At 32.2% G+C, this 72,089-nt stretch overlaps 1 protein-coding gene and 3 non-coding genes across 4 annotated transcripts in view; 1 reads left to right on the top strand and 3 right to left on the bottom strand.

Moving 5' to 3' along the window:
- Positions 1-33,771: 33,771 nt before the first annotated feature.
- LOC124922837 lies at positions 33,772-33,895 on the bottom strand. The gene has a single exon (XR_007097889.1). It is a non-coding gene; the product is annotated as a small nucleolar RNA SNORD14 (small nucleolar RNA).
- A 73-nt stretch (positions 33,896-33,968) lies between these two features.
- On the bottom strand, positions 33,969-34,091 carry LOC124922851. The gene has a single exon (XR_007097904.1). It is a non-coding gene; the product is annotated as a small nucleolar RNA SNORD14 (small nucleolar RNA).
- Positions 34,092-34,171: 80 nt separating this feature from the next.
- LOC124922847 lies at positions 34,172-34,295 on the bottom strand. Its single transcript, XR_007097900.1, has one exon. It is a non-coding gene; the product is annotated as a small nucleolar RNA SNORD14 (small nucleolar RNA).
- A 36,000-nt stretch (positions 34,296-70,295) lies between these two features.
- LOC124923805 (subtilisin-like protease SBT4.6) overlaps positions 70,296-72,089 on the top strand; it is a 3,139-nt gene continuing 1,345 nt past the window's right edge. The window contains exons 1-4 of the mRNA XM_047463785.1: positions 70,296-70,540; positions 70,629-71,118; positions 71,561-71,655; positions 71,799-72,089. The exon at positions 71,799-72,089 is cut by the window's right edge and continues 49 nt beyond it. Coding sequence (XP_047319741.1) covers positions 70,296-70,540; positions 70,629-71,118; positions 71,561-71,655; positions 71,799-72,089 — 1,121 coding nt within the window. The remainder of the gene's footprint in view (positions 70,541-70,628; positions 71,119-71,560; positions 71,656-71,798) is intronic.

The raw sequence follows: 72,089 nt of genomic DNA on the forward strand, positions 1-72,089 counted from the left end.
AGGGATAAATAAGTCATTTTTAAATTAATTAAAGAGTGAAGTGGGGTGGGAATATGGGAGGGGGTGGGAAAAGCAATTTGCATATAGATATAGATATATATATATAGATATAGATATATATATAGATATATCTATATCAACGACATTATCATTTTTATTAGATTGAAGGTGTATTTTTTTTATCGTAAATAAACATTATTTGGCTCAACCAAGATTATGTTTCAAATTTCTTATTGTGATTTGATGGTATTCATAGAGTCAAAAGTCGAAGAAAAGCTCGCATGAGATGAAAACTTTTCTTTCTCAATAGATTTAAGATTGGGTTGTATTTTATTATATTTATGATATTTTTAATAATTGAGCTTTATTTTTTATATTATAATTGTGTTATTTCTCATTGTTTTTTTATAAATTGTTTAATATATTTAAAAATGTGAATAGTGTAATCCAAAACAATTAAAACCGAGAATATATGTAAAATTGTTGTGCATTTATAAATTCATAAAATCAAATTTACTTATGGCTTGTTTGATAAATGAGTTATTAGGATAAAATTCAGTTTTTATCCCAAAACACAACAATCACATCATCAACCTATTTATCTCTTAAAATACTAAAATTATCCCTTACTTTTTTATTATAAATTAATTATTAAATAAAATCTAGAGAGATAAAAAGATAATTTTGTCAAAAATAAATACAAACAAGATTTTTCCAACTTTTAATCAAACAATAAAAGTAAGGAACTTGTTTGATCTGAGTTATTTTAGGGGTTTAGAGATTTTATTCAAAAAAATCTTATTTGATATTAAAGTAAGTTATTTAAAATTGTAATAGTTTAAATATATAAATGTCAATTTCTATTTAAAATTTAAATTTAATCAAAATAAAGTAAGTATTTTATGATTTTTATATATATATATTTTTTGAAAAAGTATATATATATAATATATATATAATATATATATATATATATAATATATATTAATATATATATATATATATATTATATATTATAATAATAAAAAGATCGTTTAAGTAAAACAAAAATAATAACATTAAAAGAAAAAATTAAAATTAAGAAAAAAAAACGGTACTCAATAAGTTATCAAGCTCATAGATTTCGAGAAAATATTTAACTCCCCGACATACTTTACTAATTTTCCTAAACGAATCTCAAAAATCGTTATAATAATAGTATTATAAATGATATGCATCGGATAACTACAATCGAAAATTCGACGATTTCTCTCCAATCAAATAATTCACCAAAGAATAATTGGGATATTAACCTAAATATGTAAACTAATTTTTTTGTTGACATACTTTCCTTTTATCTTTATATTTTCTCCTTATTCTTACGTATATATGCAAACAAACAAAAAAATGTAATTAATGAGGAAATTAATTCTCTTAATCAGAAGTAAAGGTGCACTATTATTTAAACTTTTTTATGACCAAAACTAATTAGATATTCACATCTAAAATTGCAAATTAAGTGTGATTTAAACCCCCAACAAAATCACAAATAATAATTTAAAAGAGTCCATCCAATTTTCTGAAATAAATTAATAAGTATTAAAGAAAAATTAAATTATAATTCCAACTAATATCCAAGGTTGGTAAAGTTTATACAATAGTTCTTCAATTAATACATAAAAACCAAGGAGTCTCATCTATCAAACATATCAACACTAATTATTATTATTATTATTATTATTATATGAAATCCCCAAAATATAAAATATTGCCAATTAATTATCTTATTAATATAGATTGATGACAGCCTTACACATATATAAATTATCATACTATGAGGGAATTATATATAAACAACATTATCTTAGTTCCCCTTATAATTGTCTCTTTTAAAAAAAATTAACAGTAAATAAAGGTTTCAGATCATTCATTAAGGAAGGTTTCTAATGATTTCTTATATTGAATAGTTTCTTATTATCAATACATTCGATTTCTAGCTCATAATAAGTTCAAAGATCAGTAAATGTATAACATTAGGATGTCCAAAATTAAATGCAACCTAAAAATGGGAATCGAAACAGTGCGTTTGAAGACACATGATGGATTCGAGTGGGTATTGACGGACGTACGACAAACCTTCAGAGGAATTTAATCACTCTTAGCTCACTAGACCAACTTGGTTTTGCATGGAAGGGTGAGAAGAACATATTGAGGGTCACAAAAGAGTCGTTAGTGGTAATGAGAGGCGTACGAGAGAAGAGTCTTTACATCTTCCATGGCAACACATTGGTTCGTGATATAGTGGTAGTGGTGGAGCCTCGAGATGTATCGCCCACGAGTTTATGGCATAAGAGATTGGGACACGTGAGTGAGAGGCGTTTGAAGGAGTTGAGTAAGAGAGGCTATTTTTTCAAGGAGAAACTTGATGATTTGGAGTTCTAAGAGAACTTCATATACGGTAAAGTTATGAAGATAAAGTTTGGGCGGCCGGTTGAGGTGACTTGGGAGACACTCAGTTATGTTCACTCAGACTTGTGGGGGCGGCGAGGACTACAACTCTAAGTGTATGTCGATTCTTTATCACCTTCATTGATGATTGTTCACGCAAAGTTTGGGTATACATCTTTAAGCACAAAATTGAGGCATGTGTTAAGTTCAAGGAGTGGAAAAAGATGGTAGAGACTCAAATTGGGTAAAAGATTAAAATCTCTAAACAGATAACAGTTTAGAGTACCTAGGCTAGGAGATTAATCAATTTATCATGTAAGAAAGGATGGTTCGTCACAAAACCGTTCGACAGACACCGCAATAGAATGGTTTGGCAGAGCGAATGAACAGAACACTACTTGAGCGTGTTTAGTGTATGTTGTTTGAGGTTGGTCTACCGAAGCCATTTGGGGGTGATGTAGTTAACATTGTGAGTTATCTTATCAATCGTTGTCCATCGACGACATTGGAATGAAAGATACTAGAAGAAGTTTGGATTGGCGCTCCTCCAAAACTCGACAACCTAAAGGTATTTGGGTGTGTGGCTTACATGCACCAACGTGATGGAAAGCTTGATCATAGAGCGAAGAAGTGTATGTTTGTTGGATACCCTGAGGTATTAAAGGATTGGAAATTGTTTTACAAGGACGGAGAGACGACCAAGTGCATCATTAACCGTGACGTGGTCTTTAGAGAAACTAAGTCCTATTATGGAGCAACACAGTCAGTTGAAGTTAACGATGTGGCTAGAGAGACGATCGAATTTGAGGTGGTGTTCCTAGGAGGGATTACTAAAGAATCGGTAGACACGCGGGAGGCTAGTGAAGTGGATAAAACAGATGGTTAGGTAGATGAGGAAGGTATGGATCTAAAAGAGAACTTTAGCTCCTAACAATTAGCGCGAGATAGATAGAGACCATATGACAATCCGAGCTCTAGAGAGATTTAGCTACTCCAAGTTGGCGGTTTTTGCATTCCTTATGACAGATGAGGTACAAGATTTAGGGCCGAGATCGTTTAGAGAAGTGATGGAGAGTAATGAGAGAATCAAATGGAAGCGTGTTATGGTAGAGGAGATGGCATCGTTTGACCAAAATGAGACGTGGAGAGTGAGTTCGAGATGAAGGATATGGGACCAAAGAAGAAAATTTTAGAGATAGTGATTGAGCGGGATCGAGAGAAAGGCTTCTTGTTCATGTCTTAAAGCAATTACCTCTAAAAAGTTGTCGCCAAGTTCGGGATGTCTAGTGCTAAGGCGGTGAAAATGTCATTAACTACTCATTTCAAGCTCTCCTCATTGAATATCTAGGAGGAGAATGTGAGAATGGCTAACACCCTATATGTGAGTGTTGTCGGGAGCCTAATGTATGACATGGTATGTACGGGACCCGATCTTGCTCACACTGTTAGTCTTGTTAATCGCTTTATGGAAAACCCGAGGAAAGAACAATAGGAAGTGACGAAGTGGGTTCTCCATTACATGGGGATCCTTAGACGTTGGTATTTCTTTTAAACGGGCGAGTGTATGTGATGATAAGTTGAGAGGATATGTTAATGCTGATTTTGCATGTGACTTGGAAAAGAGAAGGTCCCTAACGGGATATGTGTTTACCCTATTTAGATGCTTGGTAATTTGGAAGGCACAATTAAAATCAGTAGTTGCCCTTTCAACAACAGAGGCAGAGTATATCGCTATGATAGAGGGTGTCAAGGAAACACTTTGGCTGAAGGGTCTCGTGGGTGAATTTGGGGTGAAGCACGATAAAGTAGAGCTCTTTTACGATAACCAAATCTCCATACACTTATCCAATAAATCGATGTTTCACGAGCCCATAAAGCACATCGACATTCGACTTTACTACATTCGAGATGACATAGCGAGTGGAGCGATAGTTGTGGAAAAGGTCCATACATACGAGAATCCCGCATATATAACCACAAAAGTGGTAACGAGAATCAAGTTTCGAAAATGTTGCAACTTGATTCACGTCACAAAAGTTGGAATGTAATTGGAGAAGGTAGGAGGATCAGTTCTAGGGTGTTCTTGGTGATGAGGCTCATTTGTTTGACAATAGACATAGAGGCAAGATGGAGAATTTGTGGAATTGGGCCTAGGGTTTTGAGGCCCAATTTGGTGTGCATCAATGTTAGGTACAAAAAGGAGAATGAAGATATGTGTGATTATTTGTTGAATTTAAAAAATGCATGAAATCACATAATGGTAAAGATGTCAATCAAACCGTGTTATTATAGAAATATCAACTAAATCACCACGAGATCATATCATGGTGAAGATGCAAAGATATCACATGATCTTTACCTAATTATGAATCTAAAAGCGCATAATAAATATTATCCTTGTAAACGAGAAAAGCTTGAGACTAAACACCTAGGACAAACAAAGAGAGTTATAATTGTAATCCATATTTAACTCTACTGAATCGATTCTCCTAAATCAGGACGTATGACATTGTTGGTTAGAAACTGGATAAAAGTCTTGGTGGCATTAGTTTATTTATTACTTTACGCTATTGTTTTACATTCCTCTACGTTGTTATTATTCCGTTTTCATTCTTAGGGTGGTATTTTTCACTACACAAATATTAACGTAATTTAATGTTATCGTAAAGATATCAAAACACTAAATCTTTATATATATAATATTTTTAATTCTCTACATTACTCTATATCGTAGAGTCAAAGGTTGTGGTTCATTGGATCTTAGTGTATATAAATGAGTAGGGGTCACTAATATAAATGACTATGAGTCTTCTTTACCTTAATATATCCCCTTCTTTTATATTAACCGCTCAATAACTATATTTTTATTTTTTTATATACAAATAATGAAAAAAAAGCAAAGTTAGAAATATAAATTTCTCACCGTATCCATATGTAGAAAATCAAGGCAGTTGAATTATTATAATGAAAACAAATCAAGAATGAAATCAAAGGCAAAATTCTTAGTATACCCACAACTAATTACAAATTAATGCACTTGAATTATTTGTTAAAGACTATTACATTTACTCCAAGGTAAACAACAACAACCAAAATAATGAGGAAGCGACAAACAATTGAATCGTTGAATCGAGAAAACGACAAATTAACAATGGAAACGTTGTGTCACAATAAAATAAATCATTCAATACTTTATTTTTATATCGTTTGTTTATTATTTGACAATTTTCCAATAAAACTAATAAATTTAATTAACAAGACCCAACGAGAGTTTATAAGTAACCACAAAATCGGTGTTGTATAACGAGGAAAACGACACATATCTACTACTTTATTTTTAAATCTTTATAGTTATTACAATCTATTGAATTATTTAATGAATGATGATTACTATTAGTTTCCGAAAAAAAAATTAATAGAAATATCAGGTTAAGAATATTCAAGAACAAGTTTATACAATAAAATGCTCATGCCAGTGATACTCTATTCAATTATACAAGTTATATTTATTTATTTAAATTGAAAGTTTATACTTATTAAGTTAAATTGAAAAAATTTCAAAATTTTGTTGTGAATATTTAAAATTCAAATTAATCCGCTTATGACCGTTGTAAAGGTGTTAGTTAAAATGAATACTTTTACCAAAAAGTTGATGTCTATAAGACTATAAATGTAGTAAATTAAATTGTATACATTAAATGCTTTTAATTTTTGATAAGTATTAAAAGCAAAGTAGATATTGGTGATCAGTATATATTATAAAATATTTTTTAATTAATGACATAATATTTTTTCCTTATTCAACTTTCCTAAACTTATTATTTATTGAAGCTATTCAGCCATAAACTAAACAATTTATCAACGCTTTTCTTTCTCTTTCTTCTCATATTATATATAATCTCTTGTAGAGAATCCCATTCTACAAAAATGGCAGAAACCAAAATGATCCAGATTCTTTTGTACGATGCAAGCGTGGCACCACCGGGGTGGAAAGTAAAACACAGACCAAGGTCGAACCCATTATATGCCGGCAAGGTTGATACGGTATGTTTAATTAATTGTTCTTAATATATATCTTTAATATCTTTAATCTCACATCTAGAGTTAGTTTAAGTTATATATATATATATATTTAACTTATAATTAATATGATGTATACAGACTTATTATGAACCTGAAACAAATCATCCATTCAGATCTTATAAGAAAGCTTGGGAGCGTTATTACGAATCCCAAGGCAAAAATCCAGATTCACCTTCTGCTAAGGCAAGTTATATTAATTTTTACTAAAACCCTTTTTATTGATTTTTTAAATTTAAATTTCTAATAGTTGTAACTTAATACATATAAATTTTTTATTATCATCATCAGAAAATCGAAGAAATCGAAGGCAGTGGAAGTGGAACCTGTGAATAGTCTGGATTATGGCAAACTCTATCCTGAAGATCTGAATGGGCAAGGAAGATGATAAAAGAGACTTGAAACCGAATTGATTAATAGATCTGATCAAAAGCAAAGAAGATCTAATCCTGATCATTCTCAAAAAAACAAGGGAAAAAGACTTAGAAGAAGAATCTAAGTAATTAGTCATGACTTGTTTTTATTCATGAGTTGTATTTCTAGGTTGATGCGATGTTAACTTTATAAATCCATGGTTTTAATATAGAATATCTTTTTTCAAAATTACAGAAAAATATACTAATTAAGTTTTGTATAATGAAAGGTTAATTAATTGTTGAATGTATTTTTTTCTAAGTTAATCTATTAAAGCATGGGGTAAAAGTAACTTGTATTATTTTAATTAATTTGTTCTCTTATTTAAAACTGTGATTATTCATACAATTTAATTGTTTCAATTTGTGATCAATTATAAAATTTAATAACTTATTTTATTTTGTTTTAACAAAGTTTGTTTCATTAAAATAATTATAAACAAAACTAATTATAAAGAATGAAAGCAAAGTAAAAAAAAGGCAAAATTCTCACCTAATTCATATCACATTTGTAAATTGACCATGATGAATTAGTGTTGAATTATTTTGGTATATAATTGTATTTCTACCATGCTTAATAGGATTTTCGCTTTATAAACCTTGTTTTAATTATAAGAATTTGCATTTCTTTTAATAAAAGAAATATATATTAATTAAATAATTATAATTAAAGGTCATTTATTTTTCTAAGTCAGCTATTAAAATTATATTGAATCAAAGTAACTAACATGACATTAATGAATTAGTTGTCTTGTTTAAAATTGTGATTAAACATAAATTTAATTGTTTCAAATTAGGATCAAACATAAAATTAAATTACTTAATTTATTTTTCTTAACAAAGTTAATTTCATTAAAATAATAATAGAAAATAAATAATTGAATGAAAGCAAGGTTAGAAAATATAAATTCTCACCATATTAATAATGCAAACAAATAAAGAATGAAATCAAAGGCCAAAATTCCCAGTATACTCACGACTAACAAATTCAGGCAATTGAATTATTTGTTAGGCTATTACACTTACTGTATGTAAACATCACCAAACTAATGATTAAACGACAAACAATTGAATCGTTGAGTCAAGAAAACAACAAATTAACAATTGTATCAATGTGTCACAGAAAAATTATAAAGCATTTATATCATTTTTTTATTATTTGAATACAATAGAAATTAATAAATTGAATTAGCAGGTGTACCGGAGATCGATACACCATAAGTTTATACAAAAACGACAAAACCGGTTAATCCTTGTATCACGAGGAAACGACAAATATCTATTACTTCGTTTTTAAATCTTTATAGTTATTACAAATCAAATGAATTATTTTTATGAATAATGATTACTATTTAGTAAGATTTTAGTTTCTGAAAAAAATGTAAATATTAATAGAAATATCATATAAAGAACTTTCAAGAACAAAACTTATATAATAAAATGTTCATGAGAGTCTACATAGCCATATATGTGTCTAGGACCGGCCCTCAGGAGCCCTCAGAATTTGGGCTCTATACAACTTTAAATTTTGGAGCCCTTAAAATAATAAAAAAAAAAAAGTTATTTTAATTAATAAAATAAAATATAATAATTAACGAGATAAAAAAAAATTATTTTCATAATATATATTTAATATTAAAGGAGAAAAAAAAAAAAAAATAATATTAATAATATAATATTATTAAATATAAAAAAATGGGGCCCTATAAAAGTGGGGGCCTATGCAACTGCATTGTTTGCCTTACCCAGGGCCGACTCTGTATATGTTCAACTCTATTCAATTAATTAATTATACAAGTTTATATTTATTTATATTGAAATTTTATATTTATTAAGTTAAATTGAGAAAATTCAAAATTTGTTGTGAATAATTTAAATTCAAATTAATCTGTTTATGACCGTTGTAAAGGTGTTAATTAAAATGAATATTCTTTTCCAAAAAAATGATGTCCATAAATGAATGCTTTTTTAATTTTGATAAGTATTAAAAGAAAAGTAGTTATTGGTGATCAATATATAGTATTAAAATATTTTTTTAACTAATGATGTAATCTTTTTTTTTTCTTATTCAATTATCCTAAACTTACTATTTATTTGAAGATAGTCAGCCATAAACTAAACAAATTTATCAACCATTTCTCTTTCTCTTTTCTTCTCATATTATATCATTATAATTTTTTTTTATATAGAGAATCCCCATTCTAAAAAATGGCAGAAACCAAAGATGATTCAATTTCTTTGTACGACGAAAGTGTGCCACCACCGGGGTGGAGAATAAAACATAGACCGAGGTTGAACCCAAAATATTCTGGCAAAGTTGATACGGTATGCTTGTTCTAAATATATATCATTAATATTATTTTTAATCTCATATAGTTTAAGTTATGTATATATATATTTAACTAAATAATATGTTATATGCAGTTTTATTATGAACCTGAAACAAATCGTCATATCAAATCTTATAAGATAGCTTGGGAGCGCTATTACAAATCCATTCAACAACAAGGTGAAAATTCTGTGATTTTGGCACTCCCAGCTCAACCCCCTTCAACTTCTGCTAAGGCAAGTTATTCACTATCATATCCTTATATTAATTTCTACTAAAACCCTTTTTTAAGTTTTTATTTTCTTGATCTTTATAAATTTAAATTTCTAATAGTTATAACTTAATAAATATATAATGGTTTTTATAATCTTCATCAGAAATCGAAGACAAAGAACCTGTGAATATTCATGATGATTAACAAGATCTGAATGGGTAAGGAAGGTGAAAAAAGAGTGGGCAACAAAATTGGTTAATAGATCTCAAAAGCATGAAACAAGATCTAATCCTAATATGTCTCAAAAAAAACAAAGGAAAAGACTTAGAGGAATAAGTAAGTCATGACTTGTTTTTATTCATGAGTTGTATTTCAAGTTAATGTGATGTTGGCTTTATTCATGGTTTTAATTATAAGAATTTTTATTTCTTTCAAATTAAAGAAAAATATATTAATTAAATTATTATAATGAAAGTTTAATTAATTGTTGAATGTAATTTTTCTAAGTTAATCTATTAAAGCATGGAGTCATAGTACGTAATTAAATTGTATGATTTTAATTAATTTGTTGTCTTATTTAAAATTGTGAATAAATATCAAATTTAATTTTTTCAAATTATAATTAAACATAAAATTTAATAATTTATTTTGTTTTGTTTTAAAAATGTTGGTTTCATTCAAATAATTATAAACAAAAAGAATAAAGAATGAAAGCAAAGTAAAAAAAAGGAAAAATTCTAGCAATATTCATATCATGTATGTAACAAATCAAGAAAACTGGAATTATTCATAAATGATTATTATATTTATTTTAACATAAATAACATATATAAATTTATGAATAAATAACACCAAGTTGAATTATTGTTCTAAGAAAACGACAAATTAACAACTGAATTAATTATTGTGTCACGATAAAATAAAACATTTTCACTTCATTTTTATATATGATTTATTCATTATTTATTATTATTACTAGGGTTTTATTATTGATTAAATGTAATGTAAATAAAAAACAATGAAAGATTTATTTATAAGCCAACAAAGAGGCTAAATAATAAAATATATAAAAGTAAAGGTTTAAAATGCTAATATCCCCGTCAAACTCATGATGCACCAGCAATGAGCATTGAGAGTTTGGTAACAAAAAAAACGAAAACGAGAAGAGGATAAAGCTTTGGTGAACAAGTCCGCGATCTGCACAGAGGAAGAAACAAATGGCAATGTGATGGTACCGATTGCAAAGTGATGTCGAACAACATGACAATCAATCTCAATGTGTTTCGTCCTCTCATGGAACATCGAATTACGAGCAATCTGGATGGCACTCTTATTATCACAGAACAACAGAGTAGGCTCATGAAGAAAGACTCTCATGTCGGCAAGTAACCATCGTAACCAAACAGTCTTACAGGTCGTAGAGGCCATAGCACGATACTTAACTTCCGTGGAAGATCTAGAGATCACATCTTGCTTCTTGCTCTTCCATGAAATCAAAGAATCACCAAGAAAGATACAAAACCCTGTGGTGGACTTGCGATCGGAGGGATCACCAGCCCAATCAGCATCAGAGAACGCTCGAAGATCCAAGGAAGAATAGGAAGAAAGGAGAAGGCTCTGAAACTGAGTTCCCCGAAGATACCAGAGAATACGAAGAACAACACTCCAATGAACTGTAGTAGGCGCAGTAACAAACTAACTAACAATGTGTATAGCATGAGCAATATCAGGACGAGTGATGGTGAGGTAAACCAAGCTGCCAACAATAGTACGATACAAGGCTGGATCTGGCAAAGGTGAGCCATCGGTTAGGGAATACCGAGCATTGGTTTCAATTGGAGTATCCACAATCTTATTATTAGTAAGACAAGCACGATCAAATATATTACCTATATATTTTGACTAAGATAAAATATACCCCTTTAGAGATGAAGCAACCTCAATCCCAAGGAAATAACGTAGCATTCCCAAATCTTTCATCGCAAAACTACGAGCAACCTCGGATTTCAAGAACCCAATCTCGTCAATATCATCACCTGTAATAATCATATCATCAACGTATAAAGATAGAAGAATATGGTCTCGATCTGTACACTTGATGAACAATGCCGAATCATGATGACTACGATGAAATCCTATTGAAGTGATCACAGTAGAGAATTTATCAAACCAAGTGTGTGGTGCTTGTTTAAGCCCATAAAGAGCTTTTCGGAGCTTACAAACTTCACCGAGTTTGTGAGGGACACCATGTGGAGGAACCATAAAACCTCTTCTTGAAGATCTCCATTGAGGAAAGCATTCTTAACATCCATCTAAGTTATATTCCACCTAAGAACGGAAGCGACAGCAATAAGAGTGCGAACTGTTGTCATTTTCGCAACTGGGGCAAAAGTTTCCTCATAATCCATCCATATTCCTGAGAAAAACCCCTCGCAACGATTCGGGCTTTATATCTCTCAATAGACCCATCAGACTTGGTTTTGATTTTGTATACCCATCGAGAACTAATAGATCGTTTTCCTGATGGTAAAGAAACCAAATCCCAAATATGTGTTTGATGTAGTGTTGCAAGTTCCTCAGCCATAGCAAACTGCCAAGGAGGATCAATAACAGCTTCTTGATAGGACGATGGTTCATACATACAATGAATAGATGCTAAAAAGAAACAAAAGATTTAGAGTAACATGAATAAGAAGAATCAAGAAGTTTGGTTGACTTACGTATACAGGTTGACTAATGAGGTGGAGGATCCACATAATCGGGAGGAGATTGAGAGACCGTGGAGGGAGGAAGATATGTGTCAGGAATTGTAGTACTAGAGTCTGTAGGAGGAGGTGTCACCTCTGTAGTACTAGAATCTGTAGTAAGAGGTGTCACCTCATCATCAACTGTAAAATGATCAATTCTAACAAAGTCTAGGTGAGTCATATCATGAGAATTTATAGGAATAGAAAAAAATGGAATATGCTCAAGAAACAAAACATGACGGGAGACATATAATTTTTGACTGACGGGATCAAAACAACGATACACTTTCTATCCTATCACGTACCCCATGAAAACACACATTACAAATCGTGAAGTCAATTTGCTACGCTCAACGTGTGGACGTAATACAAAACAAGCGGAACTAAAGACACGTAATGAGGAATAAGCAGGAGCATATCCTTGAAGCTTTTCAAACGGTGACAAACCTGAGTTGTGAGATGTTGGAATCATATTAATAAGATGTACAGTAGTGAGGATGGTTTCACCCCAAAAGACACTAGGAACATTGGCAGACAATAAGAGAGAGAGCTATTTCAACAATATGTCGATGTTTTCTTTCTGCAACGTCATTTTGTTGAGGGGTGTCTGAACAAGAACTCTGATGAAGAGTTCCGTCAGAAGCAAGTAACCTAGAGAAATCATTAGAGGTGTATTCCCCACCCAAATCACAACGAAAGCATTTAATGACAGACGAATACTGAGTTTTGACAAGAACTCTAAAAGTATGAAATATACCTAAAAATTCAGAACGACGTTTCATAAGAAAAACCCAAGTATAACGAGTACAATCATCAATAAACGAAACATAATAGTGGGAACCCCCTTTTGTAGGTAAAGGAGAAGGTCCCACACATCAGAATGAATTAGATCAAATGGAGCAAAATGTGAAGATAAACTTGTTTTAAAAGGCAAAGCCGAAAACTTAGCAAGTTTACAACCACTACAATCAGAAACATCATCAGTTTTCAAATCACATAAACCTCCAATAGAAGCCAAAACTTTTAAACGGGATCCCGAAATATGTCCTAAATGAGAATGTCATAAATATAAGGTAGAAGAAGAGCGACTCAAATGAAAAGATGTGAAATCCACAGTAGAAGCAACACTAGTAGCTATTTTTGGTACTTCAAGTTCATCCAATACATATAATCCTCCTCTCCTATGGCCTGTCTCAATCATCTTCTAAGAATGTGGATCCTGCACATAACAAGTAGAATTAAAAAAGAAGACAAAATATCCCAAGTCACACAATTGACTAACCGAGACAAGATTTAGGGTAAGACTTGGAATATAATAGACATATGAAAGAGTTAAATTGTGTATATTAATAGAACCGACTCCTACTAATGGAATATGAGTACCATCAGCTGTTGCAACCGAGATAGACGAGTTTGGTGACAAAGAATCAAAAGAAGACAATTCAGGAGACATATGATGAGAGGCCCCAGAGTCTAAAACCCAAACAGAAGAATATATACATTAGGGAGCAGAGGTATTGGAATAAGACAAACCGACATGAGAAGACGCTGACATGGCATGAGGTTGCGAAGCGAGAAACCTTTGGAACTGCTCAATCATCGATGGATCTATAGGAGGTGGAGTCAATACAGTACTACTAGCTTGGAATGCTTGACTTGTAGGTTTCCATGTGGGCAAATGAGATGATGATTGTGGAGGGCGTCTTTGTGATGTTGTTGTGGTTGCGATTATTGTTGTTGGTGCGGTTGTTTACCTTTATTGATTAACAAAGGACATTGGCCTTTCCAGTGACCCTTCTTCTTACAGAAAGCACATTCATCCATAGCCACTCGTGAGTTCAATCAATTCGGATGATTACTAGAGGGATTATGTGGAGTTGCAAGAACGAATGAAGTAGATGTTGGGTTATGCTCTTTCTCAGGTCGAGTCTTGATTCGTATCTCCTCAACTATCAAGTCATGGACAACCGAATCAACTGAAGGCAAAGGGTTCCGATGCAAGATTGATCCACGCAAAGTCTCAAAATCAGATCGAAGAGCAACCAAAAATTGAACTAAGCATTGTTTCTCTCGATGTGTGATGTAAGGTGCCAATACCCGTAACTCCTTAGACTCGGTAAGATCCAACTGATCCCACAAATCAGACATGGCAGAATAAAAATATTGGATACACAAATCATTCTGCTTGAGTGCACGAATGTCCATTTCCAACTGAAATTGTCGGGCAAAATTAGACTGTGTATAAAGACGAGCAAGATGGTCCCAAACGTGCTTGGATGTATCGTACTTTTCCAACTGAACCCCAATTAAATGTGTGATGGAATTGTTTATCCACGTGATGATCTTCGAGTTATCGGCCTCCCAAACATCGAGCATCGTTGCATAATTCTCTGCAGCCTTATCGGTAGGTGGCATTTTCGTACCCGTAACATAACCCCACATCGATTTTCCCTTCAAAAAAAATTTCATCACATAGCTCCAATACGAATAATTTTTCTCATCCAACTGTACACTAATAGACTGAAGAGAATCGTCTTTACGAACATCCATAACGAACAAGCAAACGAGATCCAAGCGACAAAGGAACCAAACAAACAAAATCCCCAATTCACAAGCCAACAAACAAACCCTAGGAGCTGCAATCAATTAGTGTGGAAGCAAAAAACAAGAGACATACCGTAACAGATTAATCCTTCGGTGTAAAAGCATAAGAATCGTTGCAAAACTCTCAATCCCAACAAATCAATCCCTATAAATGAATGGTGGCTCTGATACCGTGATAGAAAATAGAGAAACTAGGGTTTTATTATTGATTAAATGTAATATAAATAGAAAACAATGAAAGACTTATTTATAAGCCAACAAAGAGATTAAATAATAAAATATATGAATGTAAAGGTCTAAAATGCTAATAATTACAAATTAATAAATCGAAAAAAAATAATATGAAGAGTGAATTTGGAAAAGAGAATTACCATACCGTAAGTAACAAATCAAGAAAACTTAAATTATTTGTGAAAGATTATTATATTTCTTTTAATATAAATAACATATAAAATACGATAATTTAACAACTGAATTGTTGTGCCACGAGAAAATAAAAACATTTTTACTTCATTTTTATATAATTTATTCATTATTTACTGTTATTAGAAATTAATTAAATCAAAACAAATTAAAAGGAAAGTAAATTTGGATGAAATGATCACAGTAGGTAACAAATCAAGAAAACTTGAACTATTAGTCAAAAAAGATTATTATATTTCTTTTAAAATAAATAACATATATAAATTTATGAACAAACAACAATAAGTTGCATTATTGTTCCAAGAAAACGACAATTTAACAACTGAATTGTCGTGTCACGAGAAAATAAAATCATTTTCACTTCATTTTTATATATAATTTATACATTATTTATTATTATTATAAATTAATAAATCGAAAAAATAATATGAAGAGTGAATTTGAAAGAGAGAATCACCCTACCCTAAGTAACAAATCAAGAACTAAGAATATCTGTAAGAAATGAAATTTACCGTTTTTTAAACTCACTAGAATTGAAAACATTGTAATCAGATAATTCATTTACATTTTTAGCTTTTTAGCTTTTACTTAGAATGTTACGACTTCAAAATCATTCTAGGCATGTCTAGAATAATCTTTTAAACTCGTGCTTTTTTTTCCATTTTTGGGAATTTTTAATGAAATGACGCTAAGTCGTTTTTCCAAAAAAAAATAACAAATCAAGAAAACTTAAATTATTTGTCAAAGAATAAATAACATATAAAATACGACAATTTAACAACTGGATTGTTGTGTCACGAGAAAATAAAAATATTTTTACTTCATTTTTATATAATTTATTCATTATTTACTGTTATTAAAAATTAATAAATCAAAACAAATTATAAGGAGAGTGAATTTGGATTAAAGAATCACTATAGGTAACAAATCAAGAACACTTGAATTATTTGTCAAAGATTATTATATTTATTTTAAAATAAATAACATATATAAATTTATGAATAAACAACAATAAGTTGCATTATTGTTCCAAGAAAACGACAATTTAACAACTGAATTGTCGTGTCACGAGAAAATAAAAATATTTTCACTTTATTTTTATATATAATTTATTCATTATTTATTATTATTACAAATTAATAAATCGAAAAGAAATAATATGAAGAGTGAATTTGGAAGAGAAAATCACCATAACATAAGTAACAAATTAAGAAAACTTAAATTATTTGTCAAAGAATAAATAACATATAAAATATGACAATTTAACAACTGAATTATTGTGTCACGAGAAAATAAAAATATTTTCACTTCATTTTTATATAATTTATTCATTATTTACTGTTATTAGAATTAATAAATCAAAACAAATTATAAGGAAAGTGAATTTGGATGAAAGAATCACCCTATGTAAACACACTAAAATATAATATTAAAATAAAATATGAACTTAAATAATATAAATTTAAATTTAAATTATATGAATAAAAATACAAATTTAATAATAATTCTTTTCTATATTACTTTAATTAATTATTTTTTAATTTTTTAACTATTTATAATTTCAATTATTATTAATACATTAAATAGTAAATATATGATAATAATTTTAATTTTAATAATATAATAATGTATATTTATAATTTTTACCCACTTTCCTACTTTCTTTCCCATTTTCTTACTAAACTTACCCACATTTACATCAACATTATATTGTCACGTCTCTAAATATATTTATATTTTCATTAAATTTGTAAATTATTTAATTTTATAAATATAATACATATAATTAAAATCAAATATACTAAAATATTAGAATAAAATATAAATATTAAATAAATTATATGAATAGTTTGAATCTCATCATAATTTCTCACATATTACTTTTATTAATATTCATATTTATTTTTAAAATTTTAAATTATTTTATAATTTAAATTATTATTAATACATTCAAATAAAATATATGATAATAATTTAACTTTAATATTTTTCTAAAGTATTAAATTAATAAATATAATTAATAAAAAGTATATTAATTTTAAATAAGAAAAAAAATAAAATTTCACATTTAACCTATTTAATTAGTTAAATATTAATTACCCAAACATATTTTTTAAAATCTATATAATATCATATAAATAAATATTATATTTAAATATTTATATAATGAGATTTAAATAATTATTTTCTCTCCCTTTCTTGACTATTTTAAAAATATTTTTCTCAACTTTTCCTCACTTAATTAATAACTGAATTATTTGAAAATATACCCAGTAAATTTAATTAATAGACTTTTTCTAATTATTAAAGATTTTTTCTAATTATTAACTAACATTATTCACTTAATTTATAACTGAATTATTTCAAAATATACCAGTAAATTTAATTAATAGACTTTTTCTAATTATTAAAGACTTTTTTTTTAATTATTAACTAACTTTATTCACTTAATTAATGAATGAATAATTTCAAAATAAATTTCTTAACGTTTCTTACTTAAATAATTAATAGCAAAATATATTTTTTTAACGTTCCTTACCTAAGGAATTAATAACTGATATAATTTTATTATTTCAAAATATATTTGTTAACGTTCATTACTTAACTAATTAATAACTGATTGAATTTTATTAGATAACTTTATAAAACTTACTCAAAATATTAATTTAACTAATTTTCTCTCTCTAAATTTGATTAAAATAAGATTGAAATTTATTGTAAACAACACATATTTTTCTTCGATCACATCTTTCAAAAACAAGTTTTAGAGATTACATCTTTCAATAACAAGAGTCTTGAGTTTTCAAGAGAGGAGGTTTGATTAAACTTTTCATATTTTTCTAAATATAATGAAAAATATTGGAGTTTGGTAGGTTCAGGTTCGCCTATTTAATAATGATTCTAAAAGACTAAAACTAATCGCACAACTGGTTCTAAAAGAAGTAAAACTAACCAGGTATTGAATTATTTTAATTTTGTTCAAAATCAAATTATTTAAATATGATTATAATTTTGTTAACCTAGAGTTGACAAAACTTATAATACAGGATGAATATCCTTTTTCTATGGTAAGATCCTTCAATTTTAAGGAGCTATAAAAAAAATGTGATTTATAAACTATCCTTATTGTAATCATATGACCTCTAACATTAATCTGTTGTATTTCATAATCGTCCATCTTGTTGGAATTTTAATTGGTTTCAAATATTTAAACATAATTCTTTAAATTCAACATATTTAGCGGTGGAATGAAAGAGATCATAAGCAGCATCTTTGATTTTTTTTGTATCATATCTTTAAATAATATTAATCCATCTTTCACCATAAGTTCCTCATTTAAATCGGATCTAATTTTCTTTTTAATTACTTGCATTATCAAAACTTATTGAAATTAGTCGTTTTGAAATACTATATATACTTAGACATTCTTCTATTAATACCACCTAATACCACCGGTATATTTTATATTAAATAATTGAAAATAAATAATTCGTTTACAAATTTTTGAATCTTCATTGATAAAATGAAGAGTTATATAAAGAAAATGATCACCATATCCAGAATCCCAAATATGCGATTATCCCAAATATGCGATTAGGAATCACTCTTGTTATCTTGTTATTGAAAGATATAATCTTTAAAACTCTTTGTTAAATTTACAATAAATTTCAATCTTATTTATAATCAAATTTGGAGAGAGAGAAAATTAGTTAAATTAATATTTCGAGTAAATTTTATAATCAATTAGTTATTAATTAGTTAAGTAATGAACGTTAATAAATATATTTTGAAATAATAACATTATATTCGTTATTTACGTTAAAAAAATATTTTTGCTATTAATTAGTTAAGTAAGTAACATTAAGAAATTTATTTTGAAATTATTCATTAATTAATTAAGTGAATAACTTTAGTTAATAATTAAAATGTCTTTAATAATTAGAAAAAGTCTATTAATTAAATTTATGGGTATATTTTCAAATAATTAAGTAATTAATTAAGTGAATCACGTTTAGTTAATAATTAGAAAAAGTCTTTAATAATTAGAAAAAGTCTATTAATTAAATTTACTGGGTATATTTTGAAATAATTCAGTTAGTTATTAATTAAGTAAGAAAACGTTGAAGAAAATATTTTGAAAATACTCAGGAAATTATTAAAATATAAAATAGGAGAGAAAATAATTATTTAAATCTTATTATATAAATATTTAAATATAATATTTATTTATATGATTTTATATAGATTTTAAAAAAATATGTTTGGGTAATTAATATTTAACTAACTAAATATGTTAAATGTGAAACTTTATCCTTCTTTTATTATTTAAAATTAATATACTTTTATTGATATATTTTTTATTAATTTAATACTTTAAAAAAATATTAAAGTTAAATTATTATCATATATTTTGTTTGAATGTATTAATAATAATTTAAATTATAAAATAATTTAAAATTTTAAAAATAAATATGATTATATGTGAGAAATTATGATGAGATTCAAACTATTCATATAATTTATTTAATATTTGTATTTTATTTTAATATTTTAGTATATTTTATTTTAATTATATATATTATATTTATAAAATTAAATAATTTATAAATTTAATGAAAATGTAAATATATTTAGATACGTGACAATTTTATAATGTTGATATAAGATCATCTCCAACTCACCTGCAAACCCATCTCCATAATAAGTTTTAGCCCTTGGACATGTAAACTCAAATGCATTTTGAGTTTTTCTGCAAATCTCTTTCCTCCATACTCAAATTTACAGGGACATTGTTTACATACTCAAAATTTTCATCCTAGTCCTTTTAGTTTGTTTTTAATTAATTTACATAACTTATTTATATTTTAATTTGTTTACCTATTTTATTTATTTATATTTTAATTTATTTATATAATTTACTTATATTTACTTTATTTATATGTTTAATTCATGATAATTTTAATTTGTTTATATGATTAATTTATATTTAAATTTATTTACATTTATATTTTATATTTTATATTTTATATTTTTTTAAGTATTATAAATTTATAATAATAAACAATATTGAATAAATAATTGATTTATAATTAGAATTTAAAAGTAATTAATAAGTTGTTGTAAAGTTATGGGTTTAATTTGTAATTTTAGATAAATATATAGATAATATTGAAAAAATTAAAAATTATTAAAAAATGAATATTATGAGAATATTCTTTTGAGTTTGAGTTTGTGTTTTTGGGTTGGAGATGAATTACTGTTTAATGTGATGTTTACTGCATTTTGGGTTTGAGAATAGGTATTTGGGTTGGAGATAGTTTAGAGTGAATAGTTTGAGTGAGAAAATGGGAAAGTGGGTAAAAATTATAAACATACATTATTATATTATTAAAATTATTATCATATATTTATTATTTAATGTATTAGTAATAATTGAAATTATAAATAGTCAACAAATTAAAAAATTAAAAAATAATTAATTAAAGTAATATAGAAAATAATTATTAATAAATTTATATTTTTATTCATATAATTTACATTTTAATTTATATTTTATTTTAATTTATATTATTTAAGTTAATATTTTATTTTAATATTATATTTTAGCGTGTTTAATTTTAATTATAAATATCACATTTATGAAATTAAATAATTTATTAATTGAATAAAAATGTAATAGTTTAGAAAAGGTTAATGCGAGTAGCTTAGGTTATTTGACTAATCGTGTTTATGTCGTTTTGTATGTATACTTATGCTCGTGTCGTGGTTATTCTTATATCGTGTTTATACTCATGTTGTGTCCGTGTCGACTCGTAACCGTGTTTCGTTCGTATAAACTCATAATCGTGTTGTGACCGTGTTGTCTCGTGCTCGTATCGTATCAACCCATGACCTGAGTGAGATAATATCGTTTCGTGTCGTTTCGTACAAATATCGTGTTGGATTGTGTCGGTTCGTATTTATCCAACACATTGCCCAACTCTAATCCGGACCACGCAGGACCACATGTATAAAATTAACTCTATTAAATGTTTTTCCGTTAAGTCAATAAATTTGACACATTTTTAAAGTTTGTATACATAAATAAAATTTTACAACTTTAATGATAAATTTTACATCTCCGTCCAACTTTGTATATAAAATTGACATTCTTCTCGATCTTTGTTCTATGTTAAAATTTTGTTAATTCTGATATGTAGTAATAAAATACTTTTTAATTTTATCATTTAATTATAATTGAATTTTTAGCATCTATGTCGATAAGTCTATATGGATAACTTAGTCAAAATCGTAATGAAAAATTACTATTTATGACATGTGACTCTTTCAATTACATAGACCGTTCTATCATTTATGAAGATTATGAGATTGAAAATATCTTTTATGAATCAGGGTCCATATATATAATCTTATTAATATTATCCCTTATTTATAGCTATTTCATTGTAAATAACAATAAGTATTATACATTTATAAATAATAAATTATATCATAATAGTAAATAAATGTGACTTAAACCAATAACTTACACATTTTAATAGATCAATTTATTAAATGAATTCATATATATTTTAAATAAAAATAACTCAAGCACATATTAGTCAAATAAATGTAATTAACCCTCAGTCACAAATGATTTTTAAAAGGAAAACCCATATAATAAAGGTACATAAACATATTTATATTAATACCCATGAATTAAGAGGCCGGTGGAAGGGTAATTTCAACTTATTTGATCATTTAATTGTATTTTAAATGTAAATTATTTCTGATTATATTTTAAGTTATTGGATAATTAGACTTATAGTTTTATTTTGATCGCTGAAAAAGTGTATCCATTAAACTCTCTTGACAAACAACATAGAATTCCCTGTGTCACTTATTTTTGGTTGACTTTCATACAGTGTCATTGTGTTTCTCTTTCTTACGAGATCAAACCGACGCAATCTTTTTCTTAGTTATATAGGTAGCATATGTACTGCAATTAGATAAATACATAATAGATAGACCATTAAGCATTAATTAAAAACATAAGGATTTTATTTACATAAGCATTTGGCTGACTAGCAGCCAATTAAACTGGGCGAGTGCAAAACATTAAAAAAAAAAAAAAGTTGATAAATATTATTAGATTAGATTGATTGGATAAAATTATTAGAAGGTAAAGGGGGTGTTTTATTTTTATTTAAATTGGGCTATTGGATATCAATCTCCCCCTTTCTTTTTTCTAGCTAGCTTCTTCTTTCTCCTCCGGGCACGGTCAGCTAACTAGCTGCGCACACACTGGCATGCGTTGCCGGCAATACAAGTTGATCGCTTGAATAATCTGCCAGCCAGCTTCTGGCAGAAACCTCGGCATCTAGCCGCGGTGCAGTTATCAATGAGAGTCACAGTGACCGTCTCAGCAGTAGCCAACTGGCCACCGACCACCAGCAGCAGCACACATATCAGAATAAACGACTGATCAGCTCTCTTCATGACCATGATAATATTGAGTGAGAAATAGGTGATGGTAACTAAGTGAGTTTCACAATTTCACATGAACTTATTTATAGCCTAAAAGTTGTTTTGTGGGTAGGGTGGGTGATTAATTACTCATCCATCTGTTCTTTAATTAATGATCTTTTCTTACCTAACAGTTGGTTGGACGTGGGTCCTTTTTTTATTTGATAATATTTAAATATATTCGTTGTAACTTTTAACCGAGATTAATGAGTCAATATATATCCATATGTATGCATTTTTATTGAAGTTATAGCAATTAAAATTTGTGTGGGTCCGGTTGTGAGGTTCACATGTTTGTATAATTTATTTTATTTTTTCTTAATTTCTAACCTAGTTAATTAAAATAAATAATAAATCATTCTAATATAAACATTTCACTCAAGGTGGTTAAAAAAAAAAAGTATAACTAACATGAATTTATTACCTCGTCCGACATGCCTAGTTAACATGGATAGTAATGAAAATAAAGACGGATTAAATTTTTTTGCTATAATTATTTAATGTACACAGAAAATCTTTAAAAAGTCACTTTGCTGACCAGATCATCCGTTACACTCCATATATATTTATTCATTTTACTAACTTCAAATATTAAAAAGTTCATAATTTGTCTTTAGACTACTTTCCACTTCTTTTTTTCCAAAAAAAAAAAAATCAATACACTAATTTAATTCTAAACCAAACAATTTGGCCTAACTTTCCCATTTGAACCAAATAAAAATGAAAGTTATTTGAATGTACAAATATCTAGTTCTAGCTTAATAATAAATATTTGCATGTGCATGACATACAAATTAATTTACACTATCTTCATGACTTCATCTACATATTAAAATGGCTCTTATTTTTACCTAATAGTTAGTTGGTGGGTCCTTTTTTTTATTTGATAATATTCAAATATCGTTGTAACTTTAACTTGTGAGATTAATTAGAATCATTCAAATTTTCAATATTTCATTTGTATGCATTTTTTTATGGAAGTTATAGAAATTAAAAAAATTTGTGGGACCTGTAAGGTTGGCAACAATTAAAAGTTTCACAAGGCTGTAAAATTTTATTTTATTTTTTCTTTCTAACCTAGCTAAAATAAATAGTAAAATATTCTAATTAAATAGTAAACATTTTAAATTTCTCTCAAGGTCGTTAAATTATTTTTATAACTAAACTGAATTTATTAACTAGTCCATTAATTGTTTATTAACTATATCTATATACCTAGTTAAAATGGACAGTACATGTAAAAAAAAGACGGATAGAGAAATTTGCTCTAAATATTTAATTTACAGAACAAATCTTTAAAAAGGCTCTTTGCTGGACAGTCCAGATCATCTGTTACAAGTCATATTTATTAATTTGTTTATTTTGAATTTTAAATATAAGAAGATTACATCTTTTGAAACTTACCTACTAAATGTAATAATATTAATAGTTCATAATTTCTTTTTAGACTGCTTTCTACTTCTTCTATTTTTGCAAATAAAAATAAAACAATACACTAAATTAATTTAAAACCAAAAAAATGGCCTAACTTTCCAGTATTTGAGCCAAATGAAAATTAAAGTTATTTGAATGTACACATGTCTAATTCTAGCTTAATAATAAATATTTCCATGTGCATGTCATTTAAATTTACACTATCTTCAAATTAAAATTACTTTTTCATGATCTATAAATATTTCATATAAATTTAATTATATCAACTAAAAATATAATCAATTTTACTTTTTATTTAGACAATTTTAAAAGTAATTTTAACATAATTTTTAAAAATGATTGTGAAGATAATTTTTAAAATTAATTTATATTGAAAAAATGATATTTTATCCTAAATATTCATTGAAAATTTAATTGATAAAATTAAAATTTAATTTTTTATTCCTTTTTTGTTGTTTTAGTATAAGATATAGTTCTATAGATGATTATCTAAATTGTTTTAATGTTATATATATATATATATATATATATATATATATATATTATATTTTGAATTATGATTCAAATTAATTTTCCAATCTATCCACATGTTTTATACACTATAATTTTTAGCCAAATATAATATGTTTTTCAATAATAATTCAGATTACAAAAACAACATTATGTCTAGGTGACTACTCGTTTGTGTTGAGGAAGTGGGAGAGGACAATACAGTAGTATGCTTGTTCTTCAAAGAGTTCATGATAAGGTTGAACATCAATTTTATTTTTCCCTTCCACATATATATATTACATCTCTAAATTTATTTGTAAATCTTTTCCAAACAACTATTAAATAGATCCATAATATTTACATATAAACACATTATAATTTTTTCTTAACAATATAAAAAATTCAGTCCGATTCATCGGTTACCAATTTGTCTTTACCACTGTTCCAAACTAATCACAATACAACATTAATATTATATTATTAAATTACATTCGGGTTAAAAAAATAAAAAATTCTAAACCCAGTAATATCACCATATCATTCCGGGTTAATTTGAAGCGCACTTGAGTGAAGGTTGCTTCACTTCTATTATAATATTTCTAATAGAAGTCAAGCAAATTTCACTTAAGTGTGCTTGCTTCACTTTTATTTACATTGTTAATAGAAGCGAAACAAGTTTCACTCAAATGCGCTTATTTAATTTCTATTTACATTAGAAGTGAAGCAACATTCACTAAAGTGCACTTACTTCACTTTTATTTACACTGTTAATAGAAGTGAAATAAACTTCACTCAAGTGTGATTGCTTCACTTCTATTAGCAGCGTTAACATCATTGTTAGAAGTGAAGAAAACTTCACTCAAGTGCGTCTGCTTCACTTCTATTAACGTTGTAAATAGAAGTGAAAGAAGCTTCACTCGGTAGCGCTTCACTTTTAATTTATAATATATATTTATATATTAATAATAATTAAATCTTATATTAAGTTTAGTTCAAACATTCAGCTAAACTTGCACCACCTCTAAGATTGAAACCTTCTCAACAAAGATGAGTATGAAGTTATTGTTAGCTGGATGGTCAACACAATGAAATAGTTGACAAAATGCACCAAGAAAAAAGTTTATACTCTAAAGAGGAACACAAATTGGCAAGTTGATTAAGTCTGGTAAAAGAATCCAGGGACAATCTAGGGCCAAAACTTAGTATAGGAAAGTGAAAGTATATTCCCAGAAAAGGGACATATTTTCTAAGTGCGTTCAAAATAAATGTGGAAAAACTAAAAAATCACTTAATCACTTTGAGTTAAAGCCACCATTTAACGTGGAAGAAAAATGTGTTCGATCATGGAAACATGTCACTATATCGGGAAAGAACCTGTCACTTTCAAAACCCCGAAGAAAGAACTCATGAAGCAATGGAAAAAAGTATGTTTAATGAAGGTCACCTCTAACAATCACAGCATGTATTTCTTGAAATTCAATCAAGATGTCAATCTTGAGAAAATTCTAGAGTTGGGACATACGTGAGAAAGAATGTATGAAGCTCGAAAAATGAAAGAAGGGTACGAGTTATGACATTACTTCAAAAGAATTAGTGTAAATCTGATTCAAATTGCAAAATATCCCTCTCCACATTGTCACGGGCTTGGTCTTTTCTCCAACGAACCGTGCGGCACTAGTTATTATCTTCGTAAGATCAATAACTAGTCAGCATTTCTCAATGTAACACTTGAATAAACACAAGAACTTTTAGAGAGAGAAAGTAATTATATTGATAAAATACTTGATGCTTTACAAAGGTATACCTCAAAGATATTTATAGGGTTAATCCCAACTACTACATTAATTACCCAACTACCTCATTAATGGTGTGCTAGCCAACCACCACAATAATGAGTTATTATCCAACTACCACCCTAATAACCAACCACTACATTAAATGACTCACAAGGCTTTCTAGAATGTTCTTTGGGTTGGGCCTTCATGGATGATTAAGCCTCTTGGGTTAGCTGGTCAAGGGAGCCATGACATTCTCCCCCACTCAATCTGGCGACGTCCTCGTCGCGTCCTCCTTATAGCTACGAATGACGTCTTTGAAGTTCCTTAGTACTAATTTGTGTTCCCAATTGGCTTCACTTTCGGGTAGTCCCTTCCACTTCACAAAGTATTCGACATAACTTGGGTGGGTACCCCTCCTCGGTATGACCGATGTGCCAATATCTCTTCGGCTTCTTTCTCGGGTAAAGTAGTGATTGTCGTGGGAGCTCGTTTTGACTCACCTCTACTTGGATCTTCTTTATCTTCATGATAAGATTTTAGTAAACTTACGTGGAATACGGGGTGCATCTCCAGATGTGTCGGTAATTTTAAGCGATAGGCCAGCTTTCCAATCCGTTTCTCCACGATGAAAGGGCCTTCATACCGCCTCACCAGTCCCTTATGAACTTGCAAAAAACGTCTCCCTTGATGGAGGAGGAGTTTTACCATCATTTGGTCTCCTTCTTCGAACTCCAAGTGTCTTCTCTTCTTGTTCGCCCATTTCTTCATTCTTTTGGCGGCCTTGGCGAGGTGGGCTCGTACTATATCAGCTTCCTCATGCCATCCTTTGGCGAACTTAAAGGCCGTAGGACTTGGGCCATTGTATCACATCGCCAAAGTGTGTGGAGTTAAGGGTTGTTGACCTGTAGCTATCTTAAAGGAACTTCCCCCTGTTGATTCACTTTTTTTGCAGATTGTATGAAAATTGGGCTATGTCAAGCAACTTTGTCTAGTCTTTTTGGTTGGCGCTCACGTAGTGCCTTAAGAACAACTCAAGTAAAGCGTTCACCCTTTCTGTTTGTCCGTCAGTTTGCGGGTAAAAGCTAGTTGAGAAGTTGAGTTCGGATCCCATAAGCTTGAACAACTCCATCCAAAACCTTCCAGTGAAGCGAGTATCTCGGTCGCTCATAATGGATTTTGGAATGCCCCAATATTTCATCACATACTTGAAAAATGATCGAGCTGCATCTTCAGCTGTGAACTTTGTCGTCATGGGGATGAACACTCCATATTTGCTAAATCGATCCACCACAACCATTATGTTGCTACACCCATCAGACTTGGGTAGGCAAGTGATGAAGTCCATGGAAATTCTTTCCCAAGGTCTCTCCGGGGTTGGCAATGGCTCTAGTAATCCCGCAGTCTTGTGTTGATCCACCTTATCATGTTGACACACAAGACACGTTTTAACATAGACTTCAATGTCGTCTCTCATTTGAGGCCAATAATACCCACGTTCTACTAGCGCCAATGTACGATGTGTTCCTGGATGTCCAGCCCATCTTGAGTCGTGACACTCCTTTAGAATGGCGTTCCTTAATCCTTCCCACCTTGGTACATAAATTCTATCTCCTTTGGTAATGAGTATTCCATCTCTTATCCAAAATTGGCGAGTCTTCCCTTTCTCTGCCAATTCTTTTAAACTCTTGGCTTGTGGGTCGTGCTCAATTCCTTCCTTGATTTGATCTACTAAAGGAAAATTAACACTTGTGATGGCAACTAACTCTACCTTCCTACTTAGGGCGTCTGCTACCAAGTTGGCTTTTCCCAGTTTATACTCCATAATGAAGTCGAACTCTGCGAGAAAAGATTGCCACCTTGCTTGTTTTGGAGTCAACTTCATTTGAGTGAGGAAATAGTTTGTTGCCGCATTGTTGGTCTTCACGACGAACTTAGCCCCAACAAGTAGTGTCTCCATGTTCGCAAGCAATGGACAACCGCAGTCATCTCCTTTTCTTGGACGGTGTACCGACGTTCCGCATCATTGAGCTTGCGACTCTCATAGGCGACGGGGTGTCCCTCTTGCATCAACACTCCACCAAGGGCGAAATCTGAGGCATCTGTGTGGATTTCGTAAGCCATGGTGTGGTTTGGTAGTACCAACACGGGTTCCTCCATCACTGCCTGTTTCAGCTTCTCAAATGCCTCGTTGCATCTCGTATCCCAATTCCACGACTTATTCTTTTTTGATAGGTCTGTTAATGGGGATGCGATCGATGAGTATCCCTTTATAAACTTCTGATAGTAATTGATAAGGCCGAGGAAAGATCGCAGCTCAGTAACCTTTCTCGGTGGTTTCCACTCTTCAATGGCTCGCACCTTGGCCTTGTCCATCCGGAGTTGGCCCCTTCCCACGTTATGCCCCAAAAACATCACTTCTGGCCTTGCGAATTCACACTTCTCTTTCTTGACGAACAACTCATTTTCCCTTAGTACCTAGAAAACTTGTTGTAGGTGTTGTAGATGATCCTCTAATGTTCTGCTATATATAACAATATCGTCTAGGTACACCACAACGAACTTATCCAGGAAGGGTTGGAAGACTCGATTCATCAAGGTACAGAATGTAGCAGGAGCATTCGTCAAACCAAAAAGCATAACTAAGAACTCGAAAGATCCATACCTCGTAACACATGCAGTTTTGGTCTCGTCTCCCTCTACTATTCTAACTTGGTAGTATCCCGACCGTAGATCCAATTTTGTGAACCACTTCGCATCACCAAGTTGGTCGAACAAGTCAGCAATCAACGGGATAGGGTACTTGTTCTTTATCGTCAAATTGTTGAGAGCTCGGTAATCAATGCACATTCGAAGCGACCCATCCTGCTTCTTTTGGAAAAGTATTGGTGCTCCATAAGGTGCTTTGGACGGCTTGATATAGCCCGCGTCCAACAACTCCTTTAATTGCTTCCTCAGCTCCTCCAATTCGGGAGGTGTCATGCGATAAGGGACTGCTGTTGATGGTTTAGTACCTTCGGCTAACTCTATTTTGTGATCAACCTCTCTCTTCGGAGGGAGTTTCTTTGGCAACTCAGCGGGCATTACATCTTGAAATCTCTCTAGAACCTTCGTGACTTCTAGAGGTGTCTTCTCTTGGGACACGCTTTTCTCATCTTCCTTCAGGCTAACAAGGAATGTTGGACGAGCTTTCTTCATGCCTTTTGAGAGTTGCATGGCAAAAAGCTGTCTAGCTTCTATCTTGTCTTCCCTTGTTAAAGGAATCATGCAAGTATTGTCTTGCTCTATAATACACATAGTATTTGTAAAAGGGAGTGGGAAAACATTTACCTTGTCTAGAAACTCCATGCCAATGACCATTTTGTGATCATCCATGTCAACAATGGAAAAATCTAAGACTCCTGTCCATTCTCCCAAGTTGACCGCTTGACATCACGAGCAACGCCATATGTCGCATTTGGTGCCGAATTGACCGCTTTCAGCCACCCCTTCTCTTTGGTGTAATCGGTCTCCAATCTTCCCGCCTCTTTTGCCTCTAGGAAGTTATTGTTGGCTCCCGTGTCCAATAAAGTTTTAACCGCGTGGTTTCCCACTTTCGTTTCTACGAACAATCGTCCTTTCTTCGCGGACTTTGGTTCTTCGAACTTGGCTTTAATAGAACTGACGAGATGTAGCGATCCCAATCGTGCCTCTTCATGAAGGCGTTCATGCTCCTCCAATAATGTGGATAGTAATAACCAGCTTCCCTGTTGTGAAAACGATCTCTATCGTTCTTCCCCTTGTCGCTCCTATCATTGGTCGATTTTGTGTTGTCTTGTCTTCGCATTTCAACTAGAGATTCAGCCACAGCAATGGCGTTGTTTAGATATTGGACGTCACGCCGTTCTAACTCTAGTTTAGCCCACATTTGTAGACCATCGGTGAAGGCAAACAAAGCTTCTTTGTCTGAGTAGTTGGGATCTCAAGAAGAGTGACAATGAATTCCTTGACGTACTCCTTGATAATCCCCCTATGTGAGAGCCGCCGCAACTTGGCTTTTGCTTCTCGAATAGCATTTTCAGGATAAAACTGCCTCTTGAGTTCTTCCTTGAATTCGGTCCAAATGTTAATAGAACACGTACCTCTTTCTATGTCGCTACTCCTTCGCCTCCACCACAGTATTGCGGTGTCTTCCAAATATGTCGTGGCAGTATCTATCTTCCTCGCCTCTTCTACCAGGTCGAGTGCTTTGAAGTACTGGTCTAGACCCCATAAGAAATTATTAATCTCCTTCGCATTCCTCTCGCATAAATACGCTTTAGGCCTTGGAACATCTATTCTTGTCGGATTGGGGACTCCAGACGCACGTCCGCACTCTTGCGCAACCGCCTTCTTGAGTAACATCACATCCTCTTCGGTGGCTTGTAATTTAGATGACATTACCTCGAGTTTCTAGATCAAGGTATTGATTTCACCAATGAGGGTTTGCTCCACGATCTGAGTCTGCTCTTGACATTTTGACAAGCCTCGTTTAAGGCACCTTACATTTTTTCCCGGAGCTCGTCTCTCTCTTTCTCAAGTTCGTCAATGCGTCCTCTAGGTCCCCAACATTATCTTGTCCGTACGCCATTGTGAGTTCTACCTTCTCCAGCTTGGCGATAATGTCAACGATAGCATCCTTTGATCTCTCTCTTTCTTTGGTAACTTTGGATCCTCCCGTTTAAACTTTGCGGGAGATCCTACCATCTTCTCCGATCCCGTGGGGAAGATTCTCTACTTCATCCACAACCTTTGAACTTTCATCCGATCTCTTCGTAATTTTAGCTCTGATACCAATTGTCACGGGCTTGGTCTTTTCTCCAACGAACTGTGCGGCACTAGTTATTATCTTCGTAAGATCAATAACTATTCAGTCTTTCTCAATGTAACACTTGAATAAACACAAAAACTTTTAGAGAAAGAAAGTATATTAATAAAATACTTATAGGGTTAATCCCAACTACGTCATTAATGGTGTGCTCATTAATGGTGTGCTGCCAACCACCACAATAATGAGTTACTATCGAACTACCACCCTAATAACCAACCACTACATTAAATGACTCACAATGCTTTCTAGAATGTTCTTTGGGTTGGCCTTCATGGATGATTAAGCCTCTTGGGTTAGCTGGTCAAGGGAGCCATAACAACATGTAAGGGTGTTCAATATTTGGTCTGAACCGAATATCCGACCAAATTCGAATCAAATTTCAAAACAATTCGAATTCAAATACAATTTTCAAATTGGTTTGAGTTTGAATTTCAACTCAAAAACAAACCAAAAACCAAATTTATTTTTTTATTATATATTTTTCCAAACTTAGTTTAAGAAAAAGTTCAAAATAATTAAATTAAAATATTTTAACTCAAAATTTAATAATAAAAAATCAATAACAAAAGCACAAATGGTTGGTCTAATGATAGAATAGTACCCTACTATGGTACAAATCTGGATTCAATTCTCGACTAGTACAATTTATTTTGAGTTATACTAGTTTCAAAAAATAAAAAAAACGAATTCAAATTATTCAAAATTCGAACCGAATAACAAATTCAAATTCGGTTTAGTTTAATTAAAATTTATTCGAATTCGATTCAATTTTCAAATTGACTAAAAGAATAAAAATTCGAATAAACTGAACTAAGGAACTCGAATAATCCGAAAACTGAACCGATAAACACACCCATCCACATGTACAATACGAAAGCCTTAAAAGATGAGCCTTCTCCCCAATGAAATTACAATTGTGGATCGAAAGGGAAACGCTACAAAGATAGGCATACAATATGAATGACGACTGTATAGATGCGTGAACCGCAATACCATTAAATATTTTATAGTGAGATGCACTAAATTAATGACAAACTAGAAATCAAACAAAGAACAAATGCATAGAGAAGTTAAGATACAAATGAATAAGTGGTAAAAAAACAAGCAACAAAAGAAAACAATGCCAAAGGAAATGTAGTTTAGAACTCAGGTGAAGGAACAAAATAAAATGTGAAGCAAGCTGAAGTACCAAAAGAAACAACAAATTTAGAGAAGAGTAACCCTAAACTAGAGCAGATCCCAAAAGGGAAACAAAGAATCTGTAACTCTTACTCTAAACCAAAAGGCTAAAAATTCAAGGATGAGTGGGAAGCCAAATGACTTGATCGACAACAGCAGTTCTTACTCTTTCTTATATGAAGGAACAACCAAATAAATGGGTTGTAGATTGGAAGAGCATCATTCTATTCAAGGCCAATGGAAAGTTAATTAGTGTTTGGTGGTCTAAATTTATGAAGTAGAGAAGTTAGTGACAATATAAACACTAGACAAGATAGAGAAACTGATTACAAAAGAGGGTTTTCTAAAGAAGCTCTGCAGTCTTTTCAATATCTGAAGGTTAGTTACGCGGGATGGAGCTGTAATATCTCAATTGAGGAGACCAGAAAGAAATACTAGCAATTTTCATGACTTGTATGGCATTTTATATTACAACAATGAATCATACCAATAAGGCAGACACTCTAACAAAGGTTGGAAAAAACGAAACATATGTTTTGAGTGAAATCTAACTGATAAAATAGTTATAAAATCATAAAGAAGACTTGTATATCAAACAAATTCAAGAAAAAATAGCTGAAAAAAAGAATAATTAGAAAGATTTTTCTTATACGATCGAGTCCACCCTGAGTATAATTAGGGATACCGAGACTTGATGGATCCAATATTAGGTAACATACCAAGAGGTAAAAGCTAAATTCTACTATCCATGAATAAAAGCTGAAATTTATAAGATGATTTAAGCCATACGATACATACAAAATTCAATTCTTAGGGTCAAACAATACACACATTTATCGAAAATGATGGCATCCAAACTCTCAATGGTGTGCAGAACTACAAATATTATTGGAGAAAGACTCCAAAAATCCAGTAAGCATGTCGCTGCTGTCACTTAGAGCCGAACCAGCGAACATAAACCGAGATGGGGCTCTCAATATCCCAATTTCTGATGCCAAATTTATCAAGAACTAATCAAAGACTCTAGTAACTGTCTCCACCGGAACAAACCACTCAGAAAGCTGGATCAGATACCAAATCAAGACATACTTGAAAACAAGGCAATGAGATTCAAACAGATTCAAAAGCTTCAATTTCATCAGAATCAAAAGCTTCAAAAAGAATAATAAATATAAGGAAATAAAAAATGGTCAATTTCAGATATCCAAGAAGGAACGAATAAGAAGCATTTTACATCAACCCAAGATGAGAAATCAACCCCAGATGAGAAGATTATATTGAATCAAAAAAAATAAAACATGCTTCAGACATCCAAGGAAGGATAATAGCTGCATTATCTCTCAAGCCCGGCGAAGGCGAAAGATATTAGGCGGCCACTGCGAATGTTTTGAGAAACAAGCCTTTGGATTTATCATCATCAACCTTTCAAACTTAATACAGATCAAATTGCATAATGAAAGCATAATCGTGAATCAGAAACAGATAGAAATTTAAAAAGGCTCAGACATCCAAGGAAGGATAACAGCTGCATTATCTCTCAAGCCTGGCGAAGGCGAAAGATGTTAGGCGGCCACTGCGAATGTTTTGAGAAACAAGCCTTCGGATTATCATCATCATCATCAACAGTTTAAACTCATAACAGATTTAAATAAACAAAAACAAGGAAAAACATAAAGCAGCAATAGATAGTTAATAAACAGGACTCAGACATCCAAGGAAGGATAATAGCTGCATTATCTCTCTAGCCCGGCGAAGGCGAAAGATGTTAGGCGGCCACTGCGAATGTTTTGAGAAACAAGCCTTTAGATATATCATCATTGACACTATCGAAAACGAATAAACATTACTAAACAGAATTGTGAAAGAACAAAGACAGAAATTGAAGAACTCAAAGAGAGAGAGAAAGAGAGGGCCGAGGCGGCTATAGTTGAATGATATTTTTGATGAACACCGAAAGAAGGATTATAAAGAATAGTGAGAGACGTTTTTAGGGTTTCGGGATCAGCTGTCGTTGAAGGAGACTAGCTTTTTTCCATTTTCGTTTAGAAATAGATAAATAATTATTGTATAGGGCTGGGGCGGGCCGAATTGAGCCGGGCTGGAGTGGGAGTCTACTAAGGCCTATTCAATTTGAATCATTTAAATTTAATATAAATAGTCAAATGAATAGAATGATTTGGAAATTATAACAAATTAATGGCAGAAAATTTAAACTTAATAGTGTTCGAAAATTGTCCAACCAAATATAAAGAAAAGGTAATAATTTGTCATCCCTTGATTGGATTGAAAATCTAATAAAAGAGAGTTTTTAAATTTTTAATCCAATCAAGAGATGACACATCATTTTCTACACTTTCTTGTCAATATATTTTTCGCTCTCTATCATTATTCATAAAAAAATTGATAAAAATTGAAAATAACATCGATGACGTCATTGAGTAAGTTAAAGTTACCACACCTCCACTCGTTTTTCAAGAAAGAAAAAGACATAAATAATCAGGTAACCATTGTCAAGCACGAGAAATTGCCTCAAAGAAGAGCTTAAGTAAGCCTCCACAGCCTAAGGTAGGTACAAGTACAACTACTTCTACCAAAACCACACCTCTAAAGGCACTTAAACCTCCTAGAATCTATGACGACCTAGAATGTCTTTAAGTCAAGTGATGAAAATTATTCAAGAAAATAATTGTATCAAATCCCTCTCTCTAAGAATAGACAGACCATTCTTGGATAAGTATGAGAACGCGTGGTGTGACTATCACCAAGAAAAGGGTCACGCTCCGACAATTGTAACGCCTTAAAACATATATTCTGGGACTTGATCGATCAGAACTTGATCTCCAAGACGGAAATAGCTAAGAATCCACTATCAGATCACCAAGTCAACATGCTCACAACTAACGAAGCATCCTTTGACGTCAACGCGTTACTGGACATGATCCATGATGTTGAACCGAAATCAACATGATTGATCTCTAGCTTAAAAAGAAGTCTAAAACATGTTATGGTAAAACTTCTAATTAGTGGAAGTCAAAACGATTGCCCACATCTATGCCCCAATAGTTATCGCGGAAACACGTAGTGAAACGGATTTTCAACCCATTTTCATGAAAACCTCACCGTCCAATGTGTCATCCTCGTCACAACCACTAGTAGGGACTATAAGGGAAAATGAGCCTAGAGTTCTTAACCCAAGAGACAATCTCTTGAGTCAACTGAAAAGGAAAAATGCTAATATTCCATCTAAGAAGAGCACATGAAAGTAGTCCTCAATAAGTTAAGCAAGACTAATGTATTTGCTAACACGACCTTTAAAGAACTAGTAGGTATCATATACGTTAGTTTGCAACATAACATGATCAGTTTTGAAGACAAGGATCTTTCATCAACCGAATCAACCATGATAAAGCCCTCTATATTTATGTACAAATAGAGGGAAAGACCGTTCCGATGGTCTTAATAGACAATGGATCCAATCTCAACATATGTCTCTAGCGGACTCTTGAGAAAATTGGCGTATCTCGAGACATGACCATACCATATAATATGTGTGTCATAGGCTTTGATAGTTCTCGTCGTGAGATAATGGGTTGCCTCAAGTGCACCGTCTAAGTGGTCGGCATACCCTTTCAAGTTATTACATCATCAACATGCAACTTTCCTATAACTTGTTCTTAAGAAGACCATGGTTGCATTAAGCCAAAGACTTTAGCCTATACATTGCACTTAAAGCTCTACTTCATCGCCAACGACCAAGTTATCACAATCAACGGCAAAACTGACATGGTAGCAGTCATTGGGTCTACCCATATTAACACTCCTGAGGTTGAACTAAGCGGGTTCGAGATATGTTATGATAGGATCGGCTTAATCAATAGAGACTTAAGATGAAGGCTTAAGAAAAACTGTTTAAAAGAAATATTGTTAGGTATTTAATTCACTTTCTATTCTACGCAAATTTTTGTAAACACTTGAAACAAGATCAAGTGCGAAAATGTTACTTAGATTTGAAGCTTAAGATGAAGAATGAGAGGATGAAAGAAATGAAAAGACACAACAATTTGTTTATGGATGTTCGGAGCAAACTCTCCTACGTCACCTCTTCTTCCAACCACCGGAAGGATTCATTATAATATACTTTAAATCAAATACAGTATGCACGAATAGCTCACTATTGAACAGAACAGACTCTGTTCAACTTACAATATGATGAATATCACTCAGCTAAAACGATGCTTCGATTCTAACTCTCTCTTGATTAACACACAGTACAATCAGGAAAGCAACTAACAGTTTGAATATTCAAAATCTTAATGTCCGGAATTCTTCTCAGAATGCGAATGATAGATTGAATGTTCGAGATATTGTTCGTTGTCCTTTAGAATCTTTAAATAAGGCACAGGTACCAACGGTCGAATCTTCATAATTATACGTGACACTCTTCCATTGGAACGCCTTCATAGTACAAAACAGACTCTGAATACAAGGATCGTGACCGTACACAACAGGTAGTGCGCCGAATATTTTCTAGAGATTTACCTACAAAACAAGTAGTGGGAAGGATATTCGCTTACATGTCATTGGTTGATTGGTTGCATCGGGTTGTCGTACTGATCTTCGCTAGAAAGTGCAGCAGGAGTAGCGTACAGATATAGCACGTGGGTAGGCGGGTGCAAGCTTCAAGCAACTACTTAAGCAAGACATTAGACGTATTTCAATTAAACGACCTCGTCTAATGAAATCAAACGTCTCCGTCTAATAACAGAATCCATTAGACCACCTGGTTTAATGGGATTAGACTTACATCTAATTACAATCGCTTCAGACTAATCTGAAGGAGTTAGACTGCACGTCTAACTTTCACCAGTTAGACTGCACGTCTAACTCCATGAGTTAGACTGCACGTCTAATTACGGTTCCACTTTAGACTAGTCTGAAGGAGTTAGAATGCACGTCTAACTTTCACAATCCATTAGACTGCACGTCTAACTCCACGAGTTAGACTGCACGTCTAATTCCGAGTCCATTAGATTGCACGTCTAACTTCACGAGTTAGATTGCACGTCTAATTCCGAGTCCATTAGACTACACGTCTAACTCCACGAGTTAGACTACACGTCTAATTACTCCAGTTAGACTGCACATCTAACACCGCTTAGTTAGACTACACGTCTAACTCCGCTAGTTAGATTGCACGTCTAACACCGTGCATCTAATACCAAATCGGTCTAATGAACCTAATTATAACCAAGTCTAATGAAATCGGATTTCAATACACCTGTATCAAAAACAATTACACGCATATATAATTCATTCATCATTTCATCATCAAAATTCCAATAGTCAAACTATTTCAACACTTAGTCAAAATAATTTGACCCAACAATTTCCTCCTTTTTGATGATGAAATTGAAATCCTTGTATGGATAACAAATTAAGCATTCATCATATAAATGCATGGTAAAGCTTGTTCATCCATCACACAACCACTTTCAAAAACCAATATTCCAAAAACATAGTCAAAGAAACATAGTTTAAAACTTAACAAAGTAGAAAAAGGGAGATTATTGTTCTTCCCATTTCACTCGAGGATCGATAGGGAAACGAGTTCCTTCATAGCTCATTCCTTCATCCGTCATCTCTTGACCGGTTAGTAGATTGCGAAAAGGAGGAAGAGCACGTACACCCCGATCGCTTTCACTGGATCTCCCACCACGATCACCGCCACTGATACGACCTGTGCGATCACTACCAGATTTCCCACCACGACCACCACTACTGCTTCAGACTCCGCGATCACTACCGCTTCTACCTCCGCCTCTTTTGGTTGGCCTTGGATTTTCGTCGTTGGTTGGTGCTCTCTTAGATCTGGTTCCGGTTGATACACTGTCACCTCTTCTACTGGGCTCACCTTGAGTGATACGAGTCTGTTCTTTTTCAGCAGCTTTTGCATTTTCTTTCTCTTTAAATTTCCTTGCAATAGAGTCGGCATTCTCCAACCTTTCACCATCAAATCTTCTCAAACTGCCTTGAATTTCAATCATCTAATTCTTGAATAATTCCATTGATTCCATGATCTCACGATGATTATCAAGATTGATTTGTCTTTCAAGACTCATCATTTCAGATTGACGACTGTAGATTTGCTTTTCAAATTTGGAGAAATTAGAATTTGAGACATGAGTCTCATACGTATTCTTCTTCAGTGTATTATCCAACTCTTTAAGGATTATGACACATTCAACAAATTCTTTTCTGTCCTCTTTCCGAGTCTTCAAAATCTTTACCATATTTGATCACATAGTTATCACATTCATCTGAAGAGGGGTAAGTAGAGAAGTCATCGACTTTAAAAGTTTGGTACCATCAGCAGAAGATCCTTCATTGGATGAATTATCTTGTGAATCTACTGCCTTGCTATGAATAGGGTTAACTTCGGTGTGAATCTGTAGGGATTGCTCCGGTTCATCCTTTTCAGACTCATTTCCAGTTTATTTCGATCTTCTTCTTCCAGCTCCCTTTATGCTCTCTGAAATCTTTCAAACAAATTACCCTTGCTGTGAAGAGGATTGAGAATATTTTCCTGGAGGTTACCAGCATTAATATCGGGAAATGGTAGAGGATTGACAGTTCTAGCATTTTGATCCTGTTCCCCCTCAGACGAGGAACTCTCTTCTTCGGCATCTTTGTCATTTGAAGGTTCCCCCTCAGATTTGATACTCCCTGGCTAACTAACTTCCGCCTCCTTTTCTTGAGCTTCCTCTGTTCTGACAATAGGGGATATCACAACCTCTTTTTCATTTGGAGTTTGAACGATTTCCACAACAATTTCTTTCTCTTGAGTTACAAGAGCTTGGACCAGCTCTTTAACAACATCTTCTTCTTGAGCCACAAGAGTTTGTTCAGGCTCTTGAATGATCTTTACTTATTTTCTAAGGATGGATTCTCTTGATCGAGTTCCTTATTTTGTTCGACAACGGGTTGAGCCAGTAAACGCCTTTCTTCTGTAGAAAGATTTCCAAATTCTAGCAGAAGAGCATCAACTTGCTCATCTGTATCAACATTATCATCAGAGACATCCATTGGTTCGTCTTCATCAGAGAAAATACCAAAATAGTTAACTTCTGAGCAGTTAGCTCCATCAACTTATCGAGTGACTACAGAAAGATAGTCAGCCATGATCTCGTCTAACCTCTTTAAGACTTTCACTTCCACTTCAGCACCTTTCTCAATTGGATTAAAATTAGCTTTTCTGGCTTCAAGGATGGGGAATAAATCTCTTCCTCTCAAACATGCTTTGATAAGGTCTTTTCTTTTCAGAGCTTCAGACACCTCCGGAGTTTTAGCCTATTTGAGAACCTTTTTTTCATTTGCTACAAGTTTATGCCATTGAGTACTTATTCCTGAACCCGTGATGACCTCATCATACTAGATAGACATTCTGTTTTGGATCCACGAGTCAAAAAATTTCATCTTCTCAACAGTTATGGCTTTGACTTGATTCATCATGTTGCCTCAGAAACATCTTCTCTTTCTTCAGTTACAACGTCTTTCCCTTTTCCAACAACCTCAACATGTTTTGGAGAGGGTCTTGGTTCACCAAACACAATTCCACAGGACTGCCTTGTGGAACGCATCAATTCATAAGCAGATTGCGGTTTCTTGAAGAGTCCAGGAGGAAGCTCTCCTCGAGTGACCTTCCCGGTTACTATTGAATCTTTTGAAATGGGATTTGAAATGGTGGGCTCTCTAACAGAAACAGAGGATTCCTTTTTGGCAATGTCACCAGCAACAAGGGTAAGAACTGCACCTTGTTCTAGTTGAGCAAACTCTATAGCACCAACGGCTACATGATCAGGATGTTGAACAAGAGACTTAGTCCTGACAATATTCTCAATATTTGGACCAGCTGACTCAACAGCAGGCCCTGTAGAAGATTTCTTTTCAGGAATAAAAACAGTTTTATCCTGTTCCATCACAGGACATCAAACTTGGGCACATCGGCCAAAGATTTGGAAGAGGTTACCTTTGATGACACCTTCATCGATTTAGATGCACGGGGCGCCTTTGACTTGTCACCTTTTGAGACAGATGACCTTGAAGATCTCCTCAACTGACTGGCAGCCGGAGACAGGGGAGACATGGGAATGGTGGCAAGTTCAACTAGACCTTGCCTGATTCTGGAATCAACTGTTTCAGAATCCTTCTTTGAAGAGCTCCTTAGGCTAGTAGAATTAGCCTCTGATTCGTTGACTGTTTTGGATCTCTTTACTCCCGTTGATAGGATGGAAGCGGCTGGTTGTTTAGATCGGGTAATCGATTTTCCACCTATCTGTTGACTAGAAGCACCAAAAGACGATTCTTTAAGGTTCTTCATTCTGACTAGGGTGTTGGCGATTGTGAAAATAGTATACACCATGTTCAAGTTGATCGGTTCGGGTTCACCCATCGGAACCCCCAAATGCTCCAACAAACGGCTTAGTTGTGCAGTGAACGTTATACTTTCCTTGTTCTCCTGGTTGATGGAGAAATAGAGATTCTGAAATAATGTTAAAGCCCAGTTGACCTGGATCCCCTTTGAGATGACACACATATAGTCAAATCGATCTTGACTATAGAGATTGAATGAGCCAGCCTTTCCTTGAAGCGCTTTTGCCACCACATCATTTAGCAAAATAAACTATGGTTTAAGGACTTTCTTACTTCCATTCAGATGAATCGCCGAGCCATCGGCATATAGAACCTTCTTCAACTCTTCCATTACTTCCGGTGACAGATGCCTGTTGAAAGTATGACCCTCCGACGGAAGTTCAAAGAACTCTGCATAAGAGGCTTCATCGAAAGAGATCTTCGTACCGTTAACAGTTGCTACGATGGAATGTCCACCATTGTTGAAGTTCGGAAGAACTCCCGAACTTCCTTCTTGTAAAAGATGAAAGGACCGCCAAGATATTTTCCGAGACCGGAATACTCGAGGGTTCTGAACATATCGACCATTTCCTGCTGATCGAAAGAGTAGACCAATGGGAAATCAACCTGCAAAGTACAGTGACCCAACATGATTCTCTTGTTCACCATTTTCAGTAGAATATGAATAGACACAAGATTAACAGAGATTCTTGAGAGAGAGAAGCAAAGAAATCTAGGGTTCTTAGAAATCTTAAGTGAGAAAAATCTTTCAATCTCATGCAAGAATGTCCTTATATAGACTATCAAAAGTCATATATGATAACCGTCATTTTTCTTAGGGGTATGCCCCATCATTTAAAATTAGACGTCCTTTCCAAAGAGTCATCATTAAAATGAGGGTATATCAGTCATTCTCTTTTAACTTGAGAGACACGTGTCTTCATGTTATTATGAGATGATTGTTTTAATGTTTGAGAGGGAAAATCAAATATCTCCTCACGTGGACAGCTGTCCTTGATCAGTCTAAAAGGCACGTAGTTAGACGTTTTTCTTACTACACAAATCTATAAAACTAAACGTCTATTAGACGTGTGGGTCCATTAGACGCATACGCCTAATTACGTGTTGTAAAGAATACGTTTAATGTCTATTAGACGTGTACATTTAATTACGCATAAACACCACGTGTTAGACGTGTGTTTGGTTAGACATGAGCATCCTCTTCCTCATGACGTAAAAACGTCTAACATCTATTAGACATGTATGTTTAACCGCGTTGGTTTTAAACCATGACATATAGGCTTAGATGTATAGATTGTGAGCAAAAATACGTCTAAGTACAGACCATTTCCTTTAGACACCCTTGTCTAATAGACCGATTAAGGTCATACGTCTTGAGAGTATCTTTACTTTCAAAGTAATTTTTCTTCTCATTTTGTACAATTACAAAAATGAATAACCAGATGTTTTGAGATCCTTCGGACCAAAAATATTTTAATAGAAAAGCATAGAAAAACATTTATATTTCAAAGATGGCAGCAACCATTGTTGATCTTCTAAACTGTATACTCAAGAGAGTATTCTCTATGCTTACTTCCTGCAATCCTCCTGTATCACCTACATAACAAACTATTTACAAACTTGGTACCCATATTCAATTGGGTCCTCGATCAATTAGTCCCTTAGGAATCCATATTTGACATATTCTAATGGATTTCCCATTTTGCGTTGTGATTAATGCGTATGATTTTGACTTAGTAGACGACTTTATGCTAGCCACTGATCCCTTAGCTTTTGAGGAAGACTTTCTTTTAAAACTCACTGACTTTGAGTCAGGTTTTAGATTTCCAGACTTGCTAGCTGCTTCTAATTTATTCTTTAGCCATCTAACACAAGGCGGAACATAAACAATTTCATTTTTAAAAGCTATTTCTTCACGAATGGGATCAGATTCACTATTAGTCAAACCTCCTTTAACAAAACTTATTGGCTTAAGCTTGTCATTTACTGAGTTTGACTTTTTGCAGGACAGGTGAGGGTCATTTCCATCAAATCCTAGACCGGATTTAGATCCAGCATGTCTTAACATGCTGATATGATATTTGACAGTTTCTCTAGACCTTGTCCATGTACTGACAACATAGTTTAACCTCTTGTTTTCATCTGAAATAGTTTGAATCTATTCTTTGAGCATCTCATTCTCAGATGAGATCTCTGCAACTTTCTTTTCAAAAACATTTTATTCAAAAGTTTGAGGTAAAGCTGGTTGAGATACATCAGGTGAAGATTTAGTTTCATTTAGGGATTCTGCTAGCTTTCTGTACTCAATGACCATGTCATTTAGTGCAACTACCAGTTGTTCCCTTGAAAATCTTTCAGAAGAGAAGTCAAATACCTCAGTTTCCCGAGTCTGTTCTTCATCTTCTCTTGCCATGAAGCAAGCCACTTCTTCGTCATCACTATCACTAGATGAGAAGTAAGAGTAACGGATGCTTCGTTTGTTCTTTATATCTCCTTCCATAAGAGCCTTCAACTCCTTGTCATCATCCTTCTTATCTTCACGCTTAGGTTTCATGCACTTCGATTGGTAATGCCTTGCAATACCACAGTTATAACACTTAACATTAGCCTTTGATTTCTTATTATCATTAGAATTTGAAGAGTTTGAGTTAGGGTTGCTTTTCTTCATGAAGTCGCCAAACTTCTTCACGAAGAGAGACATGTCGTTGCTGCTCAATTGCTGTGCCGCCATCTTCACATCAGTAGTTACAGGTGGCTCTTTAGTAGTCACCAGAGCTTTGACAATGATAATAGATGTGGATTGATCTTTTTCAATCCTACAGTTCAACTCAAACTCATAGGCTTTGAGATCAGCAAACATGTCGAAAAGAGAAATATTGTTGAGATCTTTGGATTCCCTCACAGCCATCGTCTTTATGTCCCATTCCCTTGAAAGAGCACGCATGACCTTGATAGCAAGCTCCCTGTTGCTATAGGTCTTTCCAAGAATGGATAAAGAGGAGACAATCTTGCTGAATCTGGTGTCGAAATCGTTCATTATTTCATCAGGACGCATATTGAAACTGTCAAACTGTTGAGTGGCAACCATGATCTTGTTTTCCTTGGTTTGCTCATTGCCCTCACACAGTTGGGTGAGTCTGTCCTAGACCTCTTTAGTAGTATCACACTTGATAATGTAGTTGAACATGCTGTCATCGAGAGATCTGTACAGAACATCAAGAGCCATGTTGTTGAGGTTGTTCTGCCTCTTTTCTTCACTAGTCCAGTCAGCTTTCTCCTTATCGATCTTGATAGGACTTTCTGTGATAACACTCCACATATCGTCATGAAGAGAAGAGAGATGAGCACGAACTCTCTTCTTCTATACGATGTAGTTTTCTCGAGAGAAGGTTAGAATGACGGTTGCACTAGCATCTTTGGTTATGGTCGTCATTCTTCAGGAAAAGGCTTGAGAATAGAAACTTGGCTCTTATACCAATTGATAGGATCAACTTAATCAATAGAGATGGGGGTCTGCCGATTGATGAAGGCTTAAGAAAAACTGTTTGAAAGAAATCTTGTTAAGGATTTAATTCACTTTCTATTCTACGCAAACCCTTGTCAACACTTGAAACAAGATCAAGTGCGGAAATGTTTACTTACGTTTGAAGCTTAAGATGAAGAATGAGAGGATGACAGAAATGAAAAAACACAACATTTTGTTTATGGATGTTCAGAACAAACTCTCCTACGCCATCCCTTCTTCCAACCACCAGAAGGATTCACTATAATATACTTTGAATCAAATACAGTTTGCACGAATAACTAAATGTTGAACAGAACAGACTCTATTCAACTTACAATATGATGAATATCACTCAGCTAAAACGATGCTTCGATTCTAACTCTCTCTTTATTAACACACAGTACAATCAGGAAAGCAGCTAACAGCTTGAATATTCAAAAGCTTGATGTACGAAATTCTTCTCAGAATGCGAATGATAGATTGAATGCTCGAGAGATTGTCCGTTGTCCTTTAGAATCTTTTAATAAGGCACGTGTACCAACAGTCGAATTTTCATAATGATACGTGGCACTCTTCCATTGGAATGCCTCCATAGTACACAACAGACTCTAAATACAAGGATCGTGACCGTACACAACAGGTAGTGCGCCGAATATTCTTCAGAGATTTACCTGCAAAACAAGTAGTGGGAAGAATATTCGCTTACGTGTCATTGGTTGATTGGTTGCATCAGGCTCTCGTACTGATCTTCACTAGAAAGTGGAGCAGGAGTAGCGTACAACTATAGTACGTGGGTAGGCGGGTGCTAGCTTCAAGCAACTACTTAAGCAAGGCATTAGACGTATTTCAATTATACGACCTCATCTAATGAAATCAAACGTCCCCGTCTAATAACAGAATCCATTAGATCATCTGGTCTAATGGGATTAGACTTACGTCTAATTACAATCACTTCAGACTAATCTGAAGGAGTTAGACTGCACGTCTAACTTTCTCTTCCTATTAGACTGCACGTCTAACTTCATGAGTTAGACTGCACATCTAATTACGGTTCCACTTCAGACTAGTCTGAAGGAGTTAGACTGCACGTCTAACTTTCACAATCCATTAGACTACACGTCTAACTCCACGAGTTAGACTGCACATCTAATTTCGAGTTCATTAGACTGCACATCTAACTCCACGAGTTAGACTGCACATCTAATTCCGAGTCCATTAGACTGCACGTTTAACTCCACGAGTTAGACTGCACGTCTAATTACTCCAATTAGACTGCACGTCTAACACCGCTTAGTTAGACTATACGTCTAACTCCGCTAGTTAGACTGCACGTCTAACACCGTGTATCTAATACCAAATCGGTCTAATGAACCTCATTAGAACCAAGTCTAATGAAATCTGATTTCAATACACCTATATCAAAAATAATTAGACGCATATATAATTCATTCTTCATTTCATCATCAAAATTCCAATAGTCAAACTATTTCAACACTTAGTCAAAATAATTTGACCCAACATGTTAAATCCTCATAAAGACTCATCCAAACATCCTAACTTTAGTATGTTTAAATTTCTCGTCATTAGAATGATGCACATAATAAGATATTTCCCTAGCATGGGATACATCCCTATAGGATTCGAATAAATCCGCAAGAAAAGGATATTCAAACGATGCATAGTTGTTTTTTTTTTTTTTTTTTTTTTTTTTTTTTTTTTTTTTGGGGAAAACAGCTTAGTGCCATTTCATTAAAAAAACCCAAAAGAGGGAAAAAAATACAAAAGTTTAAGATCAGATCTAGACAATTTTTAGATTTGACGATGCATAGTTGTTCTACCAACCTTGAATGGATAGTTCATCCCCGAGGGACAAAGCACCAAATGCTTTGACTTCCCTAAACCCTTTACCAATCCAGATTTACAAATATATTTTTTAGGGTCTCGAAATTTTTTCAGATTGTCCTCATAATCCTAACCCTTTTATTTGCATGATTATGAAAAAAGGACTATTAGCGCGATGCCCTAAAAACTTGGCTCGAATTCCCAAGACAACTAATCCAACTCAAGAACCCAACTCTTTTGGTTCCTTAGAGGTCGATTCTCATTCATCCGTCGATTCTGTGATCGACGAAAGTAGGTCTCTTTCTTCTCTCATGTGTAGAGTGATTTCAAATACTATACATTGTAAGAAATCTAAGAACAATGATTTTGTTAGATAATATTTTCTTACATGTAATAAACTCCTCGATGTGACACAAGAAGTTGATTTTGAATCTATGAGTAAAAATAATATTTTCTTTGACTCTAACTTAACTTCGAAACCAAACACTTCTTTGAAACCGAGGACGAGATTGTCTCCAAATATCACATGACATCACATCCTCCATATCCTGACACTAAGCCAGTAAAACAAAAACTTAGACGGATGTAAGAGAAAGTTGTGAAAAAAATTCGAGAAGAAGTCCGAAAGTAACTCGAACCTAGAATTCTTGAGGTGATGAAATATCCTACCTAGATAGATAACGTAGTTCTCGTCTTGAAGAAAGACGGGAAGATACGTGTGTGCGTAAATTATCGCAATCTAAATAAGACAAGCCCTAAAAATCACTTTTCGCTACCACACATCGACATATATGTCGACCATACTGTCGGTCATGAATTGTTATTATTCATGGATGTATTTTCATGATACAACTAAATCCTGATGGCCCCAAAAGACAAGGAATAAACCACGCTTATAACAGAATTAGGAACCTTCTGTTATAGGGTCATATCTTTCGGTCTTAAGAATGTGGGAGCCACCTATCAAAGGGAAACCACCATAATTCTTCATGATATGATCCACAAGGAAGTAGAAGTATATGTCGATGACATGATTTTCAAATCGAATGATCGAGAAGGACATGTCCTAAACCTCGAGAAATTCCTACAACAAATCAGGAAATATCAACTACGACTTAACCCAAAAAATTTTACATTCGAAGTTACAACTGGTAAAATTCTAAGCTTCTTAATCATATAGAGGGGCATCGAAGCTGATCCCTCTAAGATTGAAGCAATCACAGTTATGTTGGTCCCTCAAAACAATAGAGAGGTTCGAGGATTTTTGGAAAATCAAATACATTAGTTGATTCATCAGTAAACTTACTATTACATGCGATCCGTTGCACTAGTAAAAAAAGTAATATTTAAAGGCGGTTTTAACCGCCGTTAAAAGATAATTTCCCTTAGTTAAAGGCTAATAACTACGGTTTAAATACTGTAGTCAACCGCCGTTAAAAATTCCGCCGTTAAAAACATAATAATCAATAAGGGCGGGAAAAATACCGCAGTTAATAGTTTATAACAGCGGTTTAATAAACCGCAGTTAATAGTCTCTAACTACGGTTTTAAAAACCGTAGTTAAAGATATGTTTGTCAATAAGGGCGGTAAACTTACCGTAGTTAATAGTCTCCAACTGCGGTAACTTTACCGCCCTTATTAAGTAACATTTTTTTAACGACGAAACTTTTAACTACGGTTGACTACGGTAAAATTACCGTAGTAAATAGTCTTTAACTGCAGTTTTATAAACCGTAGTTAAAGTAATACTATTAACGGTATCTTATCCGCTCTCTTGGTTAAGAATCTTTAACTGCGGTTTATAAAACCGCAATTAAAAACTTTTAACTACAGTATTTTTATCCTCTTTATTAATTAATGATTTTAACATAAAACTTTTTGTAATTAGTGCAATAATCTAGAAAATAAACATTAAAACTTATAATTTTGAAAAACAAATAAAACCATTCAACAAAATATTTATACTATATAAATAACACAAAATAATTTATATGACTAGAAAAGTATAATTACATCAAAATATTATTACAATAAAATTTGTTTATATTTAAATATAAAATAATATAAAATTTGTTTATTAACGTAACTAATCAAATAAATTATTATTCCCAAACTTTATAAAAATTTATCTTCCTTCTTTTTGGGTTGGGTTGAAAAGTTACTCAACTCTTCAAAATCAACCTTCTCAAATCTTTAACTCTTCAAAATCAACCTTCTCAAATCTTCAAAATCAACCTTCTAAAATCTTTAACTCTTCAAAATCAACATTCTCAAATCTTTAAAACAATCTTTAAAACCTGTAAAGCATTCACATAAAATTTTATAAATTAATAACGAATTATAATTTAACAATTATAACTAGGTTAAATAAGTTTTATAAAAAAATAATCATTCAATCTATATATAAACATAATTTTTTAATAAATTTAATCATTTCATAAACATAATCGATATACATAATTTTACAAACAAATAATATCAAATTATTATAATTTCACAACCAAATAATATCAAATTTCTAATAATGAGCATAAATTTTTAAGTTTATACACAAATTTTTACGTTTATACATATTCTAAATATTAAGAACATTACATCATAAAATAAACATCATTTTAAACTTGAAATAAATTATCATTTTATACATAAAATCTCAATATATCTTCTTGTGATCCATCATAAAAAACATTCATTAATTTTACTTCAATTATTATATTAATAAAAAAAATTAAAGAATCATCATAAAAGAAATCATACCTTATTGATTTGGAGTTCTTGAGCCTTGACAATTTGATTCAACATCTTTGTCATCTCACATATTTCAAATTGAGTATATATAATCCCCATTTGAATCAACATTTTTGTCAAATTGAGTATATATAATCATTTAATCTAATCTTTTAAAATATGTAACTATGAAAGGTTTGAGAATAAGCCTAGTAGAAGGATGTGAGGGGAGGGGAGGAGGGTGAAGAAGTAATAGAATGAGGAAGTTAGGGAGGTAAGATGACGATGGATGTAATGGAAGGCGAGGGAGGTAAGATGAATAAGTAATGGAGAATATGGAAGTAGAGGGAAAGAAAACCTCTTTATCTAGCTTTAACAATAAAAATAAATAATTATAAATTTTATATCGTTTGATTTGTTTTAATTAAATTAATAAAAAAAAATATTTAACTTTTTTTTGGACTAAATATTAAAAATGAGTGTATAATTTTATTTTATCACATAACATTTTAAATATATAATTAAAATTTTGATTTTATATATATATATATATATATATATATATATATATATATTTCATTTAAAGACATCTCAATGATTTTAATTTTATTTCACAAATTTATTAATAATTATCTAATAATTCATTTTTTCTAATTAAGATTTTTTTTTATGTGTTAGTCAAATTTATTAATAATTATTTACACTTTTTTAATCTATTATTTCTTTAACTCACACTTCATTATACATAGCTTATATATACAAATATATTTTATTTTATTATACATATTATTTAACTTTAAATAAATTAGTTATATCTTTTAATATGAATAGATTATTCATTTAATAATTAATTAAAAATATTAGTTAATATTAAAAGATTAATAAATACACTAATTCATTACTAATTAATTTTAAAAAATTAGTTCATATTAAAATTTTACATTTTCTAGGTTATATTTATATATAACACATTTCTTAAAAATGATCATGATTAATTTTTAAATTCTTTATTACTTATCAAAGTCTTTATCATTTTGTTTAAACCTTTATAATTTTGTATACAAGTTTGAATTTATATCATGCAAATTAAAAAGTCATTATTTATATATTAATTATATTCTTAAAATAATGTATATTATGAAATTAAAATTGATATTTGACTTATATATATATATATTAATTTTTCTGTATATTAATTTTTCTGTATATATATATATATATATATATATATATATATATATATATATATATATATATATATATATATTAGATTAGATCAATATATTTATTATAATAATAATTAGTTTTTTTATTACTTTCAATAAATTAATAAATTGTACTGTATTTAATTTTTTTAATTTAATATTAAAATTTAGAGATATAATTTTATTTTATCCATGTATAACTATAATTTTTATAAAATAATATATAATATTAAAATTGATATATAGTTACAAATTTTATATACATTTACAAATCTAACAATAAATTTCCAACTTCAAGCATTAGACATTAGGACTTTTAATTGTTTTTATAAATCATACATGATAAAAGAATTATAAATACATTATCGAGTTATAATTTAAAATTTTGTAAATCTAGTTAACTTTAAATTATTAAATTTATAATATTATTTTTATAAAATATAAAATATTAATATTTGTCCAATTTAGGAATGATCATGTATTATATTTAAGTATGAACATATTATATTTGTTAGATTTAGATAAACTCTTTATATGAGTGTATCAAATATTAAGTTGAGTTAGTTTGATATATTTTAATAAAAGAATTTATAAATAATACTAAAACAAATATTTTAAATAAAATTTCATACTACATAAATATGTCAATAATAAAATAGTAGTTTAATGAATAACTAATTAATTTATAAAAATAAGTTCATACAAAAATATAAATTTACTTAGTTAGTTGATTGAGGATAAAATTTATTTTTAACTTACTTTTATAAAATTATTTATATTTTATACTTCAAAAGTGGATTTATTTTCAAAAAGAATAAAAAAAATAAATTACCTCCTTGATTTATATATTTTATTATATTACTATTTTATATTCATTTATTAGATATATAATTATCAATAATATAAAGAATTATTTTTTATCATAATTTTCTTTAATAATTAAATACAAAAACTGCGTTTTAACTCATAATAATTAAAAGACTATTTCATCACTAATTAATTTATAAAATAAGAATTTAATTAATAATAAAAGTCTTATTTATAAGTTAATATTTATATATAACACATATCCTATAAACTAGGTGATTTGTTACATTAATATCAATTATACAAATATTTTATTTTATTATTATTTAAAAATACATTATTATAATTGTAAATAATTTATTCACTTAATATATATATATATATATATATATATATATATATATAATATTAATAACAATATTCATATATTTTAATTGAAATTTTAGATTTTTATTTAAATTAAATAATAACGGTACAGTAATTTATAATAATAAATAATATTATTTATAATATAAATAAATATAGAATTATAATAATAATGAAAATTTAAATTTTGTTGTGGCCCCAAAATTAAAATAAATATAATAGTTATATATTTTATCAAAAACATATTAAATATACAAAAAAAAATATATAACTAAATCATTGATTTCAAAACATGAAAATTTTTTTATGGTAGTAAGTATTGAGGTGTTTTTGTGATTTTAAAGTCTTATTTAATAATATTATGTATGTTATTTCTTTAATGAAATTTTATGATAAATATTTTAAAATGAGAAGAGATTATAAAGATAAACATAAGAATAAGAACAAATAAATAAATTTAAGAGTATTAAAATGTAACCTCAACAGATATTAGATATGAAAAAACAACTCTAATATAAACAATATAGTTATAGGTAATAATATAAAAGAGCTACAATAAATAGAATAAAAATCTCGAAGTAGATATAAAATGGGCCTACTAATATTAAGGATAAAAAAATAATAAAATCGTTTATAAATTAGAGAGGGAAAAATTAAGATATTATTTATTAGATATAATATGGAGAGGGAAAAAAATTAATATATTATTATATTATATATAATATAAAGAGAGAAATAAATAAAATATTATTATATAATATGGAGAGAGAAAAAATATACAAGAAAAAGTTAATCATATTATAAGAAAATAAATATAAAAGAATATATTATTACGGTAAAATAGATAATAATATATAATTAATAATATTATATATACTAAAAATTAAAAATTTGGGGCATGAAGAATGTGATATTATATATACTAAAAATTAAAAATTTGGGGCCTGAAGAATGTAATTGCCCGAGTCTAGAAACATCATTAACCTATATAACTTATACTACTCTATATGATTTGAGAAATATTTGGGAGAGGGAATTTGCGTAATGGAATGATATGGAGCAATTTGATTAGGCAAAAAAAATAACAAAGCCAAAAAATTAACAAAATTTCTCTCTCTTCTCTCTCTCCTCATTTTTTATCATTTTTTCAACTAGTGATATGATGATGCTCTGACACATCATTCCCTCCCTCAAATTCCCTCCCCTATCACTCCTCATATTATTTATACTTAATTATAATTTATATTTTTATACACCTTATACTCTATATAATTTATCAAAACCTATATTATTTATACTTAATTATAATTTATATTTTTATACACCTTATACTTTATATAATTTGTACCACGTATTAAAGAAAAGAAAGTACTTTTAATTACGATTTTATATATAATAGTAAATAATTTATATATATTATTAAGCACAAATAATATGTTTATATATATATATATATATATATTATAAATATATTTTATTTGGAAGGTTATTTTAAAGTATGATTTTAGAATAATTATTAGTAAATAAATTATATATACATAAAGTATCTCCAAATTTTAAGATTGATTTTAGTATATTTACTTAATTCATATTATATAGAATACATATTCTAAAAAATTAAAATTTACCATTATAATTATAAAAAAAAAATTGAACAACTCTATAACAAATTTTTTATTCAAGATTTAACTCAATTATATTAGTTTTATATTTATATAATCGTTAAAATAATTTACTCACACTAATAAATAACTTATATATATTTTTAATAATATAACATATTTATAAATAATATTAGTAATATATATTTTAATAACTTAATAAAAATATCCATATATATATATATATAATATTAATAATAATATTTATTATACATTATTTGATTGATGATAAATACTTTATTATTTAACTTTTATAATTTTATTTACACAAATTTTACATACCTATATCATAATTAAATTTTAAAATAATAAAAAATAAGAATTCTATCTTGTATTCCAATTAATTTCTAAAATAATAAAAATTAAGATTTATTAATAAATTTTTTTATGTTTGATAATCTTAATAAAACGTTTAACTGTGATTTTACATATCATGTAAAACTTTTAATTGCGTTATATAATAACATAGTTAAAAGTAAGACTTTTAACTGCGGTTTTATATACCGCAGTTAAATTTAAGACTTTTAACTGCAGTTTTTATATCCCGTAGTTAAAAATAAAATTATTAACTGCGGTTTTATATATCGTAGTTAAATGTAAGATTTTAACTGCAGTTTTATATACTACAGTTAAATGTAAGACTTTTAACTGCTGTTTTATATACCGTAGTTAAATGTAAGACTTTTAACTGCGGTTTTATATACCGTAGTTAAATATAAGACTATTAACTGCGGTTTTATATACCGCAGTTAAAAGTAAGATATTAACTGCGGTTTTATATACCGCAGTTACATGTAAGGCATTAACTACGGTTTTATATACCGCCGTTAAATTTCGCCACTAATAACACATTTTTTACTAGTGTTGTTTAAGCTATTGAAGAAAGATCTAAATTTTGTATAAGATTAAAACTGTCAACAAGCATTTAACAGAATCAAGGATTATTTAAAATATTTTCTCACACTTATGTCGCCTAGAGTCGACATTCCTCTCATTCTATACCTTATTGTAACAAGACACATCGATGGGAAGCCTATTGGCTTAAAAAACAAGGACAAACTCGAAACGGTTGTGTACTACATCAGTAAAAAGATGACTGAGTGTGAACTTAATTACACTCCAATTGAGAATATTTGTTGGGCATTGGCATGGGTCACCAAAAGATTGAAATACTACATGCATGCCCACTACATCCAGTTGGTATCAAGACTAGACCCGATCCACTTCTTGTCCCAACAAGCTCTTTTGTCACCAAGGCTAGCCAAATGGATAATTATATTATCCGTATACAACATAGCCTATACGGTGCAGAAGTCTATCAAAGGAAGCGTTGTTGCGGACTTCCTTGTTAACCAACCCATCATTGTTGACTTAGAGATGAACTCGAATTCCCCGACGAGAGAATTATGAGCATAACATTAGACACATGAAAACTGATGTTTGATGGAGCTTCTGGAAAGTAGGGTTACAAAATTGAGATTTTGTTAGTTGACCCCAAAAGGACGTACAACCCAATATTCATAAAACTAGAATATCTTGTCACCATTAATGAGGCTAAATACGAGGCATGTCTCTTGGGTCTCAAATTATCATATGAAAAAGGGGCAACTAAGCTAGAAGCCATTGATGACTCTAACTTAGTTATATCCCAAGCCAATGACACGTGGAAAGTGAAAAGGAAAAAGTTAAAACCCTATCACACCCACTTGACCAATCAAATATCATTTTATGGATGTCAAATAGTGTACATAGTAAGAAAATATCATTGACACTCTAATTGACGAAATATCATTGACACTCTAATCGACGAAATATCATCAAATGACTAGATCATAAAACTCTTCAATTGCGATATCATTGACACTCTAATCGACGAAAGTATAACTCTTTCTCCTCTTATATGTAGAGAGATGTCAAATAGTGTACATAGTAAGAAACTTAAGAACAATGATCTTGTTAGATCATCTTTTCTTACATGTAATATACCCCTCGATGTAACACAAGAGGTAGACTTTGATAGGATCGACGTAATCGATAGATACGGGGGTCTGACTATTGATGACGGCTTCAGATAAATGATTTGATAGAAATCCTGTTAGGGAATTAAATCACTTTTTATTCTTCACAAACCCTTGTAAACTCTTGAACGATTCAAGTGCAGAAACGTTTGCTCAGATTTGAAGCTAAGAACCAAAGAATTAGAAGATGACAGAATGTAAATGACACAATAGTTTGTTTATGGATGTTCGGAGCAAAACTCTTCTACGTCACCCATTCTTCCAACCACCAGAAAGAGCACTATACGTTTCTTAGAATCAAATACAGTTGCACGGCTAACTCACTGTTGAACAGAACAGACTCTGTTCAACTTATAGTATATTTAAGAATATCACTCAGGTAGACAATACTTTGATTCTATCTCTATCTTGATAAACACACAATAAAGCAAGAAAGCAATTCGTGAGTAAGTTCAGTGTTCAACGACTAATAGAACGATATCTCTCTAATTCCATCTTGTTTACTCGAATTCTGGCAGTTCGTCTGTTGTCCTTGAGGATCTTTAAATAGAGAGCAGAAACCAACAGTCGAATCTTCTATAATGACACGTGGCGAACTTCTATTGGAACGCCTCCATAATACACATGTACAACAGACTCTGAGCACCAGGATCGTGGCCGTACCAATCTGGTAGTGTGCCAAATATTCTTCTAGGATATTCCTACAAGAAACAAGTAGTGGGAAGAATATTTTCTTACGTGGCATTAGATGATTGGATGCAACTAACTGTCGTACTGATCTGCATAGAAAAGTGGAGCAGGAGTAGCGTACAACTAGTTGATCATGGGTAGACGGATGCTAGCTTCAAGCGGCATTAGACGTTCTTCACTTAGACTGATAAATCTAATGAATTTAGATGCCCACGTCTAATAACATGATCCATCAGACCACATGGTCTAATGGGATTAGACGACACGTCTAATTACGGTTCCCTTTAGACTAATCTGAAGGAGTTATACTGCACGTCTAACTCTCATCTATTAGACTGCATGTCTAACTCCGTTTCCCTTCAGACTAATCTGAAGGAGTTAGACTGCACGTCTAACTCTCATCTATTAGACTGCACGTCTAACTCTCATATATTAGACTACACGTCTAACTACGTATCTATTAGACTGCACGTCTAACTACGTATCCGTTAGACTGCACGTCTAACTACGTATCCGTTAGACTGCACGTCTAATTACGTCTATTAGACTACACGTCTAACTACGTATCTATTACACTGCACATCTAACTACGTATCCGTTAGACTGCATGTCTAACTACGTATCTGTTAGACTGCACGTCTAACTACGTATATGTTAGACTGCACGTCTAACTCAATGCGTCTAATAGCCAATTAGTCTAATGAGCCTCATTCAAACTTAGTCTAATATAACATGTTTTCGATACACCTGCACAAAAAACAATTAGATGGCTTAATTTAAGTTTTATACCAACACATCATCAAAATTCCATTAGTCAAAATGTTTTGACCCTTAGTTAAAATAATTTTAACCAACAATTTCCCCCTTTTTGATGATGATGTTAAAACTTTACATAGTTAAGAAAATGAACATCCATCATATAAAAGAAAGAGTCAAACTTGTTCACCAATCTTATAAAAACATTTCCAAAAACCAATATTCAAAAACCAAGTTTAAAGAACCAAGTTCACAAACTAACAGAAGATAGTTTAAGAGAAAAGAGATTATTGATCTTCCTTTTTCACGAGTGGGTCGATTGGGTAGCGAGATCCTTGACAGCTGAATTCTTCACCAGTCAGAAGGTTTTGAAACGGAGGGAGAGAATGACCACCACGACCACTACCATCACTTCTGCCACCACAATCACCTCCACTACTTCTTCCACTGCGATCGCCGCTGCGACCTCCGCCTCTTTTGATTGGCCCGTCGTTATCATCACCGGTTGGCTTTTGCTTTGATCTGGTGCCTGTTGAAACACTACCACCTCTTCTGTCTCTATTGTCATCGCCTTGAGTAATGAGATTCTTCTCTTTCTCGGTAGCAGCCTTACATCTTCTTCAGTCTGAATCTTCCTTGCAAAGGAATCAACCTGTTCTTACCACTCAGTATCAACTATGCTCATGTTACCTTGAATCTCAACCATCTAATCTCGAAGAAAACTAATTCCATCCATGACTTCATTATGGATTTCAACGGCATTTTCCCTTTCACAGTCGAACAACTCGGTTTGCCGTTTGAAGAAGTTATTTTCAAATTTGGTGTATGACTTGTTGGCGATATGAATCTCGTATGTATTCTTCTTTAGTGTCTGCTCCATCTTATTATGGGTTTTAAGAAGATCGGCAACTTCCTTCTTATTTGCTTTCTAAGTCTTCATAATCTTTATCATATTTGATTGCATTTCAGCCATATTCTTTTGAAGTGTTCCCATCAATGCTGTCATAGACTTCATAAGCTTTGTACCATCAATAGATGATCCTTCATTAGATGAAATCTCTTGAGAATCTGCTGGAGTGGTCTGAATGGGACTAATATGGGTGTGAACTTGCATGGACTGCTCGGGTCCATCCTTCTCTAAATCGCTTTCAGACTTTCCTTCTTCTTCATCGTCCAAAATTTCTTCACATACCTTGTGAATCTTATCGGACAAATCTCTTGAATGATGAGAAAGGTTGAGAATATCATCATGAATATTCGCAACATTGATATCAGGAAATGGTCGAGGCTTGGGAGATCCTAGAATGAAACATTGAGACAACGGAAGCCCTTCTAAAAATTCATCATTTTTAGTTTGTTCCCCCTCAGATGAGGAACTCTTCTCTAATTCCTTGTTATTTGAGGGTTCCCCCTCACATCTAGCTTCATCAGGATGACTAACTTCAACCTCCTTCTCTAGAGATGCCTCTGCTTCGAGAACAAGGGACTCCAACACTTCCTTTTCCTAGTTAATAAGAGCTTGAACGAGTTCCTTAACAACTTCTTCTTCTTCGATAATAGGGTTGGTTTGAACAGGTTCCACAGTTTGCTCAATTCTGGGTTGAGCCATTAGACGTTTTTCTTCAGCTGAAAAACTTCCCAATGCTATAAGAAGAGCAACAGCTTTCTCATCTTCAGACACATCATGATCATTGGTTAGATCCATAAGTTCATCTTCATCTAAGGAACTTCCAAATGGACTAGCCCCTGAGCAATTTGCTCCATGAACGTACCTAATAACGATAGAAATGTAATCTTGCATAATCTCGTCTAGTGTTTTCAGAGCTTTCTCCTCTGCCTTAGCATTCCTATCAAAAGGATTGAAATTGGCTCTTCTGGCTTGAAGAATCGGAAAGAGAGCTCTTCCTCTTAGATTTGCTTCAACTAGCTCTTTTCTCTTAAGAGCTTCATAAACTTTCGATGTCTTGGCCCATTTCAGGACTCTCTTTTCAGTGCTGACTAGCTTCAACCATTGACTGCTTATGCCTTTACCTTACTGACCTCATCATACTTAATAGATATTCTGTTTAAGACCCAAGTATCAAAGATCTCGATCTTTTCAGCAACAATTATATTGGCATGATCCATCATAAGGTTGACAATGCATGTTGCTTCAGAAACCTCCTCATTTGGATCGGTTGCAACATCCTTCCCTTTTCCAATAACCTCAATAGACTTTGGATTAGGCCTTGGTTCCCAATCATTATTCCAACAGATTGTCTGATGGCTTGCATAATTTCGTGAGCAGAAAGGGGTCTAGCAAAGAGTTCTGGCGTGGGTTCTGACTAAACAAGCTTTCCAGTCACTACGGACTCTGTTGGGACAGGATTGGAAACAAGGGGTTTTTCGACTGGCATGGAAAGGGCCTTTTCAGATGCATCACCAACATCAAGGGTAAGAATTGCACCTTGCTCTGGTTCAAGAGACACTGTAACATCAACAGCTATAAGATCAGGTTGACGGACAAGAGACGGGTTGACGGACAAGAGACAGAGTCCTATCAAAATTTTCAGTATTTGGACCAACTGGCTCAACAGTTGACTTGGCAGCAGATTCCTCAATAGGAATAAAAACAGACTTATCTTGTTCCAACTCAGGAACATTAAATTTAGGCACTTCGGCCTGAGATTGGGAAGGGGTTACCTTTGATGATGCTTTTACAGACTTAGAAGCCCTGGGCGCCTTTGATTTTTCTCCTTTTGAAACAAAGGACTTGGAGAGCTTTCTTAACTGACTCATAGCTGGAGACAGGGGAGACATGGGAATAAAAGTAAGTTCGACGGGACCTTGCTTAACTCTAGAATCGACTATTTCAGAGTCCTTCTTCAAAGAACTCTTAAGACTAGTGGAACTAGCCTCTAATTCATTGACGATTTTTTATCTTTTTGCACCTGTAGACAAAATAGAAGCCGTTGGATGTTTGGAATGAGTAACAGACCTTCCTCTTATCTGTTGGCTTGATGCTCCCGAGAGAGATTCCTTGTTATTCTTCATTCGGACGAGGGTGTTAGCAACAGTGAAGACATTTTACACCCGAGTAGAGTTGATTGGCTCTGAATCCCCCATGGGGACCCCTAAATGTTCCAACAGACAACTCAGTTGAGCAGCAAAACTCACACTTTCCTTGTTCTCTTGATTAATAGTTGCGCACATGTTCAGGTACAAAGTTGAGGCCCAGTTGACCTGAATCCCTTTGGAAATAGCCGACATATAGTCAAAATGGTCTTGACTATACAGATGGAAAGAACCCGCCTTCCCTTGAAGCGCTTTAGCCACCACATCATTCAACAAAATAAACTGGGGTTTAAGAGCCTTCTTACTCCCATTTAGTCGAATCTCCGAGTCATTGGCGGAGAAAACCGTCTTCATTTCTGCCGTGACTTCAGATGGTAGATTCAGGTTGAAAGTGTGCCCCTCCAACGGAAGTTCGAAGAATTCCGCATAGGATGCTTCGTTGAAAGAGACTTTTGTATCATTCACCGTTGCAGTAATGGAATCGCCGACCATCGTCGCCGATTTGAAAAACTCCCTGACTTCTTTTTCGTGGAATATGAACGGTCCTCCAAGGTATTTCCCGAGACCGGAATATTCAAGGGATCAAAACATATCGACCACATCTTGCTGATTAAACATGTAGACGGAGGGAAAATCAACCTGCAGAGTACAATGACCAAGTGTGATTATCTTGTTTCCCATCTTTGAAAGAATACGAACAGACACAAGATGAACAAGGGTTTCTTAGAGAGAAAATCGAACAAATCTAGGGTTCTTAAGAGATTTTGAGAGAGAAAAAGCTTTTTCAATCTCATGCAGAATGTCCTTATATAGACTCCTAAGAGTCGCATAGGATAACCGTCATATTTCCTAGGGGTATGACCCATCAATTAATATTAGACGTCCTTTCCAAAAATTCATCATTAGTTTGGGGGTATATTAGTCATTCTCTCTTAACTTGAAAGACAAGTGTCTTTATGTTATTCGGAGATGACTATGTTTTTGTTAGAGTGGGAAAATTAGATATCACATCACGTGGGACAGTTTCCCTTGATCGCTCTAATACATACGTAGTTAGACGTTTTTCTTACTACATCAATCTATGAACTCTAAACGTCTATTAGACGCAAGCGTCTAATCATGTGTCTTATAAACGTCTAACGTCTATTAGACATCGACGTCTAATTACACATGAACATCACGTATTAGACGTGTGTTTGGTTAGACGTGAGCATCCAATTGCTCTTGTTGAAAAAATGTCTAACGTCGTCTATTAGACGTCTATGTCTAACCGCGCAGGTTATTAACCAAGAAACATAGACTTAGATGCATAGAGTTTGAGTAAAAATACGTCTAAGTACATGCTTTTTCTCTTAGACGACCTCGTCTAATAGACCGATTAAGGCCTTTTGTCTGAGTGTATCTTTATTTTCAAGATAAATTTTCCCTCTCATTTTGTGCATGTAAAAAATGAATGAACAAATGTTTTGAGGTCCTTAAGACCAAAAATATTTATAAGATATAAAAGATTTAGTCCTCTGGATTGGCAAAGGCCATTATTGATCTCCTAAAATGTATACTCAAAAGAGTATGCTCCATGCTTCCTTCCTGCAGCTCTCCTGCATCACCTACACAAGAAAATATTTACAAACTTTGGTACCCACATTCAATTGGGTCCTCGATCAATTAGTCCCTTATGAATCCATATTTGAGATATTCTGATGGATTTCCCATTTTGTGTTGTGATTAATGCGTATGATTTTGACTTAGCAGACGCAGACGCCTTCCTGCTAGCCATTATTCCCTTATCTTTTGAAGATGATTTTCTTTTAAAACTCATTGACTTTGAGTCATGTTTTAGATTGCCAGACTTGCTAGCTGCTTCTAACTTATTTTTCAGCCAGCTAACAGTCGACAGAACATAAGTTATTTCATTCTTCAAAGCTACTTCTTCATGAATGAGATTAGATTCAATATTAGTTAAACTCCCTTTAACAAAGTTTATTGGCTTAAGCTTGTTAGTTGCTGAGTTTGACTTTTTGTAGGACTGGTTTGGGTCATTGCCATCAAATCCTAAACCGGATCTAGATCCAGCAGGTTTTAACAGACTAATCTGATATTTGACAGCTTCTCCAGACCTTGTCCAAGCACTAACAATATAGTTTAATCTTTTGTTTTCAGAAGAGAGTGTTTGGATCTATTCCTTGAACATCTCATTCTCGGATGAGATCTCTACTACTTTCTTTTCAAAAACATTTGATTATTGAGTTTGAGATAAAATCGGTTGAGACACTTTGGGTAAAGATTTTGTTTCATTTAGGAATTCTGTTAGCTTTCTGTACTCTATGACCATGTTATCTAGTGCAGATACTAGTTGTTCCCTTGAAAACTTTTCAGAGAAGAAGTCAAATACCTCAATTTCCTGAATTTCTTCTTCTTCTCTTGCCATGAAGCAAGCCACCTCGTCTTCATCACTGTCACTGGATGAGAAGTAAGATTCACTATAGTTTCGTCTGTTCTTCCCGTCCCCTGCCACAAGAGCTTTGAGCTCCTTTTTTTCATCCTTCTTCTTTTCCTCACGCTTTGGTTTCCGACATTCCGATTGATAATGACCTAGAATGCCATAGTTTAAACACTTAACATTAGCTTGGGATTTCTTATTATCATTAGAATTTAAAGAGCTTGAGTTAGAGTTTCTCTTCTTCATTAAGTCGCCAAACTTCTTCACAAAGAGAGACATAACGTCTCTGCTTAGTTGCTGAGACGATGTCTTCACATCAGGAGCAACTGGTGGCTCTTCAGCAGTCACCAACGATTTGTCAATGATAATGGATGTAGATTGATTTTCTTCAATCCCAGAGTTCAACTCGAAGTCATAGGCCTTGAGATCAGCGAACAAATTGAAGAGCGAGATCTTGTTGAGGTCTTTGGATTCCCTCATGGACATCGTCTTTATGTCCCATTCCCTTGGAAGAGCACGCATGACCTTGATAGCAATCTCCCTCTTGCTATAGGTTTTGCCGAGAATAGATAGAGTGGAGATAACTTGGTTGAACCTTGTGTCGAACTCGATCATCGTTTCTCCGGGACGCATTTTGAAACTGTCGAACTGTTGAGTGGAAACCATGATCTTGTTTTCCTTTGTTTGTTCATTTCCCTCACACAGTTGGGTAAGTCTGCCCCAAATTTCCTTAGCAGTATCACACTCAATGATGTAGTTGAACATACTATCATCAAGAGATCTGTACAAAACGTCTAATGCCATGTTGTTGAGGTTGTTCTTCCTTTTGTCTTCACTGGTCCATTCAGATTTATCCTTATCAATCTTGATGGGACCATCTGTGATAACACTCCACATGTCGTCATGAAGAGAAGAGAGATGAGCAGGAACTCTCTTCTTCCACACGATATAGTTTTCTCTTGAGAATGTGGGGATATCAGTTGCACTGACATCTTTGGTTATGGTTGACATTCTTAGTGAAAACTTGAGAATAGAAACAGGGCTCTGATACCAATTGATAGGATCAGCGTAATCGATAGACACGGGGGTCTGGCTATTGATGATGGCTTCGGATAAACGATTTGATAGAAATCCTGTTAGGGATTTAAATCAATTTCTATTCTTCACAAGCCCTTGCAAACTCTTGAACGATTCAAGTTCGGAAACGTTTGCTCAGGTTTGAAGCTAAGAACAAAAGAATGAGAAGATGACAGAATGTAAATGACACAGCGGTTTGTTTATGGATGTTCAGAGCAAAAATCTCATACGTCACCCTTTCTTCCAACCACCGGAAGGATTCACTATACGTTTCTTAGAATCAAATACAGTTACACGGCTAGCTCACTATTGAATAGACTCTGTTCAATTTATAATATACTGAAGAATATCACTCAGCTAGACAATATTTTGATTCTATCTCTCTCTTGATAAACACACAGTAAAGCAAGAAAACAATTCGTGAGTAAGTTCAATGTTCAACGATTGATAGATTGATATCTCTGATTCCGGCTTGTTTACTAGAATTCTGGCAGTTCGTTCGTTGTCCTTGAGGATCTTTAAATAGAGTGCAGGAACCAACAGTCGAATCTTTTATAATGATACGTGGAAAACTTCCATTGGAACGCCTCCATAGTACACAAGTACATCAGACTCTGAGCACCAAGATCGTGGTCATACCAATCTGGTAGTGCGCTAAATATTCCTCTAGGATATTCCTGCAAGAAACAAGTAGTCATATGATTGGTTGCAACTGGCTGTCGTACTGATCTGCACAGAAATGTGGAGCAAGAGTAGCGTACAACTAGTTAATCGTGGGTAGATAAATGCTAGCTTCAAGCAATTGCTTAAGCATGGAATTAGAAGTTCTTTACTTAGACTAACAAGTCTAATGAAGCTAGACGTCCACGTCTAATAACAGGATCCATTAGACCACCTGGTCTAATGGGATTAGACGACACGTCTAATTACAGTTCCCTTCAGACTAATCTGAAGGAGTTAGACTGCACGTCTAATTCTCATCTATTAGACGACACATCTAACTACGTTTCCGTTCAGACTAATCTGAAGGAGTTAGACTACACGTCTAACTCTCATCTATTAGACTGCACGTCTAACTCCGTTTCTCTTCAGACTAATCTGAAGGAGTTAGACTGCACGTCTAACTATGTATCCGTTAGACTGCACGTCTAACTACATCTGTTAGACTACACGTCTAACTACGTCTCTGTTAGACTGCACATCTAACTAGGTATCCGTTAGACTGCACGTCTAACTCTCATCTGTTAGACTGCACGTCTAACTACGTATCCGTTAGACTGCACGTCTAACTACGTCTGTTAGACTACACGTCTAACTACGTATCCGTTAGACTGCACGTCTAACTACGTATCCGTTAGACTCCATATCTAACTACGTATCCGTTAGACTGCACGTCTAATTACGTATCCGTTAAACTACACGTCTAACTACGTATCCGTTAGACTGCCCATCTAACTACGTATCCGTTAGACTACACGTCTAACTACGTATCCGTTAGACTACACGTATAACTCAATGCGTCTAATAGCCAATTAGTCTAATGAGCCTCATTCAGACTTAGTCTAATATAACATGTTTTCGATACACCTGCACAAAAAACAATTAGACGGCTTAATTTAAGTTTTATACCAACACATCATCAAAATTCCATTAGTCAAAGTGCTTTGACCCTTAGTCAAAATAATTTGACCCAATAGACTTCGAATCTATGAGTAAAAACGATATTTCCTTTTACTCTAACTTGAACATTGAAATCAAACACTTTTTAGAAACTGAGAACGAGATTGTCTCTACCGCGGAAAAGACAATCGAAATCAATCTAAACACAGCCGACGATCCTCAAATCGTATTAATCGGTCAAATTCTAAACCCGCAAGATTGTCAAGGATTTGTTGAGCTATTGAAAGCCAAAAAAGACGTCTTCGCCATGTCATATAAAGATATTATAGGAATTGATCCCATGATCACACGACATAATATCCCTCTATATTAGGATACTAAGCCAATAAAGTAAAATCTCAGACTTCTTTCCATTTATTTGGATGCATCTTAGCATTGCACACATCTTCTCTCTCTATTAGTTACCTTTTTCCATCCTTAATGGCTACTATCTCACTGTTCCTTACTCATTTATTTGGGCTTCTTTCTCCTCCTAACAATTATATTGCTCTATCCAACAATATCTGTCCCAATAATGGTCGTCGTGGCGGTGGGATCTAACGTCGTGAATGGGGCATTGGTCCTCGTGACCCACTTGTCTACCCCTCAAGTAAACACCCAACATCTAGCAAATAATGTTCTGCCTCATCCCTAACATCTTGCTACTTCCACTATTTAACGATCTAAGTCTTTGGACTTATAGGCGTTGAACTTTAGTCACTCCCGAACGTGCAATATATTTACTATGAGTGCGAGATGTTTCCATAACTCATCTGTGTAATACACACTCATATACATTGGCTTTGGCCAGGTATTTCAAGTGAATTTTTGAGTCACTCTTGGTGTACTACTTCATTGTGTGTACTTAATAAATGTTGATGGCTCTCTAAAACTCAACTCCCTCCCTCTAACTCACGATGATGTTCAATTTTTGAACAAAGTTGAAATTCTGGTTGGAGGTCCCGATGTTGATGACCCACTATCTCTCGGGCCTCGACAATACTAGATAGCAACCGGACGAAATATAAAGTTCTGAATGCTTGACTATCCCACTTATACCAATGTCGGTAACATCCGCGAGTGGTATGGACCTATCACTCAGGATACTCAAACGATATGTGCTATATATATGTGCCCTTACCTTCATCTCGTGAAAGTGTTGCTCGTGAACAAGTTCAAGTGTTACATGTCCCATCACATTCTCAAATTGCCAATATCTTTACAAAAGGTCTTCTGTAAGTATTATTTGAAGATTTTTGGCACACTCTAAGCGTTAGAGGATCTCCCATTTTGATCTCAAATTGTTAGAATATATTATATTATAATTAAAAGAGATAATTCACGAGCTAGATCCTTTAATTAAAGAAATTAATTAAAAGATAAAGATAGATGGAGCTAGATCTTTTTCACCACACTAGCTTTCAAAAAAATGGGACAAAAAATTGGGAAAATAGATTAAGTATGTAGCCGCAAACACACTTAACAATTTACTAGACGCATAATTTGTCGCCTGACGGACTCGAACCCAAGAACTTAAAGTTATTTATAATGTGTTTTGAGAATTGAGAGAATAAATTGTATTTAAAATAATAAACATACAAAACCTTAAATATTGCAAACAAAAAATATTATCGCATAAGAAATTTAGAGCAAGATGTTGGGTATAAGAGCTATGGACTATTAAAAAGCTAGAGTATAAAACATATCTTAATTTGGCCCAAAATACTTTGTTATCAAAGTAATGGGCCTTTGCGCTATTTTAAATGAATTGTTTTTCATTGATAACCATAATTTTGGTCTTACTTCATTTTATTTTAAGCATGAACCAACATAATTCTTGAACTTAGTTAGGTTCATAGAGAACATACAAACCTTGACAATAAAACAATTTACTCTATGGGAGGTAACCCGAGAAAAAGCGCAAAAAGTAGAATGGACTCCTCTTGTTTGGTCAACGAAGATTATCCCTCGATACCAGTTCATCCTATGGCTCGTTTTCTGGGAAAGACTCAACACTCGTGATCGTATCAGCAAGTATATGAGCATCCCGAACGCGAACTGTCTTCTATGCAGAGGAAATGAAGAAACCATAAATCACCTATTCAGGAGTTGCTGTATTGCTTCGGAGCTTTGGGACAGATTCTATAAAAGCCTAGAGCTGATCAGTTTCCCGAGCGAATAGAATGAAATCAAAGAAGCGGCACTACTCAAAGCCAAGGGAAATAAATTTGCAACAAGCGTGTTCAAGTGCGGCTTTGGAGCAGTGGTGTATAACATTTGGCAAGAATGGAATGCAAAAGTATATGTCAGAACCCGCAGGAGCGTTGAAAAGTTATGGAAAGATATTGTATCAGATTGCAGAGCCCTCGCAGGAACGTGGAGAAGAATTCCAAGCACGGAGCAAAACTGGAATATCTGCAGGAACTGGAATTTAGCATTTTTTTAAATTCACTAAAATTAAAAGCATTGTAATCAGATAATTCATTTACGTTTTTAGTTTTTTAGTTTTTATTCAAAATGTTACGACTTCAAAATCATTCTAGGTCTGTCTAGAATGATCTCTTAAACTTGTGGTTTTTTTTCCCGTTTTTGGGATTTTTTAATGAAATGACGCTAAGTCTTTTCCAAAAAAAAAAACAATTTACTCTGAACCCAAAGCCAATTTTGTATTGGATGCGTCTTGAAAAAAATAAATATATATTTTTTATTTTGTATTATTTGAACATTAGAATATTGGGTGAGATTTATAAAAAGTTGATTAAAACAAAATTATACCAATTTATTAAATACCACAAATTAATTCAATCAATCATCTAGATTTCCTTCCATGTATAATAACAAAGGTTAATTCTGATATTCTTATTTCTATCATAATTTACACCACTATAAAATTTGTAATTTTTCTTTTTCAATCACTATATTTTTTCTTAATTTCATTTATCTTGTCAAATAATTCTATTTCTTATCGTATTTGGGTGTCATAGGTCCACTCAAGTAATTTCTCTTCATAACATAAATGTTCCTTATTTGAAGACTATTCTCCTAGCTAGTTTATAAGAAAATAAATATTTTATTGATTTCATACCTTTTTTAATTCACAAAACTAATGCATCAATAACTTGTTATCTTTTTAGAAGTATTAGAAAAGTAAGTATTGAAATCTTCTCTTTTAGAGTTGTTTTTAGTATTAATGAAGTTTTATTTATTTATAATTTTAGCGCAACATTTGTATCAACCACGTGTGAGACAAAAAGAAATACATTAAAAAAAAATTGTTGTAAATTAGTGCATTACTGAAAGATCCTAGCTAGCTATATTTTTCCGATTCAAAGTTGTTAGTTGTTACCCGTTAACGTTGAGCCTCAAAATTTTATAAGGATGAGTAATTGATAATGTAGTATTAAGCTAGAATTGCTGGATAAAACCAGTTGTAATTTTATTTTTCAACAGCAATATTTTTGGTAATTTAAGCAAATAGTAATTACCTATTATTTTCCCTTTTTTAAAATTAATTACCTAAGATTTCCTATTAATATAATAGTAAGTAATCGTATCAATTATTAATTGCAAGATTTCCCAATAATAATAAGAATTATGAATAATTAATAGTAAGATAAGGTACTGTTCCAAAGTATATTTGAATATAAATATAATTTCTATAATTTCAACCAAAATAATAAAAACATAAAAATATATAGAGGGAGAGGGAGAGGGAGAGGGAGAGGGAGAGGGAGAGGGAGAGGGAGAGGGAGAGGGAGAGGGAGAGGGAGAGAGAATTTGACTATTTAAATAGATAACCTATTAGAAATATAGGTTACCATGAAACAACCCAATTCATTGCATTTGTCTTGCTTTCTCGTGATCATTTTTATTGTCTCAATCATTCCATCTCAAGAATCAACTGATGGAGAAAGAAAGGTATTAACCTTAGTTTCTTTACTTCTATTTCAAATGGTTATATAGGTTAGAATTCATGTACACTTAAATTAACATTGATATATTATACATTTCTTCCATCTTTTTTAATAATATAATCGGTTACAATTTCGATTTTCACATCATGCTTTAAGTTGAATTGAATCATGAACACGGTCGTCCTTCGTCCTAAGTCCTAAGTTCCTAAGTTAAGTCAAATATATATATGACACTTTTGAAAGTGACTTTATATACATAATAATAAAACTAAAAATAAAATATTACACATATAAATCTAATTTCACCACCGTTTCAAATTTAAATGTTGATATTTTTCTTCTTTTACATATATAAATGAAATAATTATATTTTTCCGTTTATTTTTTATATATATTGTTTTCCGTTTATTTTAGATATATATTGTTTATATGGGAAGTCTTCCAAAAGGAGAATACTTAGCGGATTCTCACCATATTAGCTTACTTAAAGCTCTTGGCTATAACAAAAGGTAAAAGGATATTTTTTTTTTTGCATTCAATGTAATTTATATTAAATTTCTTTGATTTTTTTTGTTCTTTTTCTTATGAGACTTTCTTTAAGGTTTCTTGTATTTAATTAACTATTTTTTTCAACTTTTAATTAATTTGAGAACTTAGTAATTGCGTGTGTTAACAAATGTATCATATTTCAAAAAAATGGGGCTTGTTTGCTTGCAGAGACTAGTGAGAGTGAAGTTTAAAATTTTGTAAACAAATTATTTTTATTTTATTTAGTGACTTCATCTATTTAAACAAAAAGAAACAAGGAGAGAATCTAGATAATAATATTTAGGGATTGACATATTTAATTCATATATCCAATTGAACATATTGCACGTACATATGTTTGATATTGTCTAATTTAGTTATATATTGTAGTACGACGAAAAAGGTGTTGGTCAGAAGTTATAAAAGGAGTTTCAATGGTTTTGCTGCCAATCTAAATCAATATGAAGTATCAAAGTTGAGAAGTAAGTATTTAATTTATCATATATATATTTTTATTAAAAACTAATATATTTTTCTTTTTGAAAAAATAAATGTATATATTTAATAATAAATTGTTAAATGTGAATTTAGGAAAATAAAGAAAATACTTAAATCAAATAAGTTATAACAAATTATCAAGAAGTTATATATTCTCTTATGTTTCCCTATGAAATTTTGCTAATATTTTATTTTAGTCATAGTTCAACCATTAATTTGGAAAAAACTTGCAAATAATTGACATGTTTATTTTTCATCCAAAAACCCATACATATGATATATGTTATTTTTGGGGGTAAATAGTAATGCTTGTATAAAAATGTGAATATTTTGAAGTGGTCTAAACACATGTAAATGGAGGGTCTAATGTCATAAACTAATTAACTAACCTTATATCAAGTTCAATTGGTCAATTCGATATATAGTATTGTATGAAGTATTAATGGCGTATAATTTATTTATATATTTTTGGGTATACATTTAGCTCAAATTCAAGCTGATCCACAATCAGCCCTGGTCATTCATCCCTCACATATTAAAAATCAAAACTAGTGATCAAAATATAAAAAAGGCCAATATTTATCTATATATATATATTTTAATCAATCTAGATTGCATATTTATCTTTTTATCTTACATCTAGGCATGGGAGAAAACCTCATCATTTTCGAAAGCTGTCAACTACAAATTCAAACTACAAGATCATGGGATTATATGGGTTTCTCCTTAAAAGTTCCACGAAATCCAATTGTTGAAAGTGACATCATAATTGGTCATTTGGACGGAGGTGTACTACCTGAATTGGAAAGTTTTTCAGATCATAATTTAGGTCCTATTCCTAAGAAATGGAAAGGTGTTTGTAATGGAGGAAAAAATTTCGTGTGCAATAAGTACTTTTACTATTCTTACCTTTCAGATTTTGAATTCGTTAGTATATCGCATACCACTTATTTGTATTATTAAATTTTGCTGACATAGGAAGGTAATTGGAGCAAGATATTATCTTGAAGACAGTGCATTGGATATATTTGGTCATGGAACCCATACAGCCTCAACGGCAGTTGGAAGGGTAGTTAAAAATGCAAACTTTTTTGGTATAGCAAATGGGACTGCTAGAGGAGGTGTTCCATCAGCTAGGATAGCTACGTATAAAGTGTGTGGTGGTGAGTCTTGTGAAGACAAAGATATATTGGCTGCCTTTGATGATGCTATTGCTGATGGTGTTGATATTATTTGTGCCTCACTTGGATCCACCGAACCCTTAAAAATTAGTAAAAGTTCTATTGCTATTGGCTCCTTCCATGCTATGGAGAAAGACGTTTTAACCGTACAGAGTGCAGGGAACACACATTCCTATGGGCTAAAGACGGTAATAAGTATTGCACCATGGCTGTTCACGGCGGCAGCTAGTAGTATAGATAGAAACTTTGTCAATAAACTTGTTCTTGGAAATGGTCGAACAATTATTGTAAGTATAATTCTCTAATATTTAAATTTATAACTATAACTATTTTAAATAGTTTAGAAACACAACATTTTGTCATATATTTTCCATGAAAACATAGAGTTACTTTTTTCTTACATCAGTTAATTAAGAAAGAATTAGAGGTAGTATGAAAAATGTTAAGTGTATAGTTCTAGAAAATGATAATGATTAAAATTTTATTGAATTTCACATCTCTATAGTATTATATGTACATTTCTAAACTATTTTATTCTTGGTCATAAAAATAAAATTTTCCAATGAAGAACCATAATTAAACAAAGTTATAGAGATAAATATTAATTATTTTTTTCTATCCTACATTATTTTATGCAAATTTTATTGTTCAAAGTTTTACATAATTGTGCACCAAATTTGAACAAGAATGTGACTCATATATTTTTTTGTTATTGTTGATCATGAATAGAGCAGCGCAGTGAATTCTTTTGCAACAGGAAAACACAACTTGAAGTTGATTTATGGAAAAGGAATAGGAAGTCATTGTAATGTATCAAGTGCAATGTAAAATTCTTTCACTTCTCATGTTTAAAATTATCTATGAAATAATTCATCCTTTTAATTCTTGAATTGTTCAGCCATGCATGAATGCATGCATGATTTGTGATGTCTTTAATTTGCCTTCCTCTCATAAATTTGAATTTCAGGCAATGCATTGATGGCTGCATAGATCCTAACTTGGTGAAGGGAAATATCATAGTATGTGATGCTGATGAGGTGTTTTCAGATATTGTCTTGAGGGCTTGGGAAGTTAATGCAAGTGGTGTCATTCTTCGGAAAAACAAATATGCGAAAGAGCCTTTAACCTCACCTCTCCCTACTGCGTCTTTATATGAACCCGATTTTCGTTATATCGAATATTACCTAAATTCCGAAACGTTTCCTTCTGCACGAATACTAAAGAGTGAGACTTTTCAGGATTATGCTCCCATTGTAGG

This window comes from Impatiens glandulifera, chromosome 1 (genome assembly GCF_907164915.1).
Source record: "Impatiens glandulifera chromosome 1, dImpGla2.1, whole genome shotgun sequence".
Lineage (NCBI taxonomy): Eukaryota > Viridiplantae > Streptophyta > Magnoliopsida > Ericales > Balsaminaceae > Impatiens > Impatiens glandulifera.